At 42.9% G+C, this 66,748-nt stretch overlaps 3 protein-coding genes and 1 long non-coding RNA gene across 27 annotated transcripts; 2 read left to right on the top strand and 2 right to left on the bottom strand.

Moving 5' to 3' along the window:
* Window positions 1-14,133: 14,133 nt before the first annotated feature.
* On the top strand, window positions 14,134-25,613 carry AK3 (adenylate kinase 3). Of its 2 annotated transcripts, none has more exons than XM_074856676.1 (5): window positions 14,134-14,327; window positions 18,669-18,788; window positions 21,712-21,884; window positions 24,166-24,284; window positions 24,361-24,442. In XM_074856676.1, exons 1-5 carry the CDS (start codon window positions 14,180-14,182, stop codon window positions 24,392-24,394), a joined length of 594 nt encoding a protein of 197 aa, XP_074712777.1. In that variant the 5' UTR covers window positions 14,134-14,179; the 3' UTR covers window positions 24,395-24,442. The 2 variants fall into 2 exon arrangements, with proteins under 2 accessions (XP_074712777.1, XP_074712776.1); XM_074856675.1 differs by lacking the exon at window positions 24,361-24,442 and adding an exon at window positions 25,260-25,613 and having other exon boundaries at window positions 14,141-14,327.
* On the bottom strand, window positions 14,343-16,957 carry LOC141938128 (uncharacterized). The gene is made up of 3 exons (XR_012627173.1): window positions 16,586-16,957; window positions 15,220-15,347; window positions 14,343-14,890 (listed from the first exon to the last, which is right to left on the bottom strand). It is a non-coding gene; the product is annotated as an uncharacterized LOC141938128 (long non-coding RNA).
* Window positions 25,614-28,154: 2,541 nt separating the features above from the next.
* On the bottom strand, window positions 28,155-37,038 carry CDC37L1 (cell division cycle 37 like 1, HSP90 cochaperone). 2 transcript variants are annotated; one of them, XM_074856673.1, is made up of 7 exons: window positions 36,870-37,038; window positions 35,150-35,431; window positions 33,228-33,318; window positions 31,083-31,198; window positions 30,688-30,810; window positions 29,706-29,861; window positions 28,155-28,906 (listed from the first exon to the last, which is right to left on the bottom strand). In XM_074856673.1, exons 1-7 carry the CDS (start codon window positions 36,969-36,971, stop codon window positions 28,805-28,807), a joined length of 972 nt encoding a protein of 323 aa, XP_074712774.1. In that variant the 5' UTR covers window positions 36,972-37,038; the 3' UTR covers window positions 28,155-28,804. The 2 variants fall into 2 exon arrangements, with proteins under 2 accessions (XP_074712774.1, XP_074712775.1); XM_074856674.1 differs by lacking the exon at window positions 36,870-37,038 and adding an exon at window positions 36,127-36,811.
* A 79-nt stretch (window positions 37,039-37,117) lies between these two features.
* Window positions 37,118-63,626, top strand: SPATA6L (spermatogenesis associated 6 like). Of its 22 annotated transcripts, XM_074856653.1 has the most exons (7): window positions 37,635-37,870; window positions 40,808-40,856; window positions 42,217-42,294; window positions 43,531-45,659; window positions 45,865-46,011; window positions 48,652-49,188; window positions 52,004-53,458. In XM_074856653.1, exons 6-7 carry the CDS (start codon window positions 49,147-49,149, stop codon window positions 53,315-53,317), a joined length of 1,356 nt encoding a protein of 451 aa, XP_074712754.1. In that variant the 5' UTR covers window positions 37,635-37,870; window positions 40,808-40,856; window positions 42,217-42,294; window positions 43,531-45,659; window positions 45,865-46,011; window positions 48,652-49,146; the 3' UTR covers window positions 53,318-53,458. The 22 variants fall into 22 exon arrangements, 20 of the variants coding, with proteins under 20 accessions (XP_074712765.1, XP_074712768.1, XP_074712772.1 ...); XM_074856655.1 differs by lacking the exon at window positions 37,635-37,870 and adding an exon at window positions 37,124-37,348 and having other exon boundaries at window positions 43,531-46,011; XM_074856652.1 differs by lacking the exon at window positions 37,635-37,870 and adding an exon at window positions 37,124-37,355 and having other exon boundaries at window positions 43,531-46,011.
* Window positions 63,627-66,748: the final 3,122 nt, after the last annotated feature.

Below are 66,748 nucleotides of genomic sequence, written 5' to 3'. Positions count from 1 at the left end.
ATTTGGGGAAAGTTTTATATAGCAGTCTGTCAAAATGTTTGAAGTCATTAACACATAAAGGAGGAATACTGTAAATACAGTTCTTGAGATTTTTGTACAAAAAAACCTACAGTCACATGCATCACCACATGTATACTGTGTGTGGTCCTCAGAGGAACACCTGAGTAATATGGCCCCACATATTTGTTACTTACAGTAACAAACTCTAGGGAAGCACAAAGGAAGGACATCTTGGTCAGCAAAAAAATCAGAAAGATGTTTGAAAACGCCTATCTTTACAAAAGAGTATGGACCACAGTTTGTCTTGAACTAGGATATACTCAAGGTAAGTCATCTACCCAAAGTTTGAGTTTAAAAGTCAGTTTCCCCAAAATGTAAGTGGATGATCCTGGAGAATCCATGTAATTCCCAGTCTGAAGTACTAAATTATCTTGATTTTCCTCAGTTCTGTAATAAGCTTCTGAAACACACCTTCTAAAAAGGACTTAACTGTATAGCTTTGAAATTTCCTGGAAAAATTGCATTCTTACTAGGTGCATGAAAAATATATCAAAAGAATAGCAATAGGAGGTACAGTCTTTGTGTAGTTGACAGTCACAAATTATTCCTGATATTCTATGCATTATTATAGGTTGAAATAATGTCTAATTCAAAAGGTTTAGGGGCTATATGTGTATATATCTTATAGGTTGATACATAGGCCTTCATCAGCATCTCATTCAGACCTGTTATTACAGATTGTGCTATGCTTCTGGGATGATACAAAAAGAGTAAGTCATACCAGCCAGAATTCCTCCTGCAGTTCTGGTTCATATTTCTTAAAGGCCCTGAATCAGAGCAGTCTAATTCCACCCAAGGCATTAACGAAGAGAGGGTGATAACTGTTGTTTTAAAAAACTGTCTCTGAAAAGACATAAAGTGCCTTGAAATGAGTCCTCCTCTCTTCACGAGTACATGGCTTGTCTTAACACTATACTTCTGTATCATTTTTATAACAAAGCTCAAGAATGGTAGGAGATACAAAGTGCTGTGACTTACCACTGGCTCTGACATTCTCTGCCAAGAAAGCTGTTACTGCAGTCTGGGTTTAGGGAGTCATACTGATGATGGTGAGAAGTGGACATCCAACCAGCAGGGAAAATATCACTGACCTGTAAAGAGTCAGCTTCAGTTGTTTAGACAGCATTCTGGGCTCCAGAGCAGGATTGCTTAACAGAGAGGAACACAGGCCTGTCAACACTACTGACTTTGGCAGCAGATTCTCATGCTTTGGGTGGTGGTCTACCAAGACTCCAGATATCTGACAGGCCAGAGTGTCTCGAAATGTCACAAGAGATCAGTAAATCTGCACATGTGGACACGTCAGCTCTGTTCTACTTGCAAAGCTCAATTATACATGAGAAATTCAATTTAGTATAACCAGAATGTCTATCCTACAGGTAGGCTGCCCTCTGTATCAATACAAATACAAATGCACATCACACACTTTTCGATGTAGAAGGTAGAAAATAATCAGGTTTTAAACTACTTGTGTACCTGTACAAACCATGCCTAAACAGTAATACTAGATGCAGCTCTATAGTATATTTAGGCAGAGGTTACTATATACAAGTTACTCCTGGCATCTGGGATATTTATTGAACCTGGTTTTTCACATGGGCTCACGGCTGCCATAGAACGTTTTTCAGCTGATTCAAGTCTGGCTGCCACAGGCTCTTTGTGTCTGTGTTATTAGCAGCACAGAGTACTGGTTCGCAAAGCTGCTGTAGCTGAATACTTCCTTTTCCTGAGAGTTAGCTTTCATCTGAATCGCCTCCCCAAACAAGCTTCCCATGAACTGCTGGTGCAAGGAAGGTGTCAGAGATGTGTTGATGGGGTTAGGGAGAAGGATGCGATTTCATGGTATAAACCACTGTGGAACAATATCCAGATCTGAAGAACTGAGATCAAAGCAATTGAAAGTCTACTTTACACTTGCCTGCAAGTACCTTCTCTGAAGTTCAGCATGCTTTGTGGTTTTCCTGTATAGATATAACTTCAGGCTATGTTTCACAACATGAAGTGTTGGATGGCAACTAGTTAAAGGTATTCCTGCCCCTCTGTCATAGCCTCTTCCACTCCCAGTCTTGCCAGCACAGCTATTTCTGCAGCCATGTTACAAACTCAGTTGTAGGACTGACCTGCTCTAAAGTGAAGAAGGAGCATGAACAAGTCAACCCACTACTCATGCAGATCTTTTCATATGCTAAGGCCTAAAGGTAACTCCTACCAATGTGGTTCTCACATTCTCCTTTCTTCTTGACTTAGCCTTTGCTGAGGGTGTAGCTAAAGCATATAGTTAGACAAATGCTGATGCCCAAGACAGTGGTCATATTTTTCTTCCAATGTGCTGCTCCCATCCTTCTCTTCCATTGGTTCTGACACTTATTTTTCCCCTTCCTTTTCATTTTTTTCCTTTGAGTTAGCTTTTATTGCCTTCCTAAGATGAACTCATCAGCAAATCAGGTGAGTACCACAATTGGTACCACCCCTCTCATGAGCTATTTGATTAGGGCATCCAGTCTCATCAGCCACACTTGCTTCCCATTTTCACTGGCTATAGTTTAAATAAAGGTGTTAGCTCTAAAAAATAATTAATCCCAAGCTCTTTTGTTTTTCTTCAGTATTTTCTTAACTTTGAAGTCTTACTTTCTTTATTTTGAAAACATTTTAAAAGCCAAAGAGTTCCCAGGTTAGAAATCATTGCTTTACTTTGCCTGAAGGATAGGGAGTGGATGGTTAACGAAATCTCCTTCCTTAGGGAACCAGGTGGAGAAGGCAGTATCTTCCTTGTTCTGTGCATATGTGGAACCTAAGTGATATAGTGGCTATGCAGAATTACAGGCTGTCAAGCATAGTAACAATGAAGAATATTTTATTGAAATTTTTACTTCCTGTCTTGCTGTTAAACATGTAAAAAGCTGATTAAGTAAACAAAGGAACACCAAATCTTAGGGAGAATGATATATTATATAAAAAATTCAAACTTAGCGTAGATGGGGTTACCCATATGGGGGGACCCATAGTGTCTGGATGGGTCAAAGAAACTCTCTCAGAGCTTGGAGAATTGCTGTGAAAGGTGCGCTCCTTACATTTCCATCTGCAGTCTTTGGAAGAGCACTCTTCAGAGAGGTATAAACAGAATGTGTATTTCCTTGATTTAGATTATGGTGTCAAATCAAAATGAGGGGTGACGTCATCACAGTCTACAACTTCCTCAAGCGGGGCACTGGAGAGGGAGGTGCTGACCTCTCTCTGGTGATGAGCGATAGGACACAAGGAAATGGAATGAAGCTGCATCAGGGGAAGCTCAGATTGGACGTTAGGAAAAGGCTCTTCACTGAGAGGGTGGTTGGTCACTGGAACAACTCCCCAGGGAAGTCATCACAGCACCAAGCTTGTCAGAGTTCAAGGAGCGTCTGGACAATGCTCTTAGTCATATGGTTTCAGTCCTGAGAGGAGCAGGGAGTTGGACTTGATGGTCCTTATGGGTCCCTTCCAGCTTGAGATGTTCTATGATTCTATGAAATATTTCAAGATTTGAAAATAAAACGGAAGAACAGCAACCAAGGCTTGGAGCTATAACAAAGATTATGTTCTGCATTTGGAAGGATTAGATTTACATTCAAATCCAATTTGAAATAACCTTTTGGTCATAACATAAACTCTTAAATTTGCTTTCCTGCTTTTTTAAAAACTGCAAAGTTTTGCCCTGTTGTTTCTTGAATTCATAAACTTTTCTGCTTAGTTGGTTCGATCATGGTTCTTAACACAGCTGGAAGTAGATTATTCACTTGCATCGCCTTATCAAAAACTGAATTTTTCTTCTCTATGTAAACTCAGACCAATCTCCATTTTATTGCCAGGTCCTTTTCTTCCAAAGGAGCCACATGCTAATGACTGGTAATCTACTGCATGAATCTGCTGAGTTGTTGAATTCACAACCATGCATGGCAGGAACAGTGCTAAGAAGGCATGTCATTCCCAGAACTGCTGTTATGTAGACAATTTATCGTAACACTTGTGATCTCAGAGCTTCATAGGAAGAGACAGGATCAGCTGTCATGAGACCAGGATGATCTGATTTTATCTGCTCTAAATAGTTGATTAAAAAGTGAATGTATATTATTGGTGGTTAGATTGGGGTGGATTAAAATAAATAATCATAATAAGAGTAACTTTTTTTCTGAAACATGATCAGATAGTATTGATCCTCTTGTTTACATACGGTGCATTTGGAGGCAGAGGACAGAAATGAAAATATAATCTGCAAGATAAGCCATTGTGGAGTTGGATGTTCCCTCATTTTACCAAATATTGGACAATGTTAGATGTTTTAAGTGGATTGGATGGCACGCATCACAGCTGCAGCTTAAATACAAGAGCACAGCCTAGGAAACAAGACTCTTGTTAAATAAATACCGCAGTGTGAGTGTCCGAAAGCACCGAGCGTCCGTCCAGAGCACAGCGCCTTCAAACGTGGGTGTAGGGACATCTAGTGACCAAAGGTGTTACTGCGGTCCTTAAACTTGGCATTGCACTCTGACCGCGTCAAGGGTAGCTGTGTTTCTTATGACATCAAGCAAGTAGTGCGTGAAGGTGTTCCGTGGTTTTGGATGAATCTGTTAAGGATTCCTATTAAACAACAACAGAGTTAAGAGTCACTGCTTTTTGAGTATAATTGCACCCGTGATGGTTTTAGTGAATCTTCATTTTATGCATGCAACCTACGTTCAAGTGTTGAAAGACCCATCATTAGGTTTAGCTCTCATTGTTCTTGTTTATCCAGGCTAGGGTGACATGCAGCATTTGCCATTCATGTAGTTTTACTTTTCAATACCTTTCATACTAAATGTAAGATTAGGTGAATTATACTGTTATATATGTTTTGATAAACATGGATACTTTGCAGAGATTGGACACATGCCAGAGGAAACAGCATAAATTTGGAATTCCAACACCAGTATTCTGTGGTTTCTTTCCATTATTGGTATTCCATTGGAATTCCATTCCATTCCATTCCATGGAAACATGTTATGTCATGATAATGATGCAAAGAATACTTCTACATATATGCAAACTCTTACTTTTCAGTTCATATGTATCCCTGAAGTTAAGTAACTTATTAGTCAGGAAAATTCTCTACTGCTAGTAGACCTAATTACAGTATGTTTTTTGGAAAGCATGTTGAACCTAAGTGTAACAACTCCTTATTTTCCTGAATTTCAACATAGAATCATAGAATGGTTTGGGTTGGAAGGGACCTTTAAAGATCATCTAGTTCCAACCCCCCTGCAGTGGGCAGGGACACCTTCCACTAGACCAGGTTGCTCAGAGACCTGTCCAACTTGGCCTTGAACTCTGCCAGGGAGGGGGCAGCCACAGCTTCTCTGGGCAACCTGTTCCAGGGTCTCACCACCCTCACTGCAAAAAAAGTTCTTCCTTCTTGTGTAGGGGGCCCCAAGGACTGAACACAGTACTCCAGGTGGGGTCTTACCAGAGCAGAGGAGAGGGGGAGAATCACTTCCCTCAACCTGCTGGCCATGCTGCTTTTTATGCAGCCCAGGATATGGTGGGCTTTCTGGACTGCAAGTGCACATTGATGGCTTATGTCCAATTTTTCATATACCAGTATCCCCAAGTTCTTCTCTGCTGAATCCATTCACCACCCAGTCTGTAATGATATTGGGGATTTTTCCTGACTGAGGTGCAAAGGCAAAATATCAAAACCAGAAAAATTATACATCCAAATCAAAAGAACATATCTGTGCTGAAACAAAGCATGAGAAATTTTCTTGAAGAAACCAGGCTGAGAAATTTGTGAAAAATGAGGATCAACACATGACAGCTGGAATGCAGCCTTAGCTCACATATGTAATGCCCAAGACTTCTGAGATATGGGTAAAGTTGTGTAGAGCTATTCATGTACAGATGAACACATCCGTATTTTCAGAAAAAAAGGTTTTTGTCATGTTTTTGAGGAATCAAAGGAATTTAGCTTTCTGTGTGTGAGAAATTTATTGCCAATGGGAGCCCTGATCTAGGATATGATAGAAAAGAGAGTGGGGCTTGTGCAGCTGAAATTCTGTTCTGTGATGCACTGAGCAGAATGAAGTGAAAACTGTGAATGGAAGGATATTGTATGATATGGAATATTCCACTGGCCAATTTGGGCCCATTGCTCTGGCTGTGCTTCCTCCCAGCTTCTTGTAGACCTGTGCACAGGTAGGACACGGGAAGTTGAAAAGTCCTTGATAGCAACAACTGAAAACATCAGCATATTATCAACATTCTTCTCATACCAAATCTCATACTGGATCAAAACACAGCACTATTCTAGCTAGTAAGAAGAAAAAATTAGCTCCATCTGAGCCAAAACAAGGACAGAGGTGAAGAACATACATATCTCATCATATCCCCTTCCACCTAATAAATTTATGTCCAAATCTCTCTGCACAAAATTTCTCAAAACATACTTGATAAATCAGTCATTTGTTTTTCTTCTTGAAAACAATTAAATTCAGCCAAATCTCTGCACGGTTCCTTTGGGTTTCAGAATTTGGAGGGTATTTTGGAATTCCAGAGCAAACAGTGCCAGATTCATGATAATATTTAATGGAGAAGAAGTCTGACACTTACTGTTCCCTATTTTCAGGGAACAATTTTGTCTCCTTTAACTTTCTTCATTCACAGGCCCTTTAGACATAATTACAGGATACTAGTTAAATAACAACTTGCTATGAGGTTGTGGATATGGGATGTGATGGAGGATGGACACTCCCACTGAAATCTAGAGGGTCTTCTTCTGTGAAGACAGCTGTGTAAAATGCTTCCAGATACTGCTACTGGAGCTACGGAAGTTTTTCACTGCATTGTCTGAACTCCATATCAGTGAACATTTTGATTTGTGCAGAAGATGTCTAGTCCAATATGTCTGGTTCAAATGAACTCTCTGCTCTATTTCTCCCTCTTTGTGTTTCCTCTGCTCTCCCATACGTGTATTTTTAGTTCCGTCCCTCTCATCCTTCTGTTGTAACTTCCGATGACTTGCTATCATCTGTTAACAATTTGCAAGTATCTGTTTCAGGTCAAGGCATGTGAAAACGAAATTGGGAAAACAATCTTCCTCAAAACTGACTCACTCCATTGCCAGCCAGAATGTCCTCATGTAATTGAGGTAAGATACTTCTGAGAACAATTGCTGACACATAGAGTGAAAAACACTGATCAGCTGGTATAATGTAAATATACCTGTATTTAGAGCTATTTCTGTCATAAAAGTATCTAATGATATATAAAAGAGATTTTCTTCCCCTGGGAATGCTGGTAGCTTGTTGTCCAAGGAGTTAACGGATTTCTGGAGTCAGGACAAGGATTTTTATTAACTGCCCAGAGGTGCCTCAGAGAGGCTGAATGGCAGGTCATAAATGTATAAATGTCATGATCTGGACAGTCATTACAATTTAATCTTATAATATAAAGCTATTATTAGTTTGCCTTTAATACTTAGGAAGGATGTTTATTTTCATGAAGGTAATGGTTGGAGAACATGACAGTTCTGATATTTTAATCACTTGTTGAGATAAATAATACAGAAAAGATCTTTACAGAAGTTTGTAAGAGAGCTCTGCTTTCTGCTAACATATGAGGCCTCGAAGTGTCCAAAAAGATAATGTTATTTTCTAAAATTCTGTTGCTTCATATATCTCCCAGGTGTTTTCACACAGGCTCAGAAACACAGCTATGTAACCTCTGTTTTACTTTAACTTACCATCTTTTCCTATTGCCTATATTTTGAGGTATGTCTAAACAATCTGTGATGAGTGCTTTTTATAGGATTAAAGCAGTACTTTATTAAAGACCATAAATATATCTCAAAAGAAAGACTACGAAGACAGAAATGATTTGCAAACAACTAAAATGCTGTATTTGATCATTATGAACTTGTAACTGTGTAGCCCTGTAATAAAGTATTGTCATTGCTCAGAACAGGCCGTAAGTTTTGTACCATGTGTCATGGCTTGAGCTCAGAGGGCAACCGGGCACCATGCAGATGCTCACTCCCTCCCTTCCCCCCACAGTGCTGAGAAGGGAAAAACAAAGCAAAGACACTGCTCACTCCCCACTTCCCCCTCAGCACTAGGAAGGAGAAAATAAAACAAAAGTCCCAGGAAATCAAGATAAGGACAGGGAGGGATGATCTCATCCATTACAGCAGAGGCAAAACACAGACTTGTTAGGGGAAATAAAAAAGAACATAAAATTTAATACAGACACTAACAACAGGTAACAGATGGAGTAGTCCCACGAGAAGCATTACCACACCTTGAAAACACCTTCCCCCACCCCTGCCTTCTTCCCGGGCTCAGCTTTGCTCCCTGTATCTCTACCTCCTTCACCCCAGCAGTGCAGGGGGCAGGGAATGGGGGGTGCAGTCAGTCCTGCCGCTTCTTCCACCTCCGGGGAGGGAAACTTCTGTCATTCCTCCCCTATTCCAGCACAGTCCCCCTCTCACAGGAGTCAGTCCTCCACAAGCTCTCTCCAACATGCGTCACTCCCATGGGCGTGTGGGTCACCCCCGCATGTTGCAGTTCTCCCCGTGCTGAACTACAACAGTGGGGGCTTCTTGCCATGGGGTCCCGGCCTCCTTCGGGTGCAGTCAGTCACCTGTCGCAGTGTGGGGCCCCCCACAGGACGCAAATCGGCATCTGCTCCACCACAGACCCCCGTGGGTGGCAGGAGGAGCAGCCCTGCCCTCTCACCACACGATACAGGGGAGTCTTTCCCCCGCCACTTTTCCTCCTTTCCCCCACTGGCCTTGCTGTTTGCACAGATGTTCTTGCAACTTCTCCTCACAACTTTCACAACTCCTCCCAGGTTTCCCTTCTTAAATACGTTACCACGGAGGTGCAGCTAATTGGCCTGGCCTTGGTCCAAAGGTGGGTCCAACTGGGAGCGGGGGGATCTTCAAGAAGCTTCTCACAGGGGGCCACTGCTGTAGGCCCCTCCCCTGCTACCAAAAACCCAGACACTCACTTAAACCAGGACACCAAGTTTCCAAGGCCTCAGGACTGAAGCTTGTCACACTTGCTCTGTCTGAACATGTTTTGGTCTGCTTGCAGCTTTGCTTTGCTTCATTTAGCTGTCACAGCAGTTTCTCCAGTTGATGATTTTTCTGTGGCTAATTTTTTCTTCTTTTTTATCTTTGCATGCTATGATGATAGTTTTAAATAGGCAATAGTAACAGACAGTTATGTTGTTGTGGCAGGTGCATGTGCCCAATGAAAACAGAGCTTCTTGGCTGCTGAAGTGCAGTAGCTCCTGACTGCCTTTGTTCTCAGGGCTTCGCGGTAATTGGGGCCTTTGGCCAATGGGAGCCGCTATTGACTACAGGTCAGATTCGGCCTGGGTATAAATGGAGTCCCCTGGGGGAGCCATTTTGAGCTTGTCCCCTGGAGCACCATGCTGTGGTTGGGGACTCTCCCCTTGGGTTGGGAGCTGCCCAAGGAAACTCCTCGAGGTGCCTTGGGTCGGGACACTGCCCTGAGCAGGTTCTTGAGGTTGAGAGCCCTCACTTGTCAGGTGAGTGATAGAGTGTTTTGGGTTGCCATTAAACCCTAGGGAGTGGGGCTTTGTTCTGTATTTTGGGTTGCTGTTAAACCTTAGAAAGTTGTTCTGTGCTCCTCTTACAGACATTTGAACCTGTAATTTATGGAGAGCTAGTTAATTGTGTTAATAATAATTTTTTTATTTTTGGTGGTTGGTTGTTTATTTGAGAGCCTCCGTAAAAGTTGTGTAGAATTATATTTATGACTCTAATATCATGAGGTAATGTAGAGAAACGCAGTTCTGGTACAAGACCAGAGCCTTGAAAAGTGGAGACATGGGATACAGTGTAGATAGGCTGATAAGAGATGGAGCACAGGCTTGGCACAGCTCAGGTTGCTCAGGGCTTTATCCACTTGGGTCTTAAAAACCTCAAAGGACTGAGACTACTACTAATTTGGCTCTACTGCCTGACTCCATGAATCCTGCCACACACCTTAGTAAAGAGCCTGGCCCTGCCTTCTCAGTACCCTCCCTGTAGGCATTAGAAGGCTGCTATTAGGTACCCCTGAACCTTTCTCCTCTCCAGGCTGAAGAAGCGTGTTCTGTCAGCCTCTGGCAGTGCCTCCTCTCCAGCCCCTGACCATCTTGGTCACTTCCTGCTAAACCTTCTTCAACTAATCAATGTCTGTAGTGTACTGGAGGGCCCAAAGCTGGCCACAGTATCCAGATGTGGTCTAAGGAGTGCCTAAAAAAGGGGGATAATTATTTCCCCTGATGTAGTGGCTACCCTCCTGTTAGTATAGCCTAGGATGTTACCTTTGCTGCCAGTGCACGTGCTGGCTTAGCTTGCTGTCCACCAGTCCTCCCAGACTTTTTCAGCACAGATGCTACCTCACTGGTCTGTCCCCAGCCTGTACTGTTGCAAGTAGTTAGTGCATCCTGGGTGCAGGACTTTGGACCTGCCTTTGTTGAATTTTGAGAGGTTCCTGCTTGGTCTGTTTCCTCACCTGATCCTGCTGAACTGCAGCCCTGCCCTTGGGCTTTTCGACTAAAGTCTCATGGTTTGGTGTTACCTGCAAAGTCGATGAGAGTGCACTCCATCTTCTCCCTGGGATTATTTACAGATAATAAACAGGACAAGGACCCATGGTAGACTGTGACAGACTATACTCGTTAACAGCTTCTTGGTAGGGTACAAAACTTTAACTGCTACACTTTGACCTTGATTCCAGCCAGTTTTCACCCATCTAATTGTCTACCCATCCACCCAGATGAGGTTCAAAAATTATGTGGGAAACCATGTCAGAAGCCCTACCAAAGGCAGTATAATACTATAACTTCCTCCTCATGGAAGAAACCATTTTGGTATAAAATAGAACACTCAGGAAGTAGTTACCTGATGGCACTAGAGGAATTCTGTATCCAACTTGAAACAAAAGATTTCGATCGCCAAGGAGAAGACATGACAGGAACTCTTTTGACAATTTAAGTCTTAACAAGCCTCTTCAAAGAATTTCTTATGCTTGAAAAAATGAGGGAAATCTGAAAGACTCTCTATTGGAAAGACTTGGACTTTTGCTTGGAACAAGATTTTGATTACTGTTCAGCTACCACGAGGGCAACTTCAATCAGCTCACTGAGCAAGAGTCAGGATTTTAACTTATACCTGTATGCTACATGTGTGAATAAGGCATCTGGTCTATAAGCAGAAAAAGGTTAACTCAGAATACAATGCAAGCTGTATTAATTAAACATTGGTTACTGTACTAAAATACAAATATTTAAATCTGAATGAAGATAATCAAATGTCATGTTCCAAACATGAAAATGATGTCTTCAGAAAAAATCACGTGTATGTTCTTAAATACAGAACAGCTTGTAAAACATTGTATATGAACTTATGAACCAATGACCTGTTTCAGTATTACAAATCCTCTCATGATTTTCTTTTCCACTTCTCAATATGTCACAACTATTGCACAAAAACACTAGGACAAGGTTTGGGCATTAGCAAAGATAGCCATGGAGAGGGGAACAATCATTTATTTTGCTAGATAATTCTTATAAGTTACCCACTTTTGTTCTGCAAAGGCTGTACGCTAGTAAGAGGGTGGGTGGGTGGGTGGGTGGTGGGTGTGTGTGTGTGAGAGAGAGAGAGAGAGAGAAAGAGAGAAAGTGCCTTTCTATCCACTTCCACCCCCACTGCATATCCGTTATGAAGTTCAGACAGGTTTCTAAATTGTCTTAAACAGTGGGATTATCCTAGCAGTCCTCTATGGAGTTTTTCTGAGCTGCTCAATAGTGCCTGTAAAGAGGCTGAACCTCAGGTTGCCTCTTTAACAGGCAGATAAATTATGTCTGCTTTTTATACAAGATGACTTTGGAGATAAGGGTTAACAAATCTCTGATAAATCTAGTTATTTGTTGCATATTTATTTCATATAATACCTTCCATTTTCGACAGATTTACTTTAGGAACACTCAGATGTTGTCTACACTTTTTGTGGACTTCTACCTTTCAGAAGTCTGAAGTGTGGAGCTTAAAGCAAACGACATAGCTTCTAACATTTAAATGGCTTTTTGTTGCCAAATTTTCTTTATGATTGTGGTGCTTTGGCAGACTGACATGTTGCCCTGTGAACGTTCATAAAGCCCTGAATGTTTCATTCTTTCTGTTCTACTGCATTATAGAATAAAGGTATTACTAGGTTCAGTTACGAAGGTTCATGTTGCTCAGTGTAGTAAGATTTATGCTCATACCAAGATTTCCACACTAAGCCAGTGCCTTCCTACTTGATTGTTAAGGCAATTTATTTGGTTGACTAGGCAGTTTTTGGGCTATATTCCCATTTTCATACTGTTGTTGAGTACCACACATCCATTTGAATGTTTTCTTGTTGCTTTTGCAAATCTCTTGTAAAACCATTGAAATTAAGGTTTTAAAATGGATAGCTGAATTTCATTAATGTTTTGGCTTTAGCTCTGCTCTCTGTGAGACCACTTTTTCTGTGTGGCCCTTCTAGTTCACAGTAGTTGAGATCCATCAGCATCTCCAGAATCTTTAGCAGGAAGGCTCACTCCTGCTGTGGACATGACCATGAACACTCAGTATGTGGCACAGTCTTCTGTTTTGGTAAAAACACTGTTTTTCTGCTGTAGCGAGAATCGTTGAATCGTATCTGGGGAAGGGACCTCTGGATGCCATTTGGAAGAATCCCACTCAAAACAATGACAGCCAGCAGCAGCTCACATTCCAGTGTCTTAAACAAAGCTCAGGCCCAGCTTTTTAAAAACGTAGCTGCCTGCTACCATACAGTTGGAGCTTATTTGTCAGAGACTGGCAAAGGCAGGGCTGCTGCACCGGGGTGGATGAGCTGGGAGCTGAGCACAGCAGAGTCAGCGCCCTCACCCGACAGTCACAGCCTCAAGGCACCTGAGCAGGGCAGTGACAGCAACAGGACGTGTCAACAGCCCAGCAGTCATCAGGTGACAGCCATGATGCCTGCAAGCAGCTGGTGCCTGGAAGTCAAGGCCTGTAACAATCAGCAGTAAGAGAAGCATGCCATTATGCCTCAGATGGTTAGTTGTACCCAATTGTGTATACCTGAAAGTCTCAAAGAGGGGAAATGTTAAGAAATTCTTTTACCAATGTTTAGCTTTGTATTTAACAAGGCCTAAGTGATTAAAGTGTACAGAGAAGATATCCTAACCTTGAGAATAGATATATCCTGGCAGAATTGATCAAACAAGGTGAGTAAGAAAGAACAGCCTGGCCAGACAACAGAGTTGGGAAACATCCAAGGAGAAGAAATTTACCTCAAAAGACTTGTGACCATAAAAGAGAAAAAGGAGTAGAGAGCTAACTCCCCAAATGACCACTGACGACCACCTGAAACCCCCACGCATGCGTAGTGTATTTGTGCAACGCCAGCATTATGTAAATGTAGTAGATAGGTGAAAAGGTGGAGACCTCTTGGGAAATGTATGAATATTCATGTATTTAAGGTACATAAAGGATGAACTTTTGTTTTAGTGTATGCACATTAGGTGGAGTGATTCCCCATGCATCCAGTGCTGTAATAAAGAATGCCTGCCTTCTGAAACTTCACACTAAGTCTTAGAGGGTTCTTCTTAGACCGGTTTTACGGTAACAGCCATGACCCAGGTAACAGCAATGTCCCAGGTCAGTCTGGGAAGTCCTCACAATAGTTCAGGACTGAGAGTGGGAATAGGCTGGGGCAGGGGCTGAGGACCCCGGGGACAGCCGAAATGGGGGCCCTGGGCAGAGGGGTGTGGGAGGTTGGTCAGGGCCAGTTAGGGCAGTGATGCCCTAACGCTCTCTGATGCTTCACTTTCTAAAATGAGATTTGCTTTAGTTATCCCCCACCCCCCTGTGCTTTTACGTAAAGGTTCTTTCCTTCCTGCCCCTGACTGACAGCCAGAAAAGCTGCCACTGTTTTTCCCTGGGAGGACCGGCCTCGGCTCCCTCCCGCCCCTCCCGCCGCCGGTCCCAAGGCGGCGCTCCCCGGGAAGGCGGCGCTTCGCTCCGCCCGGCGCTCCGCGGCGCGCAGCCCCTGCCCGCGGGAGCAGCATGGTGGTGCCGCCGCTGCTGCGCGCCGTCATCATGGGGCCCCCGGGCTCCGGGAAAGGCACCGTCTCCGCTCGGATTATCAAACACTTCGGGATGAAGCACCTCTCCAGCGGCGACCTGCTGAGGGACAACATGCAGAAGAAGACAGGTGGGAACGGGGACGGGCCGCTGCGGGGCGGGGGGGACACGGACACGCGCACACACACACGCAAACACACACACGACGACGATCCCCCCGCCCCCGCTCCGTGAGAACCGGCCCCACGCAGCCCGGCAGGAAGCTCCCGCGTGACACGGCCCCACGCCGCCGCGGGGCGGGGGGGAACGGCCCTGCCCCGCCCCGCCCCGCTCCTTTCCCTTCCCTTCTCCCACCCATCGCTCCCTGTCCGGAAGCATCTGGGGGCTTCTTGAAGGGGGTTTTCGGCTCTGCAGTCCCACCTCTGTGTACCCCCCCCACCCCCCGCGAGGTTGGGCGTCCTCACGCAGCTCTTCCTGGAGGCCAGAGGCCACCGAAGTGGGCCTGAGAGCTTCAGCCGGGGATCCTCTAAAAGCTTTCACTTGGCATCCTCTTTGTAAGCGTGAACGGGGCATATCTGGGGTTTAGCCCGTTTTCCTTGTTTTGTAACACCTAATTGTTTCCTCGTCTTCGTGCTTTTCGTAGGCACCCAGCATTTTTTGTAGGCATTTCTGATAGTCTTCCAGCTGAAACACCTTGAAAGGGAAAAATATTCGTGTTTTTAACAGACGGGGCAAGAGGAGGCAATCTGGGTAATCAGACTTTTTCAAATCTCTAGGTGACTAGAAGCAGAGGCACCTAGGATTACCAGCTATTCCAAAATTAGAAGGCCTTGTCCTGAACTGGCAGGCATAAGAGTAGTGGTTCTTTCCAAAAACAACGGGCAAAATTTTCAAACTGATTACCTTGTGCTTTTTAAATTATTATTGTCTTACAACAAGTTCATATCATGCTTAGGTTTCAGCATGGTCTGTGTTTGGGTACAGAGTTGTTTGTATTAGGTAATGATGTGAATTATACTTACTATATAGTCGTAGCTTGACCCCTGGCTCTCTGTTGAGATGCCACAACCTCTCTCTCGTGTGTTTTGCAATGATGAAAGGTCCCCTCCTGACTTCCGCATCTGCTTTTCTTCATGGTGGGGCCGAAAACCTTGTAAGGACCATTTCAGGTTGCATGTGAGGAAATGAGATTATTGTTATTTCCAGCACTTTGAAACTGGAGAGGGCTACATTCACTTGCATCACTGCACTATTATGGTTAGGTAACTGGCTGTCTTGGTTTTGGATGCTTATAAGCATGTTTGAAGGTGAAAAATTATCTGTATTATGAAATCAATTGTGATCTGATTTCCACATTTCGTTTCACACAAATTCTGTTTGCTCTGTAAGAATAATGACTAGCTTTGTTGACTGACTTTACTACAGTTGATATCTACAAGTTAAACATTAGCTAGGAGCACCACCTGTGCAGGCATATCTGATCACATTCATGCTTTTTCTGTCTATTTGGTTGTGCAAGCATGAGTTTTTATTTACAGAAGGTCACAAACCCAGAATTGTTGCTGTTAAGGACTTTTGGTGTAAGTAAGGCCTAGCGAGGAAGGAAGGCGTCCCAGAAGATGAAGGAAATATGTTATTTACTAAATAGGTTTTGTGCTCTTTCAGTACGTCTTGGAAGCAAGATCAAAGAGCACCAGAATCAAGTTGAAGGGTGTGTGAGAAGAGGAAATTGCAAGTGGAAATATCCCATTGCTTGGTTTGAGGGGGGAGCCATGAAGTAGTGGAAAGAAAAGTGATTTGGCAAAGTGTTCTATGTGGGTTGGACGGATGAAAGAATGTGAAGGAGAACCAAGATGTGAAGTGAAAGTGTAGCAGACACATTAAAACCCTGAACAGGAGGAGAGAAGGCAGTGGAGGGTGTAAGAGATGATGAAGTTTGCTCTGAATTAACTATCACAGAACTTAGAGGAATCTGCTACAGAGTTTTTCATTCACTAATTAACCCAGACGAAGCTCTGTTTTAATTTTAGTGAAAGTGACTCACTCATTGCAGAAATGGTGTCCAAAGGATTGAGATGAATACTGAAGTAGCAGGAATAAGTACACTGAAGGAGGGAGAGGAACTGAGAGGCAACTCAGAGAGCTTTGATAAGTTTAGTCAAGGCAAAGAGTTTATGAGTTTTGATTATAATAGAAGAGTCCTGCAATTCCCAGTTCTTTGGGAATGGTGTTAGGCTAAGTTGGGCAGTTAAAACACTTGGAAAATTTAAATATTGTTAGCAATAGTTATATGGTGGCATTTTTGTCATTTGGTGTCTTGTGAAAATAGACTTTGTCTGTTGAAAATTCCTGTTGAACGTATGAGCGTCCTTAGCAATTTGTACTTACTACCATGTTCCGCTGCTTTGGCGAGTGTAGAGTCTCTGGCCGCCTCTCTAGTGCTAAGCAACCTGCGTGAATTTGGCTAGAGGTTGTTTGCTGTAATGTAGTTAGGACATGCCATTCTTCTGCAAAACCGTGAAACATGGGTACCTGTATCACCTAGACAGGAAAGAGACCTGTGTTGCCTTTAATTCCAAAGATTGCCATGCCTGTAGTGGTTTCAGACCCAAGCTGGAAAAAAGAAAACAAAAGAAAAACCACAAAACCTCACAAAATCCCACCCCCAACAACAGAACAAAAACCCAACCCAGCTATGGTCTAGTATACGAACTTACTGTCCTAACATATAACTACTTGGGTACAGTTGTGCCTATTTCTTCTAAACAACCTGAGGTTTGTAGAGAGAGGCAGCATGTTTCGAGCTCTGCTGGTCTAATAATAGAACCTTGCTGCTTGCCATACTCTAAACCTCTCTGGGCCCGAAAGCTCATCTGTCTTTCCAAAGTGTATTAGTACAGTTCTGTTATCAACCTTGCCATGTGCATATTATTAGATCACTGTGGCTAGAGCAATGGTGCAGTGTAAATTAGTAACAGATCAAGCATCAAGTACACATTGAACTATCTAGATGTAACTTATTCCTCCTCCCAGCCTACTTTTGCCAGGTACATAGTTGAAAGTGCACTAGAATAAATAAAAGAGGCATGACTTGCTGACCTTGAAGAAAGGAGGTAGGGAAAAGAATAGACACTTTGTACCCAGGCATACTGTCACCTTCCTTCTAGTTTGTGATGTGCTGGAGCACTCAAGCACCAGAGTCTGACTCTTTTCCACATTGTGAGGATTACAGGAAATCTGACCAAAGTGCATAGTGCCTATTTCTAAAGGATCTTCAAACTTTTCAAAGCCTGACTATAGATGTGAACCCCCAGTAACAGGAAATTGTCCCTTTATTACTTTTTTTTTTTCCCCAGTGCCAAAGCTACTGTTTGCATTACTTGAGGGCATCTATTGCTTTTCAGTTGTCTTGTTTAAAAAATGGCCTCTGTACTATTGCATGTTCCAATACTGCATCAAGTGATGGGACTAGGATTCTTCATTGCTTTCTGCTGAAAGTGGTTATCTCTTGTGTTGGTATGTCAGTCCATCCCGTTTTCTCTTCTGCTTAGTTTACTGTAACTAGATCTGAATTGGCTGCAAGTAAAGGCTTCTGCAGATCCGTGATAAAACCAATCTAGCAGCTATTCTGGGTGACTTACATAATTGGGTAATTGTTTTATAAACGAAGGCCACTGAGACTTTGTGCCTAGGACACAACCCAGACAAATTAATTTCTTTCTGGGTATATGCATGATTTGGGTCAACTACAACATGCTACTGCCTGTCATGTAGGAGGGTGGTGTGATATCCGGAACTGTGATGTGTGGATGGCATTCTGGCAAGCCGGAGGGCTAAATGACTGGTATTAAAGGTTAGTCAGTCCCATGGGAAAATAGTAGTGTATGCACACTCCCATAAATAGTTTACAACATCTATAAACATCCTCTTGTAACTCTAGTAATCATAAAAATACGTATCTGGCAAGCGTGTCTCCCTGCATACTGCTCTCTTAAATACCAAAGGCGTTTCTCTTCCTGGTGGAGTAGTAAGTTAATAACTAGCCACTAAACTGAGAAAATAACTTACTTGACAGGAAATATGAGGGCTAATGTCTTAATGAGCTTGTATCCTTTACATTTCTTGTTTTGAAGACTCTTCTACCTGATGGCCTCTCCTGATCTTTGTTTTTGAAACCTAGTATTTTGAATACTTACTAGTGAAAGTATTTGGAGGGTGTGGGGATAAAGGTGTGCTGAATGCCCTGTTGCTATCCATGGAACTACAGACCAATCAAATCAATCTAATACATTTTTGCCTGATCAGATTGTAACTGATCATCTGGTTTTTAAATTCAGCAAGCATACTGTCTTGTTTACAACTTTACTTTCTCTGCCATCCTGGTTAGAACAAATTTTATGCAGGCTTGTGGCCATCTTTTTGCTTGCTGAAGCTCATAGATAATGTAATGCAACTTCTCTTACTTTTGCAGAAGTTGGAATCCTTGCCAAGTCCTACATTGATCAAGGGTGGCTTATTCCAGATGACATCATGACACGACTAATGCTGAATGAGCTAAAAGGTCTAGATCGGTATAACTGGCTGTTGGATGGTAAGTTAGCATATTGAATATCACTATATATGGAGAGAAGATCTGCACTGGAAGTCTTGGAGTGCTTTGGTCACTTGCAGTTAGCTACACTCCAGTAGCCATCCTTGAGTTGTAGTAACTGGAGTTTTGTTGTCAACCTTCAGCAGCTAGTCTGTCCCAGTTTCTTTGGCTGTAAAATGCTTTGGGTGCATCGTGCCTTCAGACCATTACAGGGATGTTTAATTCATCTTGAAAAGGGTAGTTCAACACTCCAGTAAAATTTTCAAAACTGGCAACTCTTGTAATTTGTACGCTTTATTTCCCCTTTAAAATATGCACTGAGAAGTTTCTTTTCCTAAAGCCTTTTCTTGGGAAATAGAACACTTCTGAAGAATGGAGCTGAGGAATTACTTAGAAAGGTAGGTATGTGATGCAGCAACAAGGTAAGTATGGAAAGCAAGTACTGCAGCAGTGCAGTGTGTAATAAATCACTAGCAAACCCACTGCTTAAGTGTTTTAAAAGGTCTCTTTCATTTGCTCTTTGGTTCTGTTCCCTAGAGTGAATTGTTCTGCAGTGTAAGCTCATTGCTTTCACCATTCATGGTAGAGAGAAAATGCATTTGCTGCTGTCTTCATGAACTGAATGGCTCTTGTTACCCCAGCCCATGGGAGTACAGTTGGATGCACAGCACAAAGATAGCATCTAGGCTGGATGTATATGTTTTCAGATTCTAGTCACAACCTGTCTCAGTAGATAAAACTAAAATGTTGTTGGTGTAGCTTTTTATTTAGAGGAAGTGAAAAATCCACAGTGTTCTCTGTCCCACATTATAATTGCTTCTAGTACAGTGATCTGCTCTGGTGGCTTTAGTTAGTTGTGTTCCTCCTTAGTAAAGACAGAGACTTAATTCACACAGTGAACAGTACCATGAAACCTAATCAATAAAGGAAAGAGCTGCAGATCTTTTTTTTTTCTTTAGTTCCAGATCCTTTATACACACAGTTCCAGCCATGTGGATCTGGATGTGTAGCAGTATAGCTGGGCACAAGGGCAACTATTAGCAGGAGGATGGTGGAAGGAGGACCGTAAGAGAATACATCAATTTCTGCTGCACGTTAACATGCTGCTGCCTTTAAACTTTTGGAGCAGAAATTTTGTCTGCATCAGCATTTGTAAGGAGACTCAACTAGGGATAGCTCTGGCATAATTGGCTCTGTAGGAACAACACTGTTCTGTTTATTAACCAGAAAGTCTTTAGTTTGGTAACTGGAACTCAGAACAAACAGCTGAGTTCAGCTGGGCCAAATGAAATAGAATTGCTGAGCTGCTTGTATGCTCACATAGCCAAATACCCATTTTCACTGTCTTAAGACAGATTGGTGGCTTCTAGAGTCATAGCAGATGTAGCAGTCTGAGTTGTGTGTGTGTGTATGATCTGCTTGGATTTATGTGCTGTATAATTAGGACACTTTGTGTTCCTGGATTCTTCATAATTCATCACATCTTGTAGATTTTTTTTTTCTGTATTGAGAAAACACTGTATGCAGCAAACACTGGTTCAGTTTCAATTAAATGCTTTTGTAAAGGCGCTTTAATTTGAGGAAGTTTCTCATTACTAAGTCCCAAAGCAAACTCATTTTCCAGCTGCATAACTAAGATGTGTGGTGGCTGACTAGCTTGTCAATAGTAAGGAAGAACAGCAGTGCTGGAGTTGGCTCACAGCAGTGCTGGAGTCCAGAGTTGCCCTCTGCTCGTAACATTTAGAAACACTTCCATGAGATAATACCAACGAGAAATAGGATGAAGGCAGTTGATGACTGTGACGCAAACGAGGTTCATCAGACTTAATGCACAAGCAAGAGCTTGGTCTGAGTTAACTCTTGTGATCTGTTAGACAAGACACAGTAGACTTAAGACCATAAATTTTTTTTTTTCTGTTTTAAGGCTAGTTCTTGGCTGGTTCCTTACTCAGGCAATGGACTCATCAACCAGTGTTATGCAAAAAAGAGTTTCTCAAGTTTTTACCTATCAGTACTTGCCTTAATGGAGAAGTTTACTTGTATAGTATGATGAAAATTAGAAGCTACTGAAGAACATGAGACTGTGCAAGAGCTTTGGGGGTAGAGGTATTATTCCAGTGAATCTATGGTGCATGTTCTGCATTAGCTTTGACTGCTAAAATTTCTTGTGGTCAACTTTTAAATTCTTTGTGGAGACCTTGGTTTTCTTGTTCTCTGTTCTCCCCACCCCCTCCTTCTTAAGTTCCACTAGATTTCTCTAGTTGTAACACGTGCCTTTGAAGGCACGCTACCAGAGCCATAGAGTTCATGGGGCAAAATGCAGTGTCTTTTAAGTGAAGAAACAGATTCCTGTTCATCCTGAGTGTTCTCCCAGTGTTCTCACTATCCTTGAGGATAGTTCGATACACTAGACTTTCCGGAACTCTTTCTAAAGCTACTCTTTTACGTAAAATTAATCCTAAACTGCCTCTGGTAGATATATTTGTCTTAGGTTTGTAATGATCATCTGCTTAAGCCAGACTTACACAACTGTAGAAGTAAAGAGTTGTCACAAATGTTTCTAGGTTGTTACAAACAAGTGAACTGCCTATAGCTTTTATTGTTCAAAATGTGTATACAATGCTTTTTTTCAACGTAGTGGTATGTATTACATATGAATATGGGGTCTTTTTGCATTTATTTGTTACGCTTTTGGGAAGATGATTAACTGAAGTAAGAAAATGGAAGCTGGGAAGCATTTAACAAGTTAAAAGTGCCATGACACAGTGAAAAATACTTGGAAAATCTGATGTGTCTTCAACCTCTACAGTATGACGATGCTTTTTTTTCCCTGTCTGACAATTATTTTCTCTAATGACTGAATCCAGGTAATTTTTACTATAACTCTGCCTTTGGATTTTTATGGAATTGTTTCTTTAAAAAGGTTTCCCCAGAACAGTTGCTCAGGCAGAAGCCCTGGATAAAGAATGTCAGATAGACACTGTGATTGACCTAGATGTGCCATTTGAGACCATAAAATGTCGGCTTACAGCACGTTGGATCCACCCTGCTAGTGGCAGAGTCTACAATCTTGAATTCAGTCCTCCCAGAGTGCAGGTAAGCAATACATGTCGGTGTTGGCACTAAATAAATAATTGCACTGCGTTTGGCAACGGCAGTAAAATATTGTTTGCGTACGTTGTTGCAAAACACAGTAGCTCAGAAGAAAAAGGCTTATTTCATCTATTAGGAGCACAGAAGCTTTTTGGCAAAACTGCCTCTGAGGCTATGTTAGTGACCTGGTAGAAGCTCAAGCTGATAGACAATGTGTTTGTCCGCTGGAGAATGAAACACCATGGTATTTTGTAAGCTCTTGGTAAAGCTGTTGAGTGATCTGGAATACTCTGTCTCACACACCGGCATAGGAGTTGGGCATGTTCTTAGCCTGTTCTGCAAGTTTGCAGCCTGTACAGTCCAAAATGTAGTTTCTTTTCCTTCCTCCAGAGGACTCAGTCTTTGTATCTAGCAAGCACACCAAACCATCAGTCAGATGAATCCACTTAATGCTTTCCCTGTGATTGTATTTAACCAGGATTTCAAGGGAACAGTTGCTGTATCACAAAATTAGATGTAGAAACTTGCCAGTCAGGGAAGCTTTTCAACACATCAAAGAGGTAATGGCTTGAGGTATCTTAAAGCGGAGTAGTAAACTTGAAGATAATGATTGTACATTGTTACCTTGAGATTTTTGAGGAACTCTGATTAGCTGTAGTGCAACTCAGCCCAAGCTGTATTTTATCCTTAACTCTAAATAACTTGCCTGTTGTGGCATCGCATTTCACCTGGAAGCTCTACTAAGTTACATCAGAAGCATACCAGGCCTTGTAGTTTTTGGATTTCAGTGTTGCAGTAAAAGAGGCCAGCTGAAATAGCAGGTAAGCACTGGAAGTGAGCAACTAGAAACAATGCCTTTCTATTGTTTAAAACGTTGTGTTTTAAGTCATGGTTATTTTTAATTGCAGAAGAGCATAGGCAAGCTGCAACAGAGAATTATCAGACCTGCCAAAGAGTGGGCCTCAGCTGCAACAGCTCTGCTATTAGGAATACTCCACTGTACCTTCCACTAATTAGCAGGCATATCACAACATAGTAGATTGCAATATTGAAGTGAAATTATGGAATGGAGCTGAACAGCTGAAATACAGTTGTCTCTGTTATGTAATAGACCTGCAAAATGTTTACTTACTCAACAGAACCAAAAGATCATGGCTTTAGAGTGAATGCAAGGCTGAAGGCTCAGTATATGAGAGGTACAATGAAGGCACTAGTATGGCTGCCTGCACAGATGCTAGAAAGAAACATTTGAGTGTTTTAAATGATTATATTATGTAAACAAGGTAAGTTTGACCATATAAATCCATCTCTAATATGATACAGATGGGAACAGAATTTTTTAACACCTTCATGAACAGAGAAGCTTACTGAACACTGATGGTTATTGATTCTCTGAAACTGACTGCCAGAATGCAAGCAGGAAAGGAAAACACTCCTGTTTCCACTCCAAATGTCAGATTAAACTTGTCTTTAGGGAAAATCAAAATTCTTGATAATTTATTTAATATGTATGAAGGAGTACAGAATCCCTTATATCTGTGGTGGTTCATATTCTATCAGACGCACAGTGGTTCAGTGCCCCTGAGGAGGAGCCAACTTTTATGCCACTAGCTAGTGCTTCACAAGATATGCCAGTGGTAATGTCTTCAGTCCTTGCTGGTTTCAAGGTTTATAAGCTCCATAATGACTTAAAGCACTTCAGTAAATTGGAGTGAAATGTGCAGTAAAGTTGGAGCTGTCATAGTTCATACTTTAGGTCCCTACCTCTGTTCACTGAATCCTAGAAAAACTTCAGCTGCCTTTTATGCCATTTTTTGTACAGCTGTTGCTAAATGATAACTCTTCTGTTTTGTGACTTGAAATCAAAGGGCCATTAACTCCTTTCCCCATTTCATTACTATCAAACAAAGGTCCAGTTCGTCTCTTGCTTGTTTTCTGTTATGCAGGAACATATTACCAACAATATTGTTCTCCCTCGTATGTGAAAGTTTTGTCTACATATTTCCCATATCCAGTGAATGTTCCAGAGGACAAGTACGTCATTACTATGACCTGATGTTCATTGCCAATACCAAGAAAATGTTTTGAACTGATGGACTGTTTTACCAGAAAGTTGACATTTTATATTCCAGATAAGATACGCGCAGTAGCTTTTCTCTTTATAAGCAGAAATCTACACCTTGGCTAACTGGAAACTGATCATAATTTAAGTAGAAAATTACATGAAACATACTTAAACAGAAATAAGAAATATACACAATTGTTTGCTTTTAACCATGATTAGGGCATCGATGATATTACTGGAGAGCCACTTGTTCAGCGTGATGATGATAAGCCAGAGACAGTTACCAAGAGGCTGCAGGCTTACGATGCACAAACGAAACCTGTTCTAGAATATTATCGGTAAGTAGTAAAATCTATTCTTCCACATTCTAAAAGCTTCTTCCGCATTAGCATAGTGAGGAACAGATCTCTTCAGTTACAGAGATATTGCAACAGTGAACGTGGTATGAGTAGCAGTGTATTTTTCATCAACTCAGTAAGAAATCAACCCAGTAAAGTGAGTATGTTTTCCACTGTTGCATGAAGCCTCTTCAGGAGCCTGCTGAGCAAAAGGGCCTTTCACTGCAGCTATATTTAGCTTTACGAAGTGTGCTATGCATTATTCAATATATTATAGTACTGTTCTGAGCAACATAGCTCTGGTTAGTAAGATAACAGAGACAGTTTATTTTTTTTGAGGATTTAACAGTACCTTCTCTTCTGGATGTATAATTGAAGCCCTCCTACCAAGGGCAAGGGGTCAAGAAGTGATAGACAAATAGAAAAACTGTTAATGAGGAGTGGCTGTTCTAAGGCAGCTTTCTGAAGTGAAAATGCCTCAGATCACCACAGTAAGACAGGCCTAAGCTATTATTATTACTGATAATAACATACTTTACAGATAAAACTAGCTACTAGAACTAATTCAGAATAACTTGACTGTGCCTGCTTCACTTGCTTATTCTGATGCACCTTCTTTCATCTTTGAGGTCTAACTTTACAACACCTGGGTTCGTCACAGTTGTTGGATGACTGCTGTATACATGGGCTATATGACTGCATTGCTCATTCTTATTTTTACCCTTCATAGTTTGTTATTAAGAAGTACTTTGTAGACTGCTGTCAGTTTTATGAACTGATGTGGCCAATAGCTTACTGTTTGAGGAAGGGTAATGCATGTCCAGCCTGCATTCCCAGTGTTATGGCTGTTCTTGATGTTAAATGACATGCTTATTATAAGCACACTCCTGCCAGGGCAATCTTAAAGTGACGTGGAGATCTTGGAACAATTAAGCAATTTTACTTCTGTGATGTTTTCTTCTTTTTCTTCCTTAGGGAAAAAGGGCTATTGAAATCCTTCTCTGGAACAGAAACCAATAAGATCTGGCCACATATCTATGCTTTCCTCCACACCAAGTTGCCAGATGTGAGTCAGAAAGATGCTGCCATTCCCAGGTGAAAATAGGTCTAACTTCTGCTCATCTGTCATAGTTCACACCTGATTACATGAGATTCAGCAATCAAGGATTTCTCTCAGTAGTCTACCAGACTGATCAATAATTAAAGTCTAATGTCCTTATCATAATGTAAGTTAAAAGTTTGTTGCCTGTCATTCTCATTTCAATGCTGTAATTTTTTTAATATTAAATATACCTAATTTTTATAATATAGTAACTGACTCTAACAAAAGCAGATACTCTTGTGTCTCTTATGTAGAAAATATTTATGTTTGCAAGTAGTGACTGGTAAAGGAAACACATTTCAGAATACAGCTTAATTGCAAAGCACATCGATTATTTACTCATGAAATGTAGTGCGAAGCAACGATAAGGACACAAAAACATGTTTCTTCAATGTGTGATTAGTTGGGGCCAGCCAGAAGCTGTGGGGAACCATGACCACCATGCTGCAAAAAGCCATTTCAGACCAGAATGGACACACGTATAGGTTGATGTCATAGAAGATAGTCACCTTCTTTTGCTTGCACAGGTGTTAGCTGATTTTGCTGGGTTAAATTACCCTTAAGGCTTGCTTGGATGACTGGCCTTATTACTATGTTTATATTTCTGCCCTGAGAGAAGCTATCTTGCAGGGATGAGAAACTGAGTTAAAATGATGTGTAACACATTTGGTAAAGCCTCTCTATTTGTGCAGCTGTGTAATACTTCATGAGTAAAAAGACAGCAGATACTGAACAGATTAAGTGTAATCTGGTAAACCTGTAGCTAGATGATCTTGACTAGTGAATGTGTCTTTTCTGCTATCTTTGAAAAAACTACTGCTTATTGATGCCAGTACCAGGATGTCCAGTGGTCAAATTATTAACTTTGTCATATTACTATAGCAAGTTTTATTGTAGCAATTGGACTAGTTTTCATGAGTTCATACTATTAATTCACATCTCTGACCAGCTGTTGTATTTATTCACTAGATAATTGGAATTATAAACCTCCACAGGCCACACACTTTAACAGTCCAGGTAATGCAGACATTGCTATTTTTCAGTGAACTCTCCTAGCCCTTTTTTTATGCTCGCCAGACTGAGAGTTTCAGGAGGACTCAGCAAAACATGAGGAACAACCAACTCTGTCTAAGCAACATCTGAAGTAGCTGTGTCCTATTAGTGTGGGTCCCAATCTCCTTTTCCAGTGACTGTAAGCAACTACAGAGCTGTGGTGGTGATGTACCTTGGACTACATTTGCACATCTGGTTTTAGCCTTACCAATATTGAGATGCATTTGAGTCTAAAGAAGACTGTCATTGTAGAATTTGTAAAGCTTTCCCATTACTGTAAGTGAACAATATGGGCAGCAGCTATCACTACAAGCAACTTTCCTTACATTTTAAAGAAAACTTGCCAAAAGGGTGACCATTTGTACTTTCATCTTCAGAAGTGTCTATATTGAGGCTGTAGACTGAGTGAGTTTAGAGATGCACTTCCTTAAAGTCATGGTTAGAAAACAGTAGCTACCACATTACAATGAGAAACTCTGCTGTGCTGCTTACTTCTATTTATGCATTTTGATTTCAACAAAGCTATGCTTTTTTTTTTGCCAGCCTACACAAGTTTCAGTTAGCTGGAAGGAGAACAGTGAGGGAATCTCCTTATGATTTGACACTTATTCCCACACCATCCAATTTTAGTCCCTTAGAAACTTTAAAAATAATGTTCAGTATATCACAGGTTGCTAGATCAGTGTGGCTCTACTGTTAATGGTAGCAACTGGAAGTCACTGTGCTACACTGCCCTTACTACACTTGTATATAATGTTCAGTTAAAAAACAACCTGAAGTTATTAGTTTCCCTTAAGTAATTCCTAAGGAGGAGGCAGTGCTTGCTCACTGTCTCTGGAGTATCTGTCAAACTTAAAAATTACTACGGAAGCTGGTTATCTCTAATTTGCATCTGGGACAGAGCTGCTGCTTGCTCCTTTATTCTCAGTCTGTCTGCAAAAGAACTGCTAGAGAACACAAGGCATGCAAAAAGCTACTTCTGGCAGTGGATCTGGGATCTCCTACTTTTGCTACTGCATTTGTACTAATAATCAGTCTCATATACACTGCAGACTTAACTTTTCCCTATCTCTGCTATAGCCAAAGCTTAAAATTACTGGATCTCAGCACAGCTTTTGCCTGAATTAGCAACTGCAGGCAGGCAGTAGTCTGTTCATCAGACTACTGAAATCTAGAAACCTTCCAGACCTTACATACAATCAGAACAATAAAGGACCGAGAGCAAGTACTGATACCATTATTGGAGATATGAGCTGTCTTCACTGGAGTCTTCCAACTGCGGTATACATTTTTATAGATAGAACTGCTGTAATAGCAGCAAGTTAGACAAACACAGTAGAATTTTGCATTGCAGAGGTTCTGTGGAAGGCCTTGTCTAGAAATAGTATTTGGATTTCCAGCTCCTCAAAGAGGAAGCTTTTAATGATTTTTCACTTTGATTTTTTTGAGTTGACAATGTCAGAAATACACTTCAGTTTAGTAGCATATGAAATACCTTTCAAACCCTACATAGTTACCTATAGGAACTGCAACAAAACTTTTTGTTTAAACTGAAGTCTTAGCCTAACCTCTTGTACCTCAAGTTCCCTCCATCCCCTCCATCAAATGCTTCTCCCCATAATACGACTTGGTTTTAAAAAAAAAAAAATCTGGAGTCACCCTTGTGAACAAGAAGTCACACACTCAGAAATCATACAACCCAGCACTCTCATGTAGCCAAGTGTTGCTTACATTTTAGGACAAAACCAAGTTATGTTTAATGAAAGCACAATGTAACATTTAAATCCCCTTAGTAGAGGTAGAAAGCCAGTGTTTTAATCTAATCCATTCAGATCTGAAATACTGATACCAGATATTGATTTATTGCTATTAGTGATAACCAAATTTTAAGAGCTTATAATGTCAGCAAGGTAGCATGAATACAGTTGTGATCTCCAGTATTCATAGAGTAAAACATGTCCACATCTGCAGTAAGACAACAGCAGATTCTACCAAGAATCTACCACTTCTTGTAAACATTGTATTTGTGCAGATATTTTTTTTCATACTTTAATTTCTAAAGTTGTGAAAGGCAAGATTAGTAGCAGAAAACACATCCAGTTTCACATTCGGCAATATGAGAACCCTGCTCTTCAAGGACAACCAAAAACCTAGCAGCACATTTTCAAACAATATTACAAGTTTTTCTGAATTACCCACCCTTCAAAATTCGTTCCCCACCTAAAACCAAACAACAACAACAAAAGTCTGACACCAAAAATAAAGTGCAGTACCCAGAAAAATAAGTGTCAAGAAAATAGCCGTGTTTGTTTCTTTCAAAAAAAAAAAAAAAAAGGAAAAGAGTACTTGGCCTCAGTCTTAAGTTCTATACTGTGTCCATCATTTTGTATTCTTCTTCATCTCTTTGTATCACAGAGTTTAAATTGCAGACATCTCTGTTTATGAAATCTTGTAGATCACCTGTGCTCTGCAACAGATGAAAAATTGACAGCTTAATTCTCCAAAACTGTGTATATGAAGGGGGAGAAACAGATTTTAGCTTAAGTCAGACTCTTTGTTGTCCATCTTAAGATGAGACAAATTGCAATAGTAAGGAAATAAGCTCTGAAAAACCCATCAACCAATATTATCTGACCATGTCAAGAATTCTTTAAATTTGCTGCCATAGTTTGTATTTGTCTCAGTATTTCTAGCACTTGACTGCATATTTACTTAAAATTCAGTTGTTGGATCTTACTTGAGAGGTACTTTAATCAAATTATTTCAAATAAGTAGTTTCAATTGTGACTCTTTCCCCAATACCTAATTTTTGAAGTTGCTTCTTCATTCCAGAACGTGACCATCACTAGTACTGTAACAAAAGACCGAAGTAACCTCAGTTTCCTTTTATTACAACAGAAGACTTTCCTTAGGCTTGACTTACCTGAATGATCCCATGAATAGAAGTAGTCATCTCACACCGAAAGCTCATTTCACTGCTTGTGGTAAAGACTGTGAATACAATTCTAGCATCTGATCAATTTTGTGATGCATGAAAATGTAAGGGCACTGGACTAACATATGCTTTTGACCTTACGCTGACATTTTCTGAATTCCACCAAGTAAAAAGAAAGCCCACATATACCCTGCATATCGATAATACTGCACATTATATCCTGAGCACTAGCAGTTCTAGGAATAATGCTCTTTATATTTCAGAAAAGTACAGCTTCTCAAGGCAGGACCTAATGCTACTTTAAATTAATTTCTAGAAATAATAAACCTACCGGTGAAAAAGATATCAGCTCTCCTACAAGACCAGGACTGACACTGAGATCATGTAGTAACATAGTTTGAAAGCCATGTGATTGTGACCAGATTCTCACTCTCGTCTTGAATGATTCAAGTTCATTTTTAAAAGCCTCAAAATAGCCTTCTCCTGTCTGCAAAGAGAAAAATGAAATATTTGCACTTTAGCCACATTTACTTTTGAGTTGTAAGCATACACAGTGCTGAAAAAAAACACCCAGTAATGCATGTTACACTCTTTGTGGAATAACAGCTGTGAACAACTCCAGAATGTTAGCCAATTTAAAATGAAATTTCATGTAAATTTCTTTTTAAGACAATCTGTAGTATTTACATGTAGAAGTAAAGTAATTGATTTATCTAAGGACATGTAAAAATATATCTATTCCAACTCAGAAGAACAGGTAGTTGTGCTTTACTTTTGACCAGAGTGCTACAACAAGTTGACTTGCACTTTAATACTGAGATCCATCAGAGTCTTGAATAAGTGAACACAGTCTACAGCAAACCACAGTTTCAGTCTTCCTACATTTCTCCTGCATAGCTCTGGATTGCTGTATTTCAGTAATGAGGACACTATTTTGGGCTCCACTCTGAACTGCAGATGAAATGCGAAGTTGTGACTACATAGGTACACTGTGAAAACGCAGGTGTAATTAGCCAAAATCAGTCCTTAAACTGGTGTTAGTTACTATGTGTCTGTAACACCCTGCTGTCCCCCTGCTGTGTCTAGCTTTCCCCTCTGGGATAAGCAAAATCCCTAAACTTTCATTTTCAGAATTGTAATTAAACCAAAATACTCTGTCTAGAAAAAAAATTACTAAAAAAATAGTTTCCCATAAGCTTAAGTCAGTCAATAAAATATTTAGGCTCTTATGGTTAGGAAAAAACCTTCTCTAAAACACTGGTCCCTTGTACAGCATTAAGAGTTTTCTCCCATCCTTACCCAAGTTGACTTACTTTGGCTTTTTGGAAGAAGAGACGAAAACAGCCTCTTGGATCCACATTGCAGCTTCTGGCAATTTCTATAATAAACTGCATTACAACTGCTTGGTGTGCTACTTGCTCCATCAGAGCTGTCTTCTGAAAAAGGTAAAGTTATGATTTAAAGATATTTCCTGTGATTATATTTCTAAAATTCAGCATAATTTCCTTTTGTTCTAATTCCTAAAGAGATGAGAAGCAAGGGGACTGATAATTAGCTATAACTAGACATATATGTGACAATGCACTACAGTTTTTCTTCAATAGAGGGTGGGAAGAACAGTTAAACAGCTAATCAAGTTGCTCAGCTTTTCTATGGTGCAAGTTGGAAACTGTATGCTTTCAAACAATTTTAAACATCACCTTCATACCTGTTCAGCTTCTAGATGAAAACACCACCACATGAGATACCTAGATGTTTCTTCACATACAAGATATGGGTAATCAGACAAAAATCTTTGACTATCATCCCATCTGCTCAGCATACCTAATAAGAGAAATATAGATAAGATATTCTAAACAGATACATGATTTAATGCAGTAAGGAAGTTACTTGCATTGATACCCCAGTATATATAACACCTTTGCAATTCACTAAACTCACAATGACAGCATGCAGCTAAATTGTGGGTTTTATTTATATATCTAACCAACACTGAAAGAGCATTACCAGAAATTATAATCAGACTTTGGAGTTACTAAAAGTAGATTTTAACAGTCACAATTTTCTATTTTTTAATGCTTCTCTAGCATCAGTTCTCATACATACTAACAAAGTTGTGCAGGTATCTATTAGTTACATCATCACGTAGTTTAAGAAGTTTATGTATAGAGATTTACATTCAGTGATTCTGACAAATGAATACATGTTTGCAAATAAGAATGCAAAGAAAATGTGCAATTATCAGAAATGAAAGTGCTTCTAACACATGATTTACTAGGTTTTTAGGAAATCTGAGTTTAATTACAGGAACAGCTTGATCTCAAAAAACAAAGCCACATCAATACTGGAAAGTTAACTGGAAGATTGAATTGTGATAGCATGAAGCTACCTTCATGTAAAGAGCTGAGTTTAAAAATCAGAACTCAATACTCAGACCACTTCTTAAAATTGTCATGTATCACTGACAGTCAAATCCTTACTGGCAAGAGGTACCAGAGGTACAGCTTTACATGTCTATCAGCGTATAATTATAACTGGGCTAAAGATAATTCAGTGGTAATGACCTAAGCTAATATTAATTCTAGCAAGCAAATGCCTAAAGAGAAAGCAATGGCTAATATTTCTTTTGGCTGTTCTCAAGAGAGCCATTCTGCATAAATTCTTTATTGCTTGGAAGCCAGGGCAGGATCCAGAAACAGGACTCATGCAATATGACTAGTGATGTCCACACCGCCCCTTGGCAGCAGCTAGCACAGAACAAGAGACTTGAAAAAGCATCAATGTACTGTCCCTTTTTACAATGGACTTACATATTTTGAATTAAAATATCAACATAGCTCTGAATTGTGGAGGTAAGGAAAAAATTGATGACCTTCTGTAATAAGGTTGCTTCTGTAACAGCTTAATCTGAATTTAGACAACAAAGTATTTTTGCCCAAATCTTAGGAAGTCTGCAAGAAAGCCTCTTTTTCTTTCTGCTGAAATAGAGGAGACATCTTCTGATTCTGCTATCATTACACTTAGCAGTTAAGGTATTGAGAGAACCTGAACCTATCGCTGCTACTTGCATACTCTGACAACTTGGTACCTGCAAGCCTTGCTAAGGCTAACAGGGCTAGAAACCCATTAAAACAGTTTAAGATCCTTAGAAACCAAATACTTAGTAAAACCAAGTTTGTACTGAAAATTGAATTGTGCCAACTCAGTTCTGTTCTTGATTGTTCTGGAATTCCAAATATTAGCATGTATCATAATCTGAAACCAGCCTGTAACTGAGAATGGAAAGCACTTCAGAGAACCATCAAAATTTCAGATTACTTTACAAGATCAGCTTTGTGCTTAATTGGATTCAACAATTACGAGAGCTAAAGTGACACCTAGTGGATAATTAAATACAATTTTAAGAAACACAATTCCATGCACATATATTCTCTGTAGGTGTTTAATTACCATTACCATTGTAGCTTAACAGCCATCAGAAAAATATCTGTTAAAAGGAGAGCACTATGGACAATCCCATGCACTTTTATACACACAACTTATATTTCCATGAATGTTCCTGCCTTTTCCCACTGAACAGCAGAAAAAGTTGCTAGAACTTTAGTTTTCATGGCTTAAGTTCATTTGAGTATTATTTTAAGATTTAAGTTCTTATTGGTCACAGGAACTAACAAGCTTTTACAGTTTACACCTTATTTTGCTTTGAAATTATTAACTGTCCTGATAAAATGAAGCTGAACAGTCTGTTAGCCAGGTCTTTCATTTGTTAGCATTCATTCTGTACAATAAGGAGCAAACCTACACAAATTCTGTAGAAGATAGAACTGTGAAATGTTGGAAAAAGCATACTCACCAAAGTGTCTAATCTTCTGTTCATGTTTTTCCATAAGTGGTCCAGACACATCTTCATCTTCTATTTCTTTTCTTTTATGATTAATAAAACTCTGAGAAAGAAAAATTGTCCTATCACAGAAACTCCAGACATACCTTTTTGTCATGTATAGGAGTATTGTATTTTAATATGTTACTATTTAAAGGGTTATGTTCTGATTTTAAAGTCGTGTCATATATTTGAGGTTTTCTTTAAAAAAATGCATTACCTACTAAGAACCTCATTACAGTCCACTGACTAAAGAACTCTGAGAAACTTCTGTCCTCAGTGTCCTGGTTTTGGCTGGGATAGAGTTACTTCTTCTTCTTAGTAGCTAGAATAGTGGTGTGTTTTGGATTCTGATGTTTGGAAACTGATGTTTTCAGTTGTTTTTAAATGATCAGGACTCTCCAACTCTCCATATCCTGCCTGCACACAGGTGTACAAGAAGCTGGGGGGGAGCATGGCCAGAGCAACAGACCCAAACTGGCCAGTGGAATATTCTGTATCATGTTGTCATGCTCAGTATATAGAGGAGGGGTGGCCAGGAAGGAGGGGGTTCTCTCTTGCTTCCAGGACTGCGGTTTTGGGATCACCAGCCAGGAACAGGTTGGTTGTCAGTCAGTGGGTGGTGAGTAATCGCATCGTACATTACCCATTTGTACTTTCTATTATTTTTTAATTTTATTTCAATCATTAAACTTTTTATTTCAACCTACGAGTCTCCCTTTACCCTCCCACTCTCCTCCCCCATCCTGCAGGCAGGGGAGGCTGAGTGAGTGGCTGCATGGTGTCTGGCTGCCAGCTGGGTTTAAACCACAACACTCAGGTAGGAATTTAATGATCTGTCAGCAGTGAGAATCATGTACATTGCAGCCTGGAGGCAGCTAAATCAATGAAGTTAGGAGATGCACTTGTTCTAATTGTGAAATCAAAGCTGAGATTCTTCTATAAAAAAAGTTTGTGCTAAATAATCTGTGTTACAGTAGTCATTATTAGAGGCAAACTAACAGTTTCACATTTTAAGAATTTGGCACAGTAGAGAAGCACACTCTTCATGTGAAAAAACTGTTGTTGAGCACATTTGGCAACACCTGCACTACACAGAATCACAGAGTGGTTTGGGTTGGAAGGGACCTTTAGAAATCATGTAGTTCCACCCCTCCCTGCCATGGGCAAGGACACCTTCCACGTGACCAGGTTGCTCAAAGCCCCGTCCAACCTGGCCTTGAAGACTGCCAGGGAGGGGGCAGCCACAACTTCTCTGGGTGACCTTTTCCAGTGCCTCACCACCCTCACAGGAAAGAATTTATTCCTTATATCCAATCTAAATCTACCTTCTTTCATTCTGAAACCAGAGGTCTCCCCAGCACCTTTTCTTCTCCAGGCCGAACAATCCCAACACTCTCAGCCTTTCCTCACAGGAGAGGTGTTCCATCCCTCCAACCATTTTCATGACCCTCTTCTGAACCTGCTCTAACAGGTCCATGTCTTTGTTGTACTGGGGACCACAGAGCTGAACACAGTACTCCAGGTGGGTTCTCACCAGAGCGGAGTAGAGGGTGAGAATCGCCTCCCTCGACCTGCTGGCCACGCTGCTTTTTATGCAGCCCAGGATACAATTGGCTTTCTGGGCTGCAACTGCACATTGCCAGCTTTTATCTAATACCCAGATGACCCACACAAGTTCTGATCGTCACTTTTAGTAGAGAAACATAATCCAGATTTGTAGTATGATTGCAGATTGCTCCCTATCATGAGGCAAAGTAAGGAAAAAAACCTCCATTTAACACATACTGTGGTTTTGTGCTCTACTGGACACAGGAGACACTCAAGGCTAGTATCAAGTAGAATGAAGAAAAGAGGCTAATGCTTGTTTTCATGCACGTTGATATGTATCATACCTTATTAAACACCTCCTTACTAACAGGATCTGTGTTCCATAGATTCTGTTTTTCCCTCAGATTTAGTGCTTCCTCTTTTCTTCTCCATTCTTCCTCTCTCCTTCTCAACTCTGCAGCTTCAGTCTTTGCTTGAGCAGATTCCTGATCGTGGGATTCTGAATTATGTAGTGCTAAGCTACCAAGTTTTTGCTGGGCTTCTGCTAGGTTCCATGTGTATTCTACAGAGTGCTTCACGAACTCTCTTTCTTCTTGGCAGGCTAATTCAATCCCTTGGGTGTATGTCTGTGAGGAAAATCAGACATACTATTTATGGAGGGAAAAGTGACAGTTTACAGTTTGTACAGGAGCAGACAGGCCTACATCCCAAAGATAATGCACCTGGAAGGCACCTTAGATACACAGCATTATAATCACTGGAGTGATGAAGCACAGTATCATACAGCTAGATGTTTTTTAGAAAGACTTTTCTAGTTTAAGCTGTCTTAACTTTGTGAAGCACACCTGCAAAATTATGGATCAGGTACTGTTATCAGTAATAGTTTCCAGACTATAAAAATACTTTTGACACAGCTGAAACACCTCTGGCTATCTCTGGGCTTCAATGCTAGCAACAGCGAAGTGGGAGAATACTTTGAATATATACTTCTGAGAAGAAAGTTATCGGTTTTGTGATGTCAGATCACAACAGTAAAGTAACTGCTGCTGCCTGCATTCCAATATGGACTAGTACTTAACAGATGGCCAACGTCTTCCCTTGAACTGACAGTGAAAGTGGAGTTTAAGTTCTGAAGTGGGTGAGGCCCCGTACAAGCATATTCTCCTTTTGGTCAAATCTATTGAGGAGGTCACCACTCACAACTGGGAGAGAAAATGACCTCTTAAGCAACAGTGCTTATATTACTTCCAGGTGTGTGCTAGCAATTCAAACTCAGTAACTTAAGAAATTATCCTCTAAAGCATAGGCCATGCCTTCTCACCAAGAGTGGAGAAAAAAACATCCATATGCGTTAGTTCCTCAGCCTTCCAGTGCCATATTATGAAATTTGTGGTGCTGATAACCTCTGGCAGAGAGACATGAAGGACAGCACAAGTTGTGAAACATTATTTGAAGGAAACTTTAATGTAGGTACATCAAAGTTCTTGTGCCAACTTTGTTTGGGAATTGCAACTTTTTTTTTTTTTATATCAAAACAAAAATTTCACTGTTTGGAAAACTAACGTAATGGCAGCTTCTTGCAAGAACACACAGAGTTCCTGACAATGTACTTACAAAATGCCAACTTGCCCTAGCCAACAGGGAAACACGCCGCCTATATACCTGCTTTTTAAACATTAAGGGTGCTGGGACAGCTTCAACCCAGCTCCTTCCACATCACTTGCCAAACGTGGAACTGTTACTCACGGTGCTGGCAGACGCCAGACACATCCCCCGCCCCCCATCGCGGCGGCAGCGCATCTGCCCCTCCTGGCGTGCTCCAGGGCGGCGGAGCGGCCCCAGAGGGCAGCGGACACTTTCGCGCACCCCCACCCCGACACGCACCGGGATCCGCGGTGACCCACATCCTTCCGCGACCCCCTCCGCGCGGCGGGGTCGGGCTGCGGCCACGGGGCAGCCGAGGCGCCCCTCGGCACCGACCCGCTCCGCGCCGGCCGGGGGAGCCGCGCCACGGGGGGCGGAAAGCGGCGCAAGGTGCCGGGGCGGCGCGGGGCGCTGATGTACCTGCAATTCCGGCGTGCGCTGACGCGAGACGGGCGCCTGTCCCCGCTCCTCGCCCGCCGACGGAGGGCCGCCGTCCCGCGAGCGCGGGAGCCACAGCGCCATCCCCGACACGGAACGCCGTCCCCAGCCGCCCGCGGCGTTTCACACACCTCACCGGAAGTGAGGCCGCGCACCACTTCCGGCAACCGAAACGGGCCGCCGCGCGCCCGCCCCCGGCGCCGTCGGGCGGGGCCTGCGCCGGCCGCGGGCGGGCCTGCCCCTGCCGGCCTGCCCCTGCCGGCCTGCCCCGCGGGGGGCCCGCCGCCGCGCATGCCGCCCGCCGCGGCGATGAAGTGCCGCAGCCCCCCGCGAGGCCCGGCCAGCGGTTATGGCGCCGAGGCGCTCCCGCGTGTCTCTGCTCGGAGTACCGTGTGTAGGGCCTCTTCCGTGCCGGCGGAAGGCCGGCCACCTCCCTGGAGCCTACCGCAGGACGCTGACAAGTTACGCGTGTGTATAGATCTATAATATCGGTATTTTTAGAAAAATAAGGACAAGGCGCCCGCGAGGTGCGTGCGCAGGAGCCGGCGCGCGGCCAGCGCTGCCAGGCGTTGTGAGGGACGCCGCCGGACGCGCGGCCACCGAGAGCGCCGCCGCCCGAGGGGGCGGGGCGGGGCCGCGCGCCGCGGCCGTTGGGGCGCTGCGGTCGCCGTGGCAACGCGGGTCGGGCCGGGCCGGGCCGGGCCGGGCCGGGCCTTCGTCCCGCTCAGCCGCGTCGCCGCCGCCCGGCCCGGCCCGGCCCGGCCTGGCCTGGCCTGCTGACCCCGCCAGCGCTGAAGGTCGTTGTGGAGCTGCAGGTTCAGGCGGTGAGGCTGCGGGCAAAGCAGGGTGCTCCGGGCGGCGGGTGGCCCCAGATAGCCGGCGCGGAGGGCGACGGGGACGCGAGGGTGTAGAAACTTGTCACCGTGTTATTCCGGGACCCTGAGGTGCCGCGCCATACAACAAAGCTACACAGACAGGAACAGGTGTGTATGTATCTACATGTGTGTATGTGTGCATGTACGTATATTGCATTTGAGTATTTGTGCATATATATCTGTGAACGCACCTTCAGTTCCAAGAGCTCCTGGGGAGCTGTCTGTTTTTTAACAGCTTGGTTCTCGTCTGGGAATGGAAGTTAACGTAAAATGAGGACATACCTTTGCAGTGGTAATAGCCCTGTGAAGATTAAAACGTGCCCTCGTTGTAGCAGCAGTTTCCCATCTGTGGGTTATCTAACTCTTCCTCCAGGTATAAAGCCTGGTAGAGTGTGCAAGAAAAAAGATAGATTAAATGTGAGGTTTTTCTTGCTGTGTGATGTTTATTTAATGGAAGGGTTACTGCCGTTGTGAAAATGGATAATACCAAGCTGTTGCTCATAACGGGTCTTCTCATCACATGTAAGAAAAAAACGGTGATTTTCAGTCATTCAGTTCCTTGTAGGTATCGAATGTTTCTCTTGTGCATAATGGTCTGTGAAATCAGTCCCTGTTACATGAGATGATGAACAAGAAAAGTCAAAAATACAAAATGAGAGCACTCCCAATGATAGATCTTAGTATGGCACCCTTTTGAGATTATCAGTAATAAAGCCAAGGGCCTACTGAATCCCTTCTGAGATAGAGTCCTCTCTATGTGTGTAAGACTGAACTAAGGAGCCTCGTGTGAATGTATTTTTTTCTTTCCTTACTTGTCCTAGTGTGTTTCTGTCTGAGAAACATGACATTTCTCTCTGTGTGTGCATCTTGGGTCAACCCAAAGAGACAGAACGCCTTCCTCCTGTTTTCCCTCTCTTGTTTCATGAGAAGGGTGCTTTGAAAAGGTGACTTTTACTTGTTAGGTGCCCTTGAGCTAGAAAGTCTAATGTCTTAAGCCTTGGACAAGTTATAATTCATGTATAATCTTATTTCTCTTTACAACTGAGAGGTGTTTCTTGTTTCACATATATTTCTCCATGGTGAGATTAAGTCTTAGGCCCATTCCTGGAATGGAATAGATTCCAACATTTCTTTAAGATTTTATGGTCTGGAGCTTTGACAGCAGCGGTTGTGAGAGGTCATCTCTCACATGGACAGTTCTTGCCTAATCTCACTAATGGCAGCAGTGTATATGAGAGTACCTGAATTCACTCTGTTTAAGATATGATTGTTCTGGAAGCAATATGATACCCCAATTCTAATATGGTTATCACCTATTCAAGATTTTTGTCATTACAGCAGACACGTTATGTAAATGAAGATCCAAATAAATGATAGGCTTTCCTGACATTTTACATGCCATACTAACCCCTGGAACTAGTGAGAACAGGAGTCTTCAGTGCGTTTTTCCTGTACTCTGTGGTATGCTCATTGGTTCTGGTTCTGGTGAATGGTACTTTGTGTTTGAAAATTGTTTTTTAAAAAATGGTGTAAGACAGAATGGCTATGTCTATGGACAAGGAACACCATGCTGAAGCCACTGCAAAACAGGAGTAGATGAAGTTTAGAGGAACAATGTCTTTCTTATTGAATTCTTTCACTCTTTTCAGTTCTTTTTCAAACTATCTGTCTCTTTCTCAAAAATTCTTTGGGTCTAGTTCACAAGAGGCCTTTCCTTGAGGGACACAATTACTTTCCCTTTCCCCCTGTGGTTATTATTGACATAAGTGAAAAGTTACATAGTTAATACGTCTGAAAGCTACAAAGTATAATTTTCATTAAGCCCTTATCTCAAGGGCAACACAAGGGGTACTCAAGGGGAACACAGCTCTGAACACATGACTTTTCAGTCTCTCTGCAGTAAAAGCCCATAGCCGTGTTCTGACCAGAAGTGGATAATATAACCCACTTCTGTAGAAGAGTAGTTACTTGTACATTTAGCTAGTCATAGGAGAAGCATCAAAGTAATTATCATGAAGTAGATGTTGATAGGTAAGTTCATCTTTGTCTCACCTCACAGTAATGTGTTTTTGTGCCTGTGACCTTCATTAGTAGGTGTTAACTAGCATGAAGCAACACATTTTCTTAGGGAAAACATGGCTTTGCACAGCTCTCTCAAGAAAAGACTATTGCTAAAATATTGTTTGAAAACACCGATATCATCTGAAGAAGGATGTTGGCACATTCAAAAGCATCAAAAAAGCAGCAAGTATTGATAAATAAGTGGGATGCAGCTGAAGGCAGCTTCTTTAGACAGGTAGAATGTCCAGCATGAATACTCAAATAAAATCATTGGTATCAAAGGGGTCAGAATTGCACTCCAAGGCATGAGAGGAGTATCTCTGAATAAGATGTAATTCATTGTAGTAAAATAGACAAGAACTAAATGCAGGCAAGTGCATTTGAATTTGTTTCTTAAAAGACATTTCATAGATGGTATCTTAATTCGTTTTATTTTTATAAGATATTTGGACAATCTTTACGTAATACATAGAAACATACAGGAGAACTTCCTCACACTTTCTCATTTGTCTATAATACCTGTGGAAGATTACCTGTGCTTTAAGGGCCTTGCAGTTAAGGTTCTTAAGTTTTTCTTTTAGGATATGTTCTATAGGTTTGGCCAAGAATTTAAGTGTTTTCCAAACATAAATTTCCTAATCGTACTTATGGTTCTGCTATTTTACAGTTCACAGAATTGCACTTACGGTACTGTAAACATGGTAATTTTTCCCATGAAGTACAGACTGTTCTGAAATTGACATGGATGAATATGCAATTTCGGTGTTAAAGTATTTTTCCAAAAATATTGTGTAACTTTAAAAATGTAAATGACAAAGTATACAAATACAGATATATAATATTAGTTTGATTTTGCTTAGTGGCAGCTTGACAAAGAATAGGAGAATTATTTTGCATAGTCATTAAAGTGTTCCTATGAATGCTGGATTGTTAAATTAGTTGGTGTTATAATGAATTTGTTTACTTCCTATTGTTTTCCTGAAGGTATTTGAAAGGGCCACAGATTCTGCTGCAGTAACTGAAATGGTTGGAAGTAAGTATGATTTTTAAAATGCTTGAATAGTTGAATAACTAAAAATGATGAAGTAGGTGCATGTATTCACATTGTCTGTTTGCTTGTCTGACTGTCTTTCTAAAGTATGTGATCTGGTACACATTGTTCCCCTTGTATGTTGCTCTGAATTGAGCCCTTTGAGTGTCAGCCTCTGTGACCTCCCCTTGAGTCAATTACATGATTTTTCCTTTCTTAGGCCAGGCTGTGTTCTGACACCTAATGTAACACTAGGCTAACCTGACAGGTCTGCTTTTTATTTTTTCCATCAGCAATTCTTTATTTTGAAGTCTGTGACGAGTCATGAATTTAATGACTAGGCAGTCTTTTAAGAGCCAAAATCTTATTTATTGTTGGTAGGGGGGCAGTGGGAGAGACAAAAATTATTTATAACAATGGTCTATCTACATTCTGTTTCATCATTGCAAGTAACTTTTGGCCAGACTTTTTCAGTCATACCTACAGGAGCAGGTCTTGTATTAATTTAAAAAGTTTTCATCCCTTAGCTTTAATTCAGTTAGCATTCCTTTGTCGTTTCTGGGTCTCAGGTTTTTCTCCTTCTGGAACAACCCACTCTTGTAAAGCAAATGGATGGAGAGCTCATTTCTTTGCTTCTTCATTGCTACTGCTTCTGTTTTCTCCTCCTCTTTGCATAAGGGTAGGGGAAAATATAGTTTGAAGATACTGTAGTGTGACTTTTCTGTCACTTCTTGTAGAAGAACTGCTAGAAATGCATAATTCAAAGTTGAAGGCAAGTGAACAGATTTTAATTTTTTTTGTTTTTTTTTTTTTTAGTTAGAGATCATTAGTTTCTTTTATTATTTGTCATGGCATTACCTGCGTTGAAAGACAAACTGGAAGTCCTTTTTCACACCATTTTGGAAAGTGTCTTTTGGGCCACCCTGATCCACCAGGAAGAGTAGTGTGCAAATGGGGCTGCTAATCAAACAGTGAAGAGCTGTGTACCTTCTCTGTAGTTCAAAGGGTTTTGCTCACCTTTCTTCACAATATTGTCTTTACGAGGAAATGCTCTGGGGCAGTGCTAGTACCTCAAACATGTATTTTGATCTTGCTGGCCTTGTGCATCATGTTTCCCTTCTTGCACAATTTATACCTATTCAAAGAGCAGACTAAAACCAAATTACTGCTTTTCATAGCAAAATTGCTTTACAACTGTTCTTTGCTGGTGAGTTTGCCACAAGTCTTTTTTAGCTGCAGTGCCTTGTTTAGTCACTTCTGATTCTGCGGTTGCAATGAAGGACTTGAAGTGTTCTGATTATAAGGGGGACGCATATGCAGTGATTATGTTTTTAATCCTCTCCCTTTAACTGTTATTTTTAAGGGAATATCACCAAAAATAGAGTTCTCCACAAGAACAACCATTATGGAGCTTCCACTTCAGTACAGAAGGAAGAATTATGTAAGTATTTATGGTAAGGATGCAGACCTCGTGTGATGGTTTAGCCTCTGCCGGGGTCTGAGACCACGCGGCCGCTGCCCCTCCCCCACAAAGGGAGTGAAATACAAAGCCCCAAGACTGAAATAAGGAAAGGTTTAATACAACAGTGCAATAGCAACACAACAAACAACAACAATAACAGTAATAGTGATAGCAATGAACAGAGCAAAATAGCTACCAAATACAGCAGTTTGAAGCACGATGTACAAAACCACGAGTGCACCGTGCTCCGCGCCAGGTATCTGAATAACCCGGCTAGAGCTTCCCCCCCCACTGCTGGGGAAACTTAACCCTATCCTGGTTAAACCAGGACACCTCGTTACAATTTTATAACCTTTGACTGCATCTATTTGAGTCTGGCTTTACTGTTGCCTTTGTATCTAGATACCTTAGGCAATAACGGTAGGTAAGATTTAAGGCTATTCTAGGGGTCTTAGATTTTGTTGTAACAAGAGCAAATCTGACTGACTGAATCAAAGCCATCCATTTCTCAGTTTGTTCTCTGCTATCCCGAGTGCTCTTATTTCCTAATTATTAAGCAATTCATTCCAGGGAAAGCCCACAAAACCAAATAACCCTTGCATTGCTTTCTATTGAAGGTAAGATTGAAGCAGATCATGTTCTCTTGATTTGATGGCATTTCACTACCTCCTATCTTTTGCCGACAGCGGTTTATATCTAGCTTTTACAAATGTTTCTCTTTGCATGCTTTTTCTTACTGAAGTCATGCTTCCCCAATTTATGATCACATCCTCTGATCCAGACTGGATTGCAACCAGTTAGTCCTTCTCTGAGAAAGTGCTACCAGTGCTTTCTGTGCTTTGTTTAGTGGCTATAAATATAGTAGGTTATCTATTAGATAATATCCTAACTCTGCCCCATAGAAGTCAGGATTTCAGTATTTTAACCAAAGTTCTGTATTTTCTAAGCTCACAAGTGTTTTCTGAAGTACTTCATCCTTCTCTGAGCTCTGTGACAGCCAGGGAACAATCTTTCAGCATTGAGCCCTAGATGAGACGCTATAGAACTGAGATAATGTGGAAGGAGATAGGATATAGAAGCCCATGCTGACTTCTGTCTGATTTTGACTTTGCCACACTCCAACGCAGAATCAGAGATTCTTCCACGTTGTACGTATAAAGATCCAAATTCTGCTGTCATATGATCAATTCCTACTAGACTAATTTCTACTTACAGCTTTGCAGGGGGTTGCAGATGGCTTGTACCTGTTTTTACTAAGGGAACTGCATGACTGTGAATTTCTCTGCCAGGACCAAAAGAGAACAAAGAGTCAAAGATCCTCAAAATAAAGGAACCGAACCCTAACACAAAGCAAGACATCAGTTGAAAAGGGAAAAAAGCTATGTGAGGCATAAAAGGTCCTTAGAATCACAAACTTCTTCTCTAAACACTAGAGACCACATCTGTGAACTCTGCAGAGAAAATCAGCAGCAGCCATCAAGACTGAGCCTGGGGTCTGCTGAGCGCAAATCAGAAAACGGGAATAGGCCACCATTTGTAGTCAGACATAAAACTGCTGTAGTGCATTGGGAAGGTGAATTTTTGTTAGTATTCATTTCAGCATTTTTGTTTATCCTGTCTTGAACTACTGGATCAGCAGAAGACTGAAGAAATTTAGCAACAAATTTGAAAATAGAAACAACTATTTTTTTGTTTAGTATGTAACTGACCTGTCAAACCCACTGACAGCTGGTGGAAATCAGGTCAGTCAGTTAACAACATTCAGGAAAGGAAAAGATATTACAAACAAAGAATTCAAAGACACATTTAGATACTATAAAAATATAATACATTTTAACCCCCCACTTTTCTTTTGGACAGAAACCGATCTGTACATTTCTGTACTTGGTAAGGAATCTGTGGGCAGTTTATTTCATATTTTTGAGACAGTCCTTCTGCTTCCTTCTGAAATCTCTGGGACTGGTTATACTTACTGACAGGCCAGTAAACTGAGGTACCTGATGATACGGTAGTGATTGTCAGTCCCCATGGTTCTACGTAGATCCATCAAAGTCTTTTGCTAGTCACTGAAGTTAGTCGATGGTGTTTCTGGGGTTTCATCATGTCTGGTTTCAGCTGGGATAGGGTTAATTTTCTTCCCAGTAGCTGGTACAGTGCTGTGTTTTGGATTCAGCGTGAGAATAATGTTGATAACACGCTGATGTTTTAGGTGTTGCTAAGTAGCGCTTATCCTAAGTTAAGGATCTGGCAGTGTTCTGCCAGCGAGCAGGTGCACAAGAAGCTGGGAGGGAGCGTGGCCAGGACAGGTGACCCGAACTAGCCAAAGGGCTATTCCATACCATAGGACGTCATGCTCAGTACATAAACTGGGGGGAGTTGGCCGGGAGGGGCGGATCACTGCTCGGGCATCAGTCTGCAGGTGGTGAGCAATTGCATTATGCATCACTTGTCTTTTCCTGGGTTTTATTTCTCTCTCTTTTTGTTATATTCCTTTCCGTTACTATTATTACTATTATTAATATTATTATTACTATTATTATTATAATAGTTTTGTTATTATTATATTTAATTTTATTTTATTAAGCTGTTCTTATCTCAGCCTATGAACTTTACTTTTTTTCAATTCTCCTCCCCATCCCACTGAGAGAAAGGAGGAGTGAGCGAGGGGTTGCGTGGTGCTTAGTTGCTGGCTGGGGTTAAACCACAACACACCAATAAACCCTTGAGTTCAGCCAGTAAGGAGTTCTCTCAGAATGCTTCAAAGCACTCACAATTACTAGGACAGTGTTCTTCTGACTATTTGCCTGGTGTAGAGAGAGGAAAACTGTGTTTTTCAGGTGATCAGTACCTCCAGGCTAAAGTGATAGCTATGTAGAGTAACTTAGGTTTACCTAAGTCCTGGTCTTGTATTCCACAGTCCTGTTCCAGTGTGCGTATGTTTTACCAGCCCTATATTTAACGTTCATGTGTGTTTTAAGTGTTTCCACAAATATGTTAATCTGTGGCAGGTTACATTCTTTAAATCCAGCTTTGCATGAGAATCATGAAATCATTCAGCTTGAGACGGACCTCTGAAGGTCACCCAATCCAAACCCCACTTAAAACAGCTCCAGTTAGATTAAGCTGCTTAAGGCCTTGTGCTGTTGAGTTTTGAGTATTTCCAGGTACAGAGATTTCATAGTCTCTCTGTCGGGGGAGGCAGCAGGTCTGCCTCTAGTCTAACTGAAGAAGAATTTAACCTTGACGAGATTCCAGTGTATCCATGAGAGGCCAGAAAGTCCCGAGAAGTGCCATGGAAACAAGATTGGAGAACTAAGATAAGAAGAACTGTCCTGACGATTCAGGTGAGAAACTATCACCCAATCATGAACTGTTAGTTACTAAAGTAAACCAATCCTGTATGAACACCTACTTTGAAGAAGGTTATAAAAAGGCTCGTTAGAACAATAAAGGTGCTTTTGCAGCCATTCTGGTCATTTCACACAATCTGATGTTTGTCGTGTCTGTCTCTACTGCAACAAATGGTGACCCCGACGTGATCGGGTGAAGTGATCATTTAAAGGCAACGTATTCTGCGGCGGGGAGAGCTGCGGAGAAGTATAACGGCGGCGGGAAGAGCTGCGGAGACGGAGCCCGGTGTAACTGAGAGCAGAGGGAATCTGCTCGGTCCGGACCTGAACTTCGACACCTAAAAAGGTGAGCCACCGGGAACGGGACTGTAATTATGGGGCAACAATTAACAAAAGAAGAGGAGATGATTTTGTCTACCTGGAAAGCCCTATTAAAAAGAAAAGGGGTTAAAACCTCAGAACAAAGCCTGAAAAAGATTTTGATATGGAGTAAGATGCAAGGCTTTGAAGCCACAACAGTTACTGCATTCAGTGTGAGTGCATGGCAAGCAGTAGGATTGAAAATATTGGATGAGGTCTCTAAAGGACAAAAAGAGGCATGTGAGTTGGCAACCACATGGCGTCTATTAAGCGAGACCCTGAAGGAATGGAAAGCAGAATGTGAGGCGAATGATGAGCAAAAGAAAGATGAGAAACCAGAAAATGTTAGGAAGGGGAGAGATTGTGACCAAGGGGCAAATGAAGCCGATGCCTCAGCGTTGGCGATAGCAGGCAGGAAACCCCTCACGGGCAAAAGCAGATCACGCCCTCGCCCACCTCCTCCTCCTCTGCCATTAAATTTTTTGCGGGGCGATGAGGGCCCCCCACCCACCTAGCGCTGCAGCGGCAGCCCCTAGCGGCGCAGCAGCAGAAGGGGTGATTCCATCGCCCCCACCCCGGAGCAAAATCCGGCGAATAACACAGAGCGGGAGAGTGAGAGCGAAAATGAAAGTGAGGGAGAAGAAGCTTTAACTGCTGCTATGCGAACTCTGCATATTACAGATAAACCCATAGTGAAAAAAGCCCAGCCATGGACTCTCCGTCCATCCACAATAACTGTAGTCCCAAGATCCCCTGATCGATTTTGGGAGGGAATTAGGAAGTATGCTGCTGAAGCTGGCAACTGGGATCTGGTTGAACGCCTCAGCCCGTACTCTCCAACACCGGCATGTCCAAAGCCTGTAGATATAGCAGCAGAGGCTCCTGGTGCATTCCCTGTTTACAAAGCTGCTGCAGGCACAAACGAGCACGATGAGCACAATCCAATCGGCTGGGAAGTGGTGCAGGATTTGCAGAATAAAGCACAGAAATTTGGAATCAATTCTCCTGAGGTGATGCAACTTAGTCGAATAATCAGCACAGATTTGCTGTGTCCATATTGTGAGAGATGAGAAACCAGGCCTGTGAGAAACTAAGAAAAACAGCCTGAGAAAGCAAAAGTTGAGGCTGATCGAAGAAATGCCTCAAACACTCGCAAGACAAAACTATGAGTCACAGGGTGCATTCTGTGGAGGTCGAAGCTGATAAGGCTGCCAGAATAACACAAGATGGGACTGGAGGAGGGAGCCCTGTGAAGACAGGACAGCTCTGCTCTGGTGCACCTGGCCAAAACTTCAAGGGCCATCTGTCCGGTGAATGACCTTTGCTTCATTATCCACAAAATGCATATTAAAGTTAACACCCCTCAATATGCTAACGAGGGCTAACATGATCATGCTAATTACATCATCCCATGAAACACCTCACCCCTCCCCGTACATGGGATACGTAGGTATGTGGGTCGACCTAGGGGATGGACCCAAGGAAAGTGGGTATAAATCAAGAAGGGGGGGGGGGGGGGGGGTGGCACGCCCCAAGGAGAGAGAGTGCAGTGAAGCGAAGAAGACGGATGCCAGCGAAAAAGACAGATGTCTCCTGTGCCTCCCGGAACCCTCAGTGGCGGGATCAGCGCAGAAACCCAGACCGGTGATCTGTGTTTCCCCATTCCCTCTATCTCCCTCTTTTCCCTTTCCTATTAAGAAATGCAGGGCATATTATATTGCTTGCCACAACTTGCTATATACTTAGCCAACTATCGTGTGTTCAATTAGTACATTGTGAGTAGTTAATAAATGTTTAGACTTGGAGACTTGTTGTCCGCTCCATTGGGGATTTGCGAATCTGAGTCACTTGTCCCCCTCGTCTGAGCGGGACGTGACACATATGACGTTACACATCTCGCACAAGTGCTGTTTCAGCCCGTGCAATTACAAGTGTTTCAATCTACTTGGAGGCAGATGGCACGCGCGGCCACGCAGAATAATTTACGACTGCCACAGGATGACCCGAGGCTAGGCCTCGGAGAGGATGCTTTGCTTGGTGAGGGGCCGTTTAGTAACCCTCAATTGCAAGCTACATGGCCTCCGATTGTTCTTGAACAGGCACAACATATAGGAATTACAGCATTAAAGCGAACCATGGGAATGGCAGCTCCAAAACAAAAATACATTGCCATCCGCCAAGGCCCCAGAGAGCCCTTTTTGCAGTTTGTAGAAAAAATACCTGCCGCACTGGAAAAACAGGTAGAAGATGAGACGTCAAGGCAAATGTTGTGCAAACAGTTAGCAAAAGATAATGCTAATGAGGACTGTCAAAAGATAATACAGTCTTTACCGGGAGATCCTTCTATTCCTGACATGGTGGCTGCGTGTTCTAAGGTTGGGACAGTGGAACATAAGGTGGCTGCTCAGATGGCAGCACAAGTGGCCGCCCTAGCTACTGCTCTGAATATGAGAAATTCAGGGAAATGCTTTGGGTGCGGCAAACAAGGGCACATGAATGTAGCCTGTCCAAACAGAACATCACCAGGTAAACAACCGGTGAACATCCTACCGGGAACTAATTGCAACAAATGTGGAAAACTGGGACATTCTGCAAAACAATGTTGTTCCAAATTTCATGTTAACAGGCAGCCACTACAGGGAAACCACAAAAAGAGCGCGAAAGGGCGCACGAGGACAACAAATCCCCTCCCGACAGCCGGCCAACTCCCCTCTGCGAACAGCTATCAGCCGCAACAACTGGCTCAGCAGGGTTGGATGTATCCACCGCCGACACAGTAACTATAGTCACCAAAGACATTGTTAAGGTCCCTCTTGATGAGAGGGGTCCTATAGGACGAGGACTGAGTGCATTGCTACTAGGAAGATCAAGTAGCACGTTAAATGGGCTGATTGTGCATGTAGGAGTTATTGATGCTGATTTTACAGGTCAAATTTGCGCACTGGTTTCAACCCCCTACCTACCAGTAACAATCCTAAAAGGTACTCGCATTGCTCAACTTATTCTTTTTCCGAGTTGTGTTTCAAAAGCAGAACAGTGACTGCGATGCGATGGAGGCTTCGGCTCTACGGGACCTCCTCAAGTTTGCTGGTCTCAGACTGTTTCATCATCCCGACCACATATGACGTGCACGCTGTCGAATCACGGACAATCGCTGACCACAGTAAGGCTTGCGGGGCGCCTGGACACCGGAGCTGATGTGACTATTATTTCTGATTATCTGTGGCCATCCACCTGGCCAACAGAGGATGCGGGTGCGGGGGTAGTGGGGCCGGGAGGATCCGCGCAAGCAAGGACGGCAGCCACAGCAGTTCTGATTACGAATCCTGAAGGCCAACAAGCAGTCATTAAACCATATGTGACGGCAGCTCCCCTCAATTTATGGGGGAGGGATTGCTTGTCACAATGGGGGGTGAGAATTACCACGGATTTTTAATGGGGGCCACTGTGCTGCAGGGTGTTAGACAGCCCACGCTTGTTTTAACTTGGTTAACGAATAACCCTGTGTGGGTGGATCAGTGGCCCCTACCAGTCGAGAAATTAAAAGCCCTGCAAGAATTGGTGGCAGAGCAGCTAGCTGCTGGACACACTGAACCCTCTCAGAGCCCATGGAACACTCCAGTGTTTGTAATAAAAAAGAAATCAGGAAAATGGTGATTTTTACATGACCTGCGGCAAGTCAGTGCTGTCATGGCTACGATGGGGGCTCTGCAACCAGGCATGCCTTCACCTGCCATGATCCCTCAAGATTGGGAAATCATTGTCATGGACCTTAAGGACTGGTTTTTTACAATACCATTAACCTCTCAAGACAGAGAAAAATTTGCATTCTCTGTGTCTTCTGTCAATCATGCAGAACCCGCAAAAAGATATCAATGGAGAATTCTGCCGCAGGGCATGAAAAATTCACCAACAATTTGTCAATGGTTTGTGGCACAAGCTTTGTCACCTGTAAGGGAAAAATTCCCTACCAGTTATTGTTACCATTACATGGATGACATCCTGTTAGCATCAAACAGCAAGGAGCAGTTGAATGACATGAAGAATTTAACCAGAGATTTGTTACAACAATATGGATTAGTTATTGCCCCTGAAAAGGTACAGAAAGTAGAACCCTGGAAATATCTAGGAATGACAGTTACAGGTAAGCAGGTAATGCCTCAACCTGTGAAACTTAACCTTGAAGTTAAAACCCTTAACGATGCACAGAAATTAATGGGATCCCTGAATTGGATTAGGCCCTATCTCAGACTGACCAATTCGCAACTGCAACCTTTATTGGAATTATTAAAAAATTCCAATGATCCAACAGAACCCAGAATATTAACTGAGGAAGCATTAAATGTAATTCACATGGTGGAACGATCTATACACGAGAAATTTGTTTCTTGAATAGATCTTTCTCAATTGGTACAACTCTTTGTACTAATTAACAGAACTGTACCATGTAGTGCTTTAGTGCAGTGGAATTCTGAGTGGGATGACCCATTACATATTTTGGAATGGATGTTTCTGTCATTCCGACCACGAAAAACTGCTCCGGGACTGTTTGAGCTCATTGCTGATGTAATCATAAAAGCCAGAAAACCATGTACAGAACTAACAGGGCGTGACCCAGCTACGATTGTTTTACCTGTTCAAAATTGGTATTTTGAATGGTGTTTGGCGAATAATTATGAGCTGCAAGCAGCCATGGCAGGCTTTCAGGGACAGATATCATATCACCTACCATCACACCCGCTGCTGAAATTTGCTCGAGAAGTACCATTTGGTCAGAAAAATTTAAACCAACCAGAACCAGTGAACGGCCTTACTGTTTTTACAGATGGCTCAGGAAAACCAGGTAAAGCAGCAGTAGTATGGTATGAAAACAACAACTAGAACAACAAAGTAGTATATCAAAATGGTTCTCCACAAGTAGTAGAGCTGCGTGCAATGGCTGTTGTTTTTTCTATTTTCTCCACTCCTGTAGATATTGTAACTGACTCAGCATATGTAGCTAACTTAGTTTCTCGACTAAACAAAGTAGTTTTGACCATGTCAGACAATCAATTATTATTTGATGTACTTTTAGAACTCCGGAAAAGTATTCAACTACGAACAGAACCTTATTTTATCATGCACATCTGTAGTCATACCACTTTACCAGGATTTTATACAGAAGGTAATCCCAGAGCAGATGCTCTTGTTTCTACTATGACTCTGAGTACTGTTCCTAACATAAAGCAACAAGCTGTATTATCACATCAATTTTTTCACCAAGAATATCGAGCTTTACGACGGCAGTTCAGCTTGTCTCATACTGAAGCTCGGTCCATTGTAGCTACCTGCCCTGATTGCCAAGGAACTCACACACCAGTGTATTTTGGTACTAATCCCAGAGGTATGCAGGCTTTACAGATTTGGCAAACCGATGTTACTCATATAAATGAATGTGGCCAACAGAAATATGTTCATGTTTCTATTGATCCTTATTCTCATGCCTTGGTAGCAGCAGCACATAATGGAGAAACAGGAAAAAATGTAATTCGACATTTCCAAAAGGCTTTTTCTATGCTTGGGGTGCCACACCAAATTAAAACGGACAACGGCCCAGCATATGTTTCTCAGAAAGTTCAAACATTTTTTTAATTTGTGGGGTGTTACTCATGTTACAGGAATTCCCCATTCCCCAACAGGACAAGCAATTGTTGAGCGTGCACATGGCACCCTGAAGCGGCAGCTTCAAAAACAAAAAGGGGGAATGATTGGGGAACCACCACAGGCATGTTTGGATAAAGCAGTTTATGTTCTTAACTTTCTCCATTATGGGGACAATTCTTCTCTACCTCCTCTTTTTCAGCATTTCTCTTCTCTTTTTTCAAAACAGGATTTGCAAAAGGGCGTCAAAGTGCATGTCAGAGATCTAATTACTGGCCAGTGGAGTGGACCATGTGAGCTATTAACCTGGGGCAGGGGTTATGCTTGTGTCTCTACAGATGCCGGCCCTCGCTGGGTTCCTGCTCGGTGTGTTCGGCCTGTGCAGGAACCTGCATCAGGGTGAAGGATGGGTAGTTCCACAACCCAAGCAGAATGTCTGGGTAACTTTGGCAAACATGACACATCAAGAAACCTTGTGCCTCTCTACTGCGAACCCGGAAAATCCATTCTCCACGTGTTTGGTGGGATTGTCAGTAGACACATGGCCAATCCCACAAACCCTTCAGCCTTTCTCTCTTTGCAACTCTCCAAAAAATTGTATAGATAATTGGAATGGTGTATATAGTCACCTTCCACAGGTTACGCAAGAACCCCAAGAACTAGAGTTGCTAGGCTCTGTCATAATGGATGCTTGTGTGTTCTTTAATTACTCTTATAATACTTCCACACGGAGAGGGCAAAATGTGAATGCAACTAATGCTGCTTATCATAACTCAACCGCTTGGTGCAATTATACCTCGACTGACATCTCACGGTCTTCTGACGTTCCTCTTGCATTACCTCCTGGTGTGTTTTTAATCTGTGGAGATCGTGCCTGGGGAGGCGTTCCATCTGAACTGAATGGAGGCCCGTGTAGCCTCGGACACCTCACGTTATTAACACCAAATGTGTCAATGATTCTGAGTATGACTCGAAAACATAAGCAAGTCCAAAGGACTGTTCATCAGTTTAGCAGTTCTTGTCAAGATAACATTGAATTCTGGAATCCAGGCCAGATCATAACAGCCTCCATATTGGCACCAGGAGTTGGCGTTGCGAATGCCTTAAGAACTTTAAATAAGTTGGGATGCTGGCTTAGCAAACAAACTAATGCTGCCTCTTTAGCTTTAAGTGGCCTTTTAACTGATGTTGATAGTGTTAGACACGCTACGTTACAGAATAGAGCTGCTATTGACTTTTTGCTTCTAGCGCAAGGACATGGATGTGAAGATTTTGATGGAATGTGTTGCATGAATTTGTCTGACCACTCAGAATCTATTTTCAAAAGCATACAGCAGCTAAGGGATGGTGTCAAGCGTTTAACAGAAGAGGATGGATTAGATTGGTTAACAAGGATGTTTAAAGTTTGGGGACTTTCTGGATGGTTGATATCTCTGGTCAAAACTGTGGGGGTCGTGATCTTGGTAATTGTGACCGTGCTTTTAATGTTGCCCTGTCTTGTCAGTCTTCTGCAAAGGGCCCTGCAGAAGACTGCTCTTGCAATATTTCTAGCACAAGTACAAAAAGGGGGAATTGTCGGGGGAGGCAGCGGGTCTGCCTCTAGTCTAACTGAAGAAGAATTTAACCTTGACGAGATTCCAGTGTATCCATGAGAGGCCAGAAAGTCCCGAGAAGTGCCATGGAAACAAGAAAGTAAACCAATCCTGTATGAACACCTACTTTGGAGAAGGTTATAAAAAGGCTTGTTAGAACAATAAAGGTGCTTTTGCAGCCATTTTGGTCATTTCACACAATCTGATGTTTGTCGTGTCCGTCTCTACCGTGACGCTTCTCTGCGCTGACCACCCTCATGGCAAAAAAAGAAGCTGTCCTTGTATCTACCTGCAACTTATGCCATTTGTTCTTGTCCTTCCCCTAGGTGTCTCTGAAAAGAGCCTGGCTCAGTCTTCTCTACATCCTTGCATTAGATAGTGATAGACAACAATACAATCTCAGAATCATGGAATTGTTTTGGTTGGAAGAGACCTTATGAAACCATCTAATCCAAGCCCCCTGCTTGAGCAGGGGCAGGTAGGACAGATTGCCCAACCATGTCCAGTTGGGTGTTGAATGTCTCTGTTGATGAAGACTCCCCAACCTCCCTGGGCAATGTGTTTGACCAGCCTCACAGTAGAAAAGTGTTTTCCTGTGTTCAGGTGGAATTTCATGGTTTTTAATTTGTGCCCATTGCCTCTTGTCTTGTCTCTGGGCACCACAGCGAAGAGCTTGGCTCTGCACTCTTCGTTCCCACCCATCAGGTATTTATACACATGAATAAGATCCCCCTGAGTCTTCTCTTTTCCAGGCTGAACGGTCCCAGCTCTTTCAGCCTTTCCTCATACGAAAGACGCTCCAGTCCCCTAGTCATCTTTGTGGCATTTCGCTGGACTTGGTCCACTAAGTCTATCTCTTTCTTGTACTGGGGAGCCCAGAACTGGACACGGTACTCCAGCTATGGCTTTGCCAGTGCTGAGTACAGAGGAAAGATCACCTCCCTCCACAGGATTGCAACGCCCTTCCTAATGCAGCGCAGGAGGCTGTTGGCTGCTTTGCCATGAAGTTGCATTGCTAGCTCATGGTCAGCTTGTATCAGTGTCTATAGTAGGTCCTTCTCCTCAGAGCTGATCTCCAGCCAGTCAGTCCACAGCATGTACTGGTGCCTGGGGTTATTCCTCCCCAGGCGCAGGACTTTGCATTCATCCTGTTAACCTTCATGAGATTTCTCTCAGACATCCTTTTGTTTGTCTTGAGTTCTTCTGAATGGCAGTACAACAATCTCATGGATCAGCTGCTCCTCCCAGTTTTGTACTGTCTGTGTACTCACTGAGGGTGCACTCTGGGTCATTGGTGAAGATGTTAAACAGTACTGGCCCCGGTATTGACCCCTGGGATATACCACTAATGACTTGCCTCTAAGCCAGTGATCACAACGCTCTGAGCCGGGCTGTTCACAGAAGCACAGAATCATCTAGGTTGGAAAAGACATTGAAGATCATCTAGTCCAACCATTAACCTAACATTGACTGTTCTCAACTACACCATATCCCTCAGCGCTATGTCAACCCGACTCTTAAACACCTCCAGGGATGGGGACTCCACCACCTCCCTGGGCAGCCCATTCCAACGCCTAACTGGAAAGAAATGCTTCCTAATATCCAGTCTAAACCTTCCCTGGTGCAACTTGAGGCCATTCCCTCTTGTCCTGTCGCTTATTACTTGGTTAAGGAGGCTCATCCCCAGCTCTCTGCAACCTCCTTTCAGGGAGTTGTAGAGGGCGATGAGGTCTCCCCTCAGCCTCCTCTTCTCCAGACTAAACAACCCCAGTTCCCTCAGCCGCTCCTCGTACGACCTGTGCTCCAGACCCTTCACCAGCTTTGTTGCCCTTCTCTGGACACGCTCGAGTAATTCAGTGTCCTTTTTGTAGTGAGGGGCCCAAAACTGAACACAGGAATCGAGGTGCGGCCTCACCAGTGCCGAGTACAGGGGTAAGGTCACTTCCCTGTCCCTGCTGGCCACGCTGTTGCTGATACAAGCCAGGATGTCATTGGCCTTCTTGGCCACCTGGGCACACTGCTGGCTCCTGTTCAGCCGGCTGTCAATCAACACCCCCAGGTCCCTCTCTGACTGGCAGCTCTCCAGACACTCCTCCCCAAGCCTGTAGCACTGCTGGGGGTTGTTGTGGCCCAAGTGCAGCACCCGGCATTTGGCCTTATTGAAACTCCTACAGTTGGCCTTAGCTCATCGCTCCAGCCTGTCCAGATCTCTCTGCAGAGCCTCCCTACCCTCGAGCAGATCAACACTCCCACCCAACTTGGTGTCATCTGCAAACTTACTGAGGGTGCACTCGATCCCCTCGTCTAGATCATCAATAAAGATGTTAAACAGGAGTGGCCCCAAAACCGAGCCCTGGGGGACACCACTCGTGATCGGCCGCCAACCAGATTTAATTCCGTTCACCACAAGTCTTTGGGCCCGGCCAGCCAGACATTTTTTACTCAGCAAAGCGTGTGCCCATCCAAGCCATGAGCAGCCCATTTCACCAGGAGAATGCTGTGGGAAACGGTGTCAAAAGCCTTACTAAAGTCAAGGTAGACAACATCCACAGCCTCTCCCTCATCCAATGAACAGGTCGACCTGTCGTAGAAGGAGATCAGGTTTGTCAAGCAGGACCTGCCTTTCATAAACCCATGCTGACTGGGCCTGATCATCTGGTTGTCCCGCGTGTGTTGTGTGATGGTACTCAGGATGAGCTGCTCCATCAGCTTCCCGGGCACCGACGTCAAGCTGACAGGCCTGTAATTTCCTGGATCATCCTTCCGACCCTCCTTATAGATGGGCGTCACATTGGCCAATTTCCAATCCGTCGGGACCTCCCCGGTCAGCCAGGACTGCTGGTAAATGATGGAAAGCGGCTTGGCGAGCACCCCAGCCAGCTCCTTCAGCACCCTCGGGTGTATCCCATCCGGTCCCATAGACTGGTGTACGTCTATGTGATGCAGCAGGTCACTGACTATCTCCTCCTGGATTGTGGGGGGGTCGTTCTCCCAGTCTCTGTCTTCTGGCTGAGGAGGCCGGATTCCCTCAATACAACTAGTCTTGTTATTAAAGACTGAGGCAAAGAAGGCATTAAGCACCTCAGCGTTTTCCTCATCACTCGCTGCCGTGTTTCCTCCTGCGTCTAGCAGGGGACGGAGGCTCTCCCTGGTCTTTCTTTTGCTGTTGACATACTTATGGAAACACTTCTTGTTGTCCTTGGTTGCTGAAGCCAGATTAATTTCTAGCTGGGCTTTAGACCTCCCGATTTCCGCCCTGCACAGCCTCACAGCATCTTTGTAGTCATTGTGAGTCGCTAGCTCCTTCTTCCAAAGGCTGTAAACTCTCCTTTCCTCCCTGAGTTGCAGCCAAAGCTCCCTGTTTAGCCAGGGTGGTCTTCTCTGTTCAGGCTATTTTAATCTGCCTCACTGTGTGCTTGTCTAACCTGTACTTTGTCAGCTTTTCTGTAAGGATGTTATGGGAGACAGTGTTAAAAGCCCTACTAAAGTTGAGGTAGACAACATCCCCTGCTCTCCCCTCATCCACCAAGCCAGTAACCTCATTGTAGAAAGTTATCAGGTTGGTTAAGCATGGCTTCCTCTTCATAAATCCATGCCGACTCTTCCTGACTACCTCCTTGTGCTCCACATGTTTGGAAAAATGGCTTCCAGGATTAGTTGCTCCATTATCTTCCCAGGGATTGCAGTGAAGCTGGCCAGTCTGTAGTTCCCTGGATCTTTCTTCTTGCCCTTCTTGAAGATAGGAGTGACATTTGCTTTCCTCCAGTCTTCAGGAACCTCTCCCCGTTGCCATGACCTTTCAAAGGTAAAGAGTGAACTTGCAATGACATCATGCAGCTCCTTCAGCACTTGTGGGTGCAACCTCTTATGCCCCATGCACTCACGCATGTCCAGTTTGTTTAAGTTCCCTGGTTTTCCTTTTGCTGATTAGGTACATTTGGAATCCTTTCTCGTTCCCCCTCACATCCAGAAATGTTGCCAGATCCACCTGCAGGTGGGCCTTGGCTTTCCCGGTGCTATCGCTGCAAGATCAGACAGTGACTCTCTACTCCTCCTGGGTCACCTGCCCCAGCTCCACTCCTTATGCACTTGCTTTTTATGTCTGAGCTCTTTTAGGAGCACCTTACTGTCTTGTGTCAGTCTCCTGCTGCCTTTCTTTGATTTCCTACTGTTGGGATGGAGCTTTCTTGATCTTGGAGGAGGTGATCCTTGAATATCAACCAGCTCTCATGCAACCCTCTTTCCTGGACCATATTCCATGGGATTTTTCAAAGCAGCTTGCTGAAGAGACTGAAGGCTGCTCTCCTGAAATCCAGGGTTGTGTTCCTGGTTTTTGCTTTGATATTGTCCTGAACTCCAGTGCCTCCTGGTCACTGTAGCCAAGGCTGCCCCTGACCTTCACATCCACAACCAGTTCTTCCTGGTGTGGATTAACCAGTAATGTAGCATCCCGTGATCTTATTGAAATATCCGTGCAATATTTAGCAACAGAAACAGACTCCTAATCTTGCTGACCTGAATTTTGTCTTCATACTCTTTGCCATCTTACTGCCAGACATGTTAAAAAAGAATGATTAAATCACAGAATACCTCAAGTTGCAAGGGATCTATAAGGATCATCGAGTCCCACTCCTCTCAGGACTACCTAAAACTAAATCATATGACTAGAAGAGCATCGTCCAGATGCTCCTTGAACTCTGACAGACTTGGTACCGTGACCTGGGGAGCCTGTTCCAGTGACCAACCACCCTCTCAGTGAAGAGCCTTTTCCTAATGTCCAATCTGAGCTTCCCCTGATGCAGCTTCATTCCATTTCCTTGTGTCCTATCGCTGGCCACCAGAGAGAGATCAGCACCTCCCCCTCTGCTTCCCCTGAGGAAGTGGGCAGTGAGACCTGCTGAGATCACACGAAAGCTCTAGCCCGCATCTGGCATTGGGAAATACTACCAGTCCTTTGAGGAGATTTCTGTTTTAGCGTGGAAAGCAGAGAAAGTGTAGTGACTAGATGTTGGGACTATTGGTCTAGCACTAAGGAGCCATCTATTGATGTAATCAGTGCTTAGAAGAGGGAAAAAGCAGTCATTTTCCTCCTTGGAAGCAGGGATCAAGCGAACAGGAATTAGGAGATGTTTCTCTGAGGAAGAAAGAACCTGCCTCTCACAGTAACAACTCTGATTGCTTCCTTCATAGCAGCATTTCTTAACTTCCAGAAGAAGACACCTTGCTTTAGAATGATTTTCGCTGCAGAGAGTTGAGGGCCAGTACAGGAAACTGAGAGCAGAAAAGCTGTTCTTGTTTCCAGAAATCATATGTCACTCCATATTCCTAAAACTTGTGTACGTTTCTTGCTGTACATTTTGTCCTGAAATGTTATGTTTTCTGGGAAGTCTCTAGTTATGAAATGAAATCTAAAAAGCAGAGCAAACTGGTTTTTTAGTGGAGGTGATTTTACAAAACATGTTTGCATCATGCAGTGTAGATGTTTTTGCACTTTTGACGAGGAAAAAAGAAAGAATAAGAAAGGGAGGGTGAATGAGTTTATTACTGTCTGTGAAGGCTGGAGATGCTTTACATTAGAGCAAGTTTGTGTACGTTAAGAAGTGCATCTTCCTATTATTTCTTCATTTTCAGGTGGAGAGTTCTAAATCATTCAGTGAATTAACCTTGCTGTTACCTTACCACAAGGTGAAGCAAAGTGTGAGATCAGCAAGAGATTCTCTTAAATTCCTTGTGAAACGAGGTACTTGTAATTTGCTGCCAGTAATAACAGAACGGGGCTAATACTGACGTTGATATTACCACCCATCTCAAACAAGTCTTTTTAAAAATACCTGCAGGCTCGTGCTGTTTTTCAGTTCAGATGGACTGTTCACAACAGAAAACACTGTTTGGGACGGACAGGTAGCAATATCTGGCTAGAAGGGGCAGAATGTAAACATGTACGTGGCAAGTACGTGTATGTTCCAGCAAGTGACTTCCCAAGTGTTAAGCAGCATACGCCTCTGAATAAAACCGATCTTGAAGTCACTTCAGGAAAAAGGGGATCCCATTATCTTTCCTCTTCACGGACTAAGGTTGCATGTTTTACTCCAGTTCTTTGTTGTTTCAGTGAGGATCTCTGAAGGCCCTCATCCAAAGTCCATTCACATTAATAGAAATACTTACGGGGGGGGGGTGGCCGAATCCTTGCATCAGTATGAAGTCGTGCCAGTTTTCATGTGTCATCTGTTCTGCCCCTTGTCACATGCAAACGATTCAAAATCCAATCAGCATATTGGGAAATGACAAAGAAGTCATACAGTCCAGGAAGATCTGTGCACTTCTGTTCTGAGAAATAGCTTGATAGAAATCAGTCCTTTTGCATGCGTATTTCTTTAGAGTACCCAGAAGTTTAAGAGGCATTATCACATGGAGGCAATTGCACAGTAGTAGTTTTTCTCCAGATGGAAAGACTCTTAACACAAGTACATGATGTAACTGAGGTTACAAAGAGCATCTCCTGAAAGAAACGTTTTGTGTGGTCTCTTTTTTACTTTAGTGCTAATCTGTTGAAAGTGCCAATGTAAGATTAATTGCCAATAACAGTCGCTGAAATATTTCTTTTTTTTTTAGCTTCATCTTTTGATAACTGTGAAGCATCAAATACCTCAGTTAAGGTAATTCATAGAATCTATGCCACAGGCAGGGACACCTTCCACTAGACCATGTTGCTCAAAGCCCCGTCCAACCTGGTCTTGAACACTGCCAGGGAGGGGGCAGCCACAACTTCTCTGGGCAACCTGTTCCAGGGTCTCACCACCCTTGCAGGAAAGAACTTCTGCCTTATGTCTAATCTGAATCTACCCCCTTTTAGTTTAAAACCATTACCCCTTGTTCTTTTTTTCCCCTTTTTAAAAATGGGGCTTATGTTTCCCCCTTTCCAGTCAGAGGGAACTTCACTGGACTGCCACGACTTCACAAATATGATGGATAGTGGCTTAGCCACTTCATCCACCTGTTCCCTCAGTTCTCGTGGATGCATCTCATCAGGTCCCATGGACTTGTGCACCTTCAGCTTCCTTACATGGGCTCAAACCTGATCTTTTACGGTGGGCGGTTCTTCATTCTCCCAGTCCCCGCCTTTGCCTTCTGCATCTTGGACGGTGTGGCTGGAACCCTTGCCAGTGAAGACTGAAGCAAAAAAGTCGTTGAGTACTTCAGCCTTCCTCATAGCCCAGGTAATAACCAGGTCTCCCGTTTCCTTCCAGAGAGGGCCCATATGTTCCCTAGTCTGCCTTTTATCACCGACGTACCTACAGAAGCTTTTCTTGTTGCCCTTGACATCCCTGGCCAGATTTAATTCTATCAGGGCTTTGGCCTTCCTGACCTGATCTCTGGCTGCTCGGATAGTTTCTCTGTACTCCTCCCAGGCTACCTGTCCTTGCTTCCACCCTCTGTAGGCTTCCTTTTTATGTTTGAGCTTGTTGAGGAGCTCCCTGTTCATCCATGCAGGCCTCCTGGTGTTCTTGCCTGACTTCCTTTTTGTCGGGATGCATCGCTCCTGAGCTTGGGGCAGGTGATCCTTGAATATCAACCAGCTTTTTTGGGCCCCTCTTCCCTGCAGGGCTTTACCCCATGCTACTCTGCCAAGCAGATCCCTGAAGAGGTCAGGTCTGCTCTCCTGAAGTCCACGGTAGTGATCTTGCTTTTTTTAATCAAGAAATAACAAGTAGAAAGTTGTGACTTTCTCTTCTGTCACTACGTATTCTAATGGAACAGTTCCACGAGGAGGGCTGGTGGTTCAGAAGACAGTAGTGGGTAATTTGAGTTATCTGTCATAGAGAAAATGTGGGGGACATGATACTTTGGCACAGGGAAGATGAAAGCCCTCCAGAAGTAAGCAAAGGTAAAAAAAAAAAAAAAAAAAAAAGATAGAAAAAATCACCCCAAATCCTTAATTTTGCAAAACAATAGTGATAGACTATGCTGAAGTTTTCCTGCCCAGCTTGACTGTTTACAGCTGTTTACATCTTTACAGACCACATTTTAGTAAAAACTGTAGAGCAGTCTAGCTTCTAAGTGGTCTACAACTAGGCCAAAATGGAGGAGACCAAATGGCTCTTTGCCAATACCTGCATCTCACTTGGAGGCATAGCAAGTAACAACATACTTGTGTCAGCACTAGCCTAACTCGCTTGACTATCATCATCAGCAAAACCAATGTAATATGATCTTGAATGGGAGTTTCTTGTGCAAATACAACCTTTGGTCTGGGATTCCTTGTACCGTTGCTAAAGAAAGTCACTGCTAGCACACTAAAAGACCTGAACTGACTTGAGACCAGGTCAGCATTTTGTCATATGCTGCATTGCTACATCAGACTACATGGCAGTTGTACCCAGGAAGTTGTATCTGTGTCAAATGTGCAAAAGTCTTTCACACAAAAGCTGTAGCTGGGACACATCGTTAGAGCAATATAATAGAGGGTTGCTTCACTCTCAGTCGTGAATTAAAACCTAGCTTAGATTAGCAGTAGCAGAGAGTAATTAGTATTGATAAGGAAGGGCTCTAGAGCCATTGCTCTGCATCTGCAGGTACAGCCATGCGCTGGAAGGTTTCGTGTCCTGACCATCTCTGACGTGTACTGCTCAACCAAAATACTGAACTTGCAGTGGAAAAGAATGTTTGCTCTTCACGTGTATTATTCTTGGTCATTCTCTGCTGTCATTCATGGGCTATCCTCTAGGTTCAGTCAGACTCCAGCCTTTGTAGCAAGGGACTGGGAGAGCCAAATATAATGGTATTTCATCTGTTTTTAATGCCTGCTCATTAATAATTGAACTGGCGTCTGCGGTAACATCAGAAAGAACATTGAATGGACAACAGTGAAGTAGTAATCATCTAAGGTAATTACAGCCAGAAGAAGGTTTGACATCTAGTCTGGGCTAAACATCTCAGCTCTTGCCACAGACGGTGGAAAGATGGTGATTTGTTCTTTCATAAAATCACCATCTCAGGCAACTGGGGTATATCATATACTAGCAATTCTTACCTCTCTTCACTGATTATCTAAAATGGACGACTAGTCAAAACTGGATGCCAAGCTTTCACGTGGGCAATGTGAGGCGAGACGAACAGCACACGTACTAACCTGCAGTCAGTACTACCAGGGGAGCCAGATTAATTTTGAAGGGAACCACACCACAACTCATCACCTGTTCTAGACACTAGAATTGGCCTTCAGCCATTTTCTTTACCCTTCTCTGAGTAAAGGATCCTTGAAAGGCATGGGATGTGTGTCTGATGAACGTCAGGTTTGCAAAAGTAGTTATGGAGACACAGTTTTAGGCCCTATCAATTAATGGTGTTGTTTTTCTCTCAAATATCAGGCATGCTACTAATTACGTCTGATATCAAAGATGAGATCAAACAGTCTTTCAATACCTCCCCACTCCTCAGTGAACCAAACCACGTTCATCACAGAGTGGGCTGCTACTGTGTTTCTTTTCCATTGTTTAGCCACAACCCACTTGAACTCCCACTTTGCAAATGAAGGTGAAAATGCAGGTTTTGTAAAAACCTCTCTCGGGGCGCTTCTGTATGGCACAGATTCCTTCCCGTAATTCCCTCCCATGTCAAGGGCCAGCACAACTAGTTGGGAGGGATGCGCATTAGCCTAGTGCAGCAAAGTAAGCTTTTGTACGTAAAGACAGGAGCAGCTTGCTCGTGTTTCCTGTGGTGTCCTACCCTTTTACGAATGAGATAGTATCTGGCTAAAATAACGAGTTTGATTAGCTTCTGTCAGCCACTCATCAGCATGAGGAAATCTGCATGTGTTTGTTAATTATGGGCCACAGTTTTAGGGGCTTCTGTTTCATGTGCCTCACCGTGGGTCTGCATACCCGGTTTATGTTTGGCATTATGAATTTTCGGCTTACCTCTGTTATCTGTCTTATTCTTCCTTTCCATAAAGTGGAGGGCAACTTCTCCCTTCCTTTGTCTCCCCAGTCGCTTTCTTTTGCTATGTCATGTGTCAATTCTCGTTATGGAAATTTGCTTCCTTATTCCCCAGATGATCAAGGCACCATTGGAACAGGCTACTTCTGAACATGATTCATCATCTCTTGGAACAGATGGACCTGAGGGTTGCTTGCATTATCCTCCCAGTCAGAGGGATTCAGCTTTTCACCGTGCAGCTTCATCTGCTACCTCCCAACACCTCAAGTCACCAAATCCTGTTGGGAGTCCCTCTGCTTTTCAAAACACGTATCTAATTCTTAAGGAAATCAGTTACCTGAGTGACTTTGTGCTGTGAGATCACAAGCTGAATGACCAGAAGGACTCACTTTCTGACTTCTTGGGCAAATTGAACTCGTGATTCTCAGATAAACTTCAGCAGAAATATTGTGATAACGCTTGAACGCATATATAGAAAAGCCATGGTTCACCTAGCAAGTCTCCTTCAGTGGCCAGGACTAGACAGTTCAGAAGAGGGCGTGAAAACCCACGTAGAATACAACTGTGTGAAGAAAATACCCTGCAGACAGATTTTGTCACCCCTGTCAACTGATACTTGTCTCTATGCCCTGAAATGTGAGATTTATGTTCCATGGAAATTCTGTATTTCTCTTTATGATACGCTTTCATTATCATGAAATAATTTTCTGCAGTTCCCTGGAGAGTTCTGCAGTTGAAAGATGCCTCAGGTAGACAAATACAACAGATGTATTCCCTTCCGTTGGTTTCACATTTATTGCTTCTGAATTTCACAGTGTGTGCTCATGATCCTTATCTGGAGAGGAACTGAGATTCATTTGCCATCCCCTCTAGCATACAGCCACCTGTGTCCTTCTGCTTGAGCTGGATGACCCTCCCCTTCAATTTGTGCAGGAAGAACCCCACCCGCTCCCTTCATAAATGCTTGTTTAGGTCAGGAATTTTTTGTGGGATGAGCGTATGGGGTTAAGGTCTGTTTCTGAGGAGTGTGAGCAGCCGTTCTCAGTGTTCAGAGGGGCATTCCCTAGCTTTGGGTTTGAGAACTGCAACATCTATCCTGTGTCCTCCTTCAGGCCAGCTCTTGAGCCAGACAGAGTCACTCTGAGCAGTGAAATACTAGACACGATTGGCCGTCAACTTGGGTGAGGAAAAGTAGGTAGACTCCCACTTCTACACAGAGACGCTTCCTTCTCACGTAAGTAGGCAACTCTGTTTTGCTATTGCCTTGCAGGACCTTTGGAGATCAACGTGTAGTGGAATGCTGCAGAATGCAAGTTTACACCAGTTTCTCTGAGCAAAGGTTCAGATTTGGTATCCACATTCTACCAATGTTACTGAGTGAGAGAGAGCTTTTCACGCTGACGCGCCTTGCTTGACAGACAGACAGACAGATACAATAGTGTTGCTGACTTTCTACAACTGTATTCTGTCCCTTCCGGTTCAGTACCTGCCATCTACCCTTACCATGACTCAGGTGAAGTAGATCTGATATAAGAGTACTCACTCCCCAAGAGAAGAAAACAGCAACTGTACAGACAATGCAACTTCTAGGCAGGCCACATACACAAGCCTCAAATGTAGTCTGGAACTGCAGGATATCGTTTGAAAAAGTGCTGTAGGAGCTGCACCCATATAAATCCCTTGCCTTGCTGCTCCTTTGCACAGGGGAGAATTTTACTGTGCCTTCATTATTCTGAATCAGGATCTGATTGTGCGAGGCTCTGAGTAACGAAGTTTTGCCCCACACACCTACTGTCTTCAAGGGACCGTTTTGTTTCCCTTTATGTACTAAGTGCACTGGGAATGTGTAATTTCTTCCGCACCCGTCATGCATCTGCACACAAACACTCACATAGGCATATCAGGTCAGAGTAATTCTTCTATCAAGCAAAGCTGGTTTTTTATCACTACTCCTTGAGACCTCAGTCCATCACTGAGAGACAGGTAATCTCAATTTCACTACGATGAGATAACAAGGTGACTCATGGGACAAATCACAAGAAGTGCTTTGCTGGAGGAGTCCCATGGTCAGGAATGACTTCTTGCTGACCATTCTGGACCTGGATGGGACCTGATTTCCACGTCCTATGTAGGATTTGTTGGATATGAGGGCTGATCAGGAATTCAGGAGAATGATGGCTGGACTAGAGTAGGCTGGGCTGCCTTTGGCAACTCAGGGAAACTTCTCTCTCACAGGGAAAAGCCCCAAGAATACAATGTTACTGTTCCGCCTTATGAACAGCCTTACCATGCCAGCTTTACAGGCATTGAGAACAGATTTCCATCAATCCCTAACCTGCAAGAGCAAATGCAGAGGAGTAATAAGAAATGTGGTTTGTTTTGTTTTGTTTTGTTTTGTTTACTTAAGTGAAGGGGCCTTCTTTTGTAAATGTGGCGCCTTTTATTCAAAAGTATGAGCACTCCTGCCATGTGTCAGTATGTTACTTGGGTGGATTTTATCTGGGAACCTGCTTTGTCATATCTTTGAGCAAATGAATTAGCCTTTTCACAACTGGATTTTCAATCACAGAATCACAGGATGGTTGAGGTTGGAAGGGGCCTCTGGAGGTCACCTGGCCGAACCCCCCTGTTTTTTCCTTAGGTCTTGATGTTTACTTTTTGCTTGGGCTTTCTGATGCCTTGATTAAACCACATGGTATTTCTGTGAGATGCTTAAGAGAGGCATTATGTCCACCTTAAAAATAAATTGCTGGACCAGAGGGAAATGCTTTATCTTCTCCACAGCTGGATATTAAGGTGATGGCAGAACAGGCAGGAAACCCATTGAGGGATCCAGGTTCTAAGCACAGGAGCTTGATACCGCTTGGGATGCCCTGGGTTATCCTGTGTGGGCTGCTGCTGCTGCCTCAGAAGAACATGAGCCTCCTGTCGGTCTTCCCTCATATCTCCCTGCTTTGCACGGGAGTTTGGGTGCCCTTTCATGTCCAAAATGCCGGAAAAGCTGCCTGTATTTGGGCCCCGTAATCTTAACCACCCAGCAGGAAGGTACTGCAACTCAGTTTTACCCCGTGTCTTCATTCCTTCCCTGGTTTTACCTTGGTACTGGTTCCCATGGCAGTGAAAGCCTTACTTGGCATATATGCCCAGACTGCATGGAGATTATGGCAATAACATTAACTTTGCTTTGAGATGCCTGACAGGCTTGTCTGTCTCATGTCCTTTCGAAGCTGTAGACCCTGCAGTTTGTGCAGGAGGGCAGGGCTGGTGAGGTGAAAGTACTGCGTTTGCCCCATGGAACTCTTGCTTTGGGCAGGGGCAGCTAGCAGGAGAAGAGAGGAGAGGAGGAGAAAAGAGTGTCAAAGGAGAAAGGGAGGAAGCAGAGGCAGAGCTGTGGGGGAAGAGACTTCACGGAGTACGCGGAGAAGCAGAGAGCACTGGAGGAAAGGATGAGGTAGGGAAGCATGGCTATACACGGAAGAGAGCGCTGAATGCAGTGGAAGGTAGAACCAGTCTGGAGGGCAGTAATGGAACAGGAGCTGGGGATAAAGGAGAGGC

Source organism: Strix uralensis, chromosome Z (genome assembly GCF_047716275.1).
Source record: "Strix uralensis isolate ZFMK-TIS-50842 chromosome Z, bStrUra1, whole genome shotgun sequence".
Taxonomy (NCBI): Eukaryota; Metazoa; Chordata; class Aves; order Strigiformes; family Strigidae; genus Strix; species Strix uralensis.
Note: the sequence above shows the minus strand (reverse complement) of the source record. Positions and strands in the feature narration are given on the sequence as shown.

Excerpts from the sequence above, each read along its gene's own strand:
- AK3 (XM_074856675.1), top strand. The coding sequence starts at position 14,180 with ATGGTGGTGCCGCCGCTGCTGCGCGCCGTCATCATGGGGCCCCCGGGC. Across the intron at positions 21,885-24,165 it reads TCAGTCCTCCCAGAGTGCAG|GGCATCGATGATATTACTGG; the intron begins GTAAGCAATACA and ends AACCATGATTAG. Across the intron at positions 24,285-25,259 it reads CCTGTTCTAGAATATTATCG|GGAAAAAGGGCTATTGAAAT; the intron begins GTAAGTAGTAAA and ends TTTCTTCCTTAG.
- CDC37L1 (XM_074856673.1), bottom strand. The coding sequence starts at position 36,971 with ATGGCGCTGTGGCTCCCGCGCTCGCGGGACGGCGGCCCTCCGTCGGCG. Across the intron at positions 30,811-31,082 it reads TTCATCTAGAAGCTGAACAG|AAGACAGCTCTGATGGAGCA; the intron begins GTATGAAGGTGA and ends TACCTTTTTCAG. Across the intron at positions 28,907-29,705 it reads AGCTGATATCTTTTTCACCG|AGCACAGGTGATCTACAAGA; the intron begins GTAGGTTTATTA and ends CATCTGTTGCAG.
- SPATA6L (XM_074856655.1), top strand. The coding sequence starts at position 49,147 with ATGACGTGCACGCTGTCGAATCACGGACAATCGCTGACCACA. Across the intron at positions 49,189-52,003 it reads ACGGACAATCGCTGACCACA|ATGCCGGCCCTCGCTGGGTT; the intron begins GTAAGGCTTGCG and ends GTGTCTCTACAG.